The sequence below is a fragment of the Mustela nivalis genome (assembly GCF_964662115.1).
Source record: "Mustela nivalis genome assembly, chromosome: X".
In the NCBI taxonomy this organism is placed as follows: domain Eukaryota; kingdom Metazoa; phylum Chordata; class Mammalia; order Carnivora; family Mustelidae; genus Mustela; species Mustela nivalis.
In genome coordinates, this window is record NC_139040.1 from 112428064 (window position 1) to 112499720 (window position 71657).

Here is a 71657-nt window from a genome sequence, read left to right on the forward strand (position 1 = left end):
AATTTCCTTTAATGTTTCTTGTAAAGCAGGCTTAGTGGTGATGAACTCCTTTAACTTTCGTTTGCTCTGGAAACTCCATCTTTCCTTCTCTTCTGAATGATAATCTTGCTAGGCAGAGTGTTCTTGGTTGCAGGTATTCTGCTTTCAGTACTTTTATTATATGATGCTACTCTTTTATGGCTTGCAAAGTCTCTGTGGAAAAATCAGCTGATAGCCATATTGGGTTTACCTTGCATTAACTCTTCTCTCTTGCTGATTTTGCCATTTTAATTATGTGTCTTAATCAGTACCTCCTTGGGTTGACTTTGATGGGGGCTCTCTGTGCTTATTGGTTGTAGATGTCTGTTTCCTTTCCTAGATTAGGGAAGTTTCAGCTATTATTTCTTGAAATAAATTTTCTGCCCCCTTTCCTCTATCTTCTTCTGGGATCCCTGTAATGCAAATGTTATTATCCTAAATGATGTCACTGAATTCCCTTAACCTATTCTCACTTTTAATTCTTTTATCTTATCTTATTTTAATTTTATTTGAAATTTATTTATTTATTATTTTAGCTGTTCATCTTGGTTATTTTCCCTTACTCTGTCTTCCATGCTGCTGATTTGTTCTTTGGTTTTCTCTAATCTGCTATTTACTACCTCTAGTGTATTTTTAATTCCAGTTAGTGAATTCTTCATCTATGATTGGTTCTTTTTTACATTTTCTTTCTTCCTACTGAAGGTCTCACTGAAATCCTCCACTCTTTTCTCAAGTCCAGTGAGAACTTTTTGAGCATTACTTTGAATTCTCTATCAGATATATTGCATATTTCTGTTCTGTTAGCTGTTTTGTTGTGATTTTATCCTGTTCTTTGATTTGAGATATATTCCTTTGTCTCCTCATTTTGTCTAAATCTTTGTGTCTCTAAACATTAGAAAAGTTAGCTGCATGTCCCAATTTTGAAAGTAGTGGCATTATGGATAAGTGGTCCTGTGATTGCCTATAACACAATGTCTCCTGTTAACCTGAATTAGGTGCCTCGGGGTTGTCTCCATTGTAGGTTGCATGTACCCTGCTGTTGGGGCTGTGCCACATTTACCTTCAGCATGGTCTGCTGCAGTGGCCCACTTTGCCTATCGTGCATGCGCTGGGCAGGATTTGGTCTGTGGCTGCCACAGCTTTGTCGTTTGATGGTGTTCAGACTGAAACCAGATGTCTGCTTTCAGCCTGTCCACTGGGGTTCTGGTTGCACTTAACCGAAGGGCACTCTTCCTGCATTGTCCCTTGAGAAGCTCTTGTTGGTGGGTGGAGCCTGCAGTCAAACCAGATGCCTGCCCCCAGTCCATCTACTGGGACTGCAGTCACACTGTTGTGTGTAGTTACCTTCTCTCCTTAGGACATGAGTAACTTTTGAGTTGTGCTTGTCCCTGCTGGGGCTGTTTGAAGGATGTGTTGTTGCAAGAGCTTTTTGGGTAAAGCTAATCCATAGAAGAATGTGGGGGCTGGCCTTGTTAACAAGGTAGGTGAAGAGTGTTCATGCTGATTTTTATAAATATCCAGCTGTTTAGGGAGGGGATAAGGAGAGAAGTCTCTAGCTCTTTCTTGGATAAGTCCCCTAAAGATCCCTGCCCCTCCAGTACAGTTCTAAAATTTGTTAATAATAACTTGTCTTCATGGATATTCTAGGTGTTTTTCAAACTGTTGCCTCTATGCTTCTATCTCAGTGGAGCTTTTTGTTAAACTCTCTCTTCAAGGACAGGGACTCCATTTTCTCTTGTTCTTTCAGTTTCCCAGAGCTAAACACATTGATTTTTAAAGTGCCCATAGTTAAGCCCCACTGGTTGTAAACCCCCAAATTAAGCCCCAGTGTTTTCAAAGCCAAATGTTATGGGGACTCATCTTTCCCCTGCAGGGGCCCTGTCTTTGGGATGCCTGGTATGGGGTCTCTTCCTCCCCCTTCTCCATACCTTTGGTGCCCTTTCCCTTTGTGATTAATCTTACAAGAGGTTTGGTCCCTGGCTGTGTCTATGCCCTTCCTACCCTTTCTGATATGGCCCCCTCTCTGTAATTGACTGTGGAAGGTCTGTTCTGCCAGTCTTCAGGTTATTTTATGGGTCAGTCACACCAATATGACTGTTATCTAGGTAAGATAGGACCTGAAACACCCAGGTCTCTATCAGGATTGGGGGTCCAGCTCCCTTTGCAGGGTCTGACCCTTGAGGATGTGGCCTTGGCACAATTAGCATGGGGTCCTTGTTATCCAGCAGCGAGGTCTGGGGGTCTCCTCCGTTACTCTGCACCACACCTTCCACGGCAATGCCAGCTGTAGCTCTTTCCGAAAATCCAAAGAAGGTTCCACGGAGCTGGGCTTCCAGAGCAGCAGGGGCACCAGGTGGCAGTGCTGGCACAGCAGGTGGAGTGTGGGGTGTGTGGAATTGCACTTCTGTCCCTCGAAGACGATGAAGATGGGTCTATACGTCTCCAGCAGCTGGCACAGATTCTCCCTGCAGGGATAGGACCCGCGGGACACCTGTTTTATACACAAGAGTTTAAACTGAATAGGGGGCTACCACTCGTAGTATAATTATGAGTGCCCACCAGGGTTCAGTTCTCCCCTCGTAGGCTAGCATTTCTGGGGCCCATGGCAGTGAACTGGCCACCTGATTAGAATATGCTTCCGCTAGAGGCAGTGATCTAAGACGAAATGCAGAGCCACACAGGGACAGTGGGATATGAGAAAATTGTGTGTAAACTTAGAGAGGCAAGGAATAACCTGAGTTACAAGCAATGGGAAAAGTAAGGGGAAAAAAAGGGGTAGGGTATTTGCTAAAGAGAGAATCTATCAACTTAAAACAGCAAAAACAACAGAGAGAAGCCTAACGCTCGCGCCTCTTGTGGTTCAGCAGTCTTACTCTGTTGGCATGTGTCAGCCACGGGTGCCACATTTTTAGTCCCTCAAGAGAACTCTTCATTCAGCAGTAACATGGCAAACAGGGAGAGATGATTTACATTTTACAGTAGATCCTGTGAACACTGTGGGGAATGCCTGCTTCATAATAGGTTTTCTTAATTATCAAATGCCTAAAGTCAGCATTGTTACGATAACGAAGATGGGGTTTTATGTCTTCTTTTTCCACAGCCACGCAACATTTCTTGGGGATGCAGTTCCTCCATATGGACAATAAGAGGAAGAAGAAGCTAGCCTAGGTCCCATTAGATTCTGAGAACACTGATGGAACTGCAGGACAGGAAGGCTTCTGTCCCGTCAGGGGACACGTCAGGAGGCACTCTCCCTCAAGGAGGAAGATTAGGGCCAACGCAGGAGGGGACAAGAAGAAGGAAAGTGAACCTAAGGGGAGCTTTGGAGATGAGGAGTTTCCTCAAAAGCTCGCCAGAGCAGGAGAACTGTAACTTGAGAGAGAGACTGTCTGGAAAGGTGCACAGTCTTGCATTCCTCTGAGCCACTGAAGCCACCAGTCAGACTGCGAGCTGAGCATCTGGGAGAGCTGTGACACACGCCGCCTTCATGGGAAGGACGATGTAAGAGCAGCGCGTGTCACCTACGCTGTTTCCTCCTCTGAAGTTGAAGGAAAGAAGGGAAAGAGATATATATTTAGTAATTTTTGTATATAATTATTTCTATACGTATTATTTATTTCTATATATAGCTGCTTCTTTCTCTGGTGTACTCTCCTTATAGTAGGTAAAGGACTACTTTTTGGCAGACAGTGCCCTCAGTTTCTATCTTTTGGACATTATAAATTACTTATTTGTATTTCCATTTTGGCTTGGATGTTAGAAAGGATAGGCCCAAATGAAGGGGACTACACTTAAAACATTTTCCATGCTACCTCCTTGAGTTACCTGCTATTTCTAATCTCATTTTTTATCCTGTTTTTAATTATTCATATTTTGAAAAAGGTATATTGCTATATAGTCTATTGTTATGTAAATCCCCTTAAAGCATTTCTGGGACTAATGGAGCCCAACCACATCAATGAATAACTCCAGTAGTATTACAAAGGGAAAGAATAGGTAAAGGGGCATGTGAAAAAGTATAGAAACATTTTCCGAAAAACACAGGATACAGAGGACTTGGAGGAAGATGTAATTTTAGGTGGTGTGAGCGTTTGCCAAACCTTGAAGTTCAAATCAGAGTAAAATGCAGAAGAGTTAAGGAATTTTCTTGTTGAGAGATGGGTGTTTAGGGACACAGAAGCTGAATATCTGATGCCAGTCTGAGAAATTAAAAAAAAGAAGAAGAAGAAGAAGAAGAAGGACATTGAGCAGCAGTTATTTTGCTTACAAGCTCTATGTATAGGAAACTGTCTATGTTCAGCAAGGAATATCTAATACAGGATTTGCAAAGAGGGCAAAAATGACAGAATACATGAGATAGCAAACTAATGATAACTGCCTGGTGATCCACTATTACTATATAACTGTTTAAATGTATATAAGCTCCAGCCAATCATTTAGGCCTTAAGCAAAGGCATATTCAAGAAGTAAGATGAAAAAGTGTCAAAATAAGGAACGTGGTTTGTTTTTGGTTTTTTTTTAGATTTTATTTATTTATTTGATAGAGAGAGATGGAGAGAGAGAGATCACAAGTGGGCAGAGAGGCAGGGGATGAGGGGAAGCAGGCTCCCTGCTGAGCAGAGAGCCCGATGCAGAGCTCAATCCCAGGACCCTGAGATCATGACCTGGGCCAAAGGCAGAGGCTTAACCCACTGAGCCACCCAGGTGCCCCAAGGAACGTGTTTTATTGGTAAGGCTGAAGTACGGGTTGAGGTCTATAACAGTATTGGGACAAATACTGGTGTTTATTCCTTTCTTTTTATCCTTTTTGGAGTACGTCAACCTCTATTTTGAAAAGGAAAGGTAAAACTGTTAAAGACAATTGCACTATAAACAAATAATGTACAGACCTTCTGTAATGGAAAGTGTGGAGTATCCCCTTTGGATCAGAAACATTTGAGGAAAGCTCAGGGATTAATGAATTTTGGAAAGAGGGCATGGTTTACAAAAAAGATTAAAGTGCTCACTGGAGCAGAGAGAATATATTGCTTTTTAAAAAGGAAAGAACATGCCGTAGATAATACTGTGAGGATAAAATGTCTGAGGCACAAAGAAATAGAGAATTTTATTAGTAAGAGTGACATCATTAATGACTTTGTTAGCAGTACTGTTTGTGATAGAGAACTTTTATAAAGGAATTTTGAGTGTAGAAAAAAAAGTATATGGGATGTCGCTGACTTGGAAGGTAACAACGTTTATGAGAGAGAAGAACAAATTAAGAAAGTCATGATTTCCAGTTCTGTTCACATCATACATTGTGAAATACTGTCACATGTTATCTTAAGAAACACTTCGTGGAATAATAGCCTAAGATAGAAACACGGATTTCCTTTGCACTGTTGTTAGGAAAATTAAGGAATATTAAAATAAAAGTGCATTTGCAGTCTTACTACTTAGAATTAATGGCAGCTATGAGGAAACAACATATTTTTAAATTACACCATTTATTATTTATTTATTTATTTATTTCAGTATCCAATGATTCATTATTTATGCACCACATCCTGTGTTCCAATAATACGTGCCCTCCTTAATACCCACCACCAGGCTCACACGACCTCCCATAACCCTACAAAACCCTCAGTTGTCTCTCAGAGTCCACAGTCTCTCATGGTTCCTCTCCCCCTCAAATTTCCCCCAACTCCCTTCTCCTCTCCATCTCCCAGTGTCCTCCCTGTTATTCCTTATGCTCCACAAGTAAGTGAAACCATATGATAATTGACTCTCTCTTCTTGACTTATTTCACTCAACATAATCTCTTCCAGTCCTGTCCATGTTGATACAAAAGTTGGGTATTCATCCTTTCTGATGGAGGCGTAATACTCCATGGAATATATGGACCACAACTTTATCCATTTGTCTGTTAAAGGGCATCTTGGTTCTTTCTACAGTTTTGCGGTTGTGGACATCGCTGCTATGAACATTGGGGTACAGATGGCCCTTTTTTTCACTACATCTGTATATTTGGGACAAATCCCCAGTAGTGCAATTGCAGGGTGATAGGGAAGCTCTATTTTTAATTTCTTAAGGAATTGCCACACTGTTTTCCAAAGTGGCTGCACCAACTTGCATTCCCACCAACAATGTAAGAGGGTTCTGCTTTCTCCACATCCTCTCCAACACACGTTGTTTCCTGTCCTGTTGATTTTGGCCATTCTAACTGGTGTGAGGTGGTATCTCAATGTGGTTTTTATTTGAATCTCCCTGATGGCTAATGATGATAAACATTTTTTTTCATATACTGAGCTTTTCCAAAAAATATATAAACTTAAAATTTACAACACTGAAAATAATTAGTGCTATTTATTGCTGCCTACATCACCTGCATACAGTCCTTTATGTGGTTGAAGGATATAGTCATCTCAGGGACTGTGCTTTAGATATAAATATAATTTCTGCTTTTAAAATACTTTTCTCTGGAGGGAGGCTCTTAATTTGGTTGAATATACATATCCTACTACGGGTGATTCATTTTTTTCCCTAGTGAAGAAAGGCATAAGTAAATTAGATGCCAAATAGAATCAGGCAAGAGGTTAATCAATATTGACAAAAAAAATCTAGAGAATATGTGTTTATTTTTGGTCTCCAAATCACATTTTGAATATTTATATTATTTTATAATTTAAATGTAATTCCTAGATGTTTCAGCAGTGTTGGAAAATATTGAACATAAGTGTGATTTTTAAAATCCTGCAATTTTCACCATCAAGATAGGAACCCTGCTTATATTTTGTTTTACAGGTTTATACTTCCAACTTATGTGTAAATATGCCCATATGAACATATATATTATTGTGCATGTCCCACATTGTCTTGATCCTTGTTTTAATTTGAACGTGTTTGAAATGTGAGCTTTTACCTTGGGACATTTGCATGCCGTAGTAACTTGGGTTTTAAATTTGTAGTCTTACTACTTCTGGCAAAGATGGAATAACAGGGAACAGATTTAACCACTTGCCCGAAACATCTACCAAAAAAAGAAAAAGAAAAAGGCCAGATGATAAAATACATATTAGAAACATTTTCAATATATTGGGCACCAGGCAAGGAAAGACAGTGACTCCTGAGAGATTGAAAAAAAAATGAAGCAAGTCTAGACATTGGCCTGGCTTGCTGCCTTGAGTAGTTCAGGTGAAACTGGTGGTCTTCTGGAGAGGCTAGGAGTCCAAGGAGGACCATGGGACTAGCGTCCACAAGGCAAAGCAGCAGAGAGGAGAGAATTCTACAGAAAGAAAATATTGGAGTCCATACATGGCTCAGAATACTTCTTATTCCCTTTATCAAAGTGCCAAACTGTATCATGCTCAGAGCATTACATAGAGTCCACAGAGGGGTTTTGTGTCTCTAGGGATATAAAATTAGCTTTAAATTTTTGCTTTCTGGTCTCACCTAACAGAGCTTAAAATCAAGAACCAAAAAGATCAGAGTGTTTCCAGGTAACATAGTTGAGTATCAGAACAGAGCTCAAAAGGGTAGATGGACTAAAACAAACAAACAAACAAACAAACAAACCATTGAGGTCTCTTAGGCTGGATAAGTGTGAACAAGGCAAAATTCACAGTCTTCAACCTCCAGCTGAAAGTTACTAGGCGTGCAAAGAAGCAGAAAATATGTCCAGCAGTGTGGACAAGAATTAACCAAAACTGATCTAGAAGTGAAACATGCTAGAGCAATGAGATGAGGCTTCACAAGATCTATGATTACTCCATTTGTTCAAAACACAAGAGGAAAAATGAAACATGTTAAGTATAGACATGTAGTAAATAAAAGAACATTCTCATCCTTTCTGCACTCACCTCTTGAATAGAGTCTAGAGTCTCAATAGGGTGAGAAAGTTCTCCTCTTGAAGCATAGTCAGAACCTTTGCTCATGGGTCCGGGCAACCCTCAGCATGACTGGGCGGGCAGGACACTTCACAAGCCCCAGTAGGCGAGGAAAAACTAAGGTATTCCTCTGCGGCAAGGACTGAGATAAGAGGCAACAGAACGGTGCTGAACTATTTTGATCTTTGCTGTTCCAAGACAGCGTGTCTCCCAAGGAACCACTTTCTTCTTACAGAAGTGCTCTGGGCTTCTGAGGATGTCAGCGTCAGCAGGTGCTTGCTGCATAGTGAGATCCCGGGTCGTTCCTCATCCCCAAATTGCGAGGGAGGCTTTGGTTATTGACCACGTGGTTAAGCTCCCTCGTCCATGTCTTTGTTCGGAGGCCAGTCTCAAATACCACACCGTTAAGGGATTCCAGAGTGGGACGTGAGGGCACAGCAGGGAAGGCCTGGCGCAGGAATGCTGTAATGCAGGACAGCATGGGAACTGAATACATGTGCTGGGAACCAGAGTGCAGCTTGCTCTCCAGAACCCATAAGGCCGGTGTAGGTGGCTCTTTGATAAATGCAGCCTCTAGCGAGTCCCCACACTGTGGTTTCTTCTCATATTAACGATGCCCCTTTACGTCTGCTTTTGACGTTTGGCTACAAGTTCCTCTTTTTTCTTTTTTTCTTATTTCATTTCTTTTTTTGTTTATTTGTTTTTGTTGTGCTATGTTAGTCCCCATAAAATACATCATATTGCCTGTGACCTGTTGTGGAGTAGTGGGAAGAAAAGTGGAATAAGGGACGCTAGGTGTGTCTTCAGCTGGGAGGAGTGGCACAGTGTGGCCTCAGGACACATTCAGACCAGGGCTCTAGTCCCAGCACTGTCACTTACAAGCCAGATGAACTTGACAAAATTGTAGGTTTGTCATCTGCAAAGTGAGTCTGAGGTGTCCCATTTGGTAGGACCCTGGAAATAGATGCGATGTTTGCAAAGCGCGTGATACAGTGATCTTTAAAAGAACGGGATTTGTTGCTATGATAAATATGACCCCAGAGAAAAATACCAACTCCTTTGGGATTTTTTCTTTTAATTTTATGAGATGTCAGAAAACATGCTATGCTTTTGGAAGGAATGAAAATATGTTATTTAATTTGAGTGTGGAAGAGTCTCCCCCAACTACATGTAATTCAGAGGTCCTAGTATTTGTGTCAGGGGCCAACAGTTTCCCTCTCAGATGCCTTTACAGCCAAACCACCCCTATTTTTATTCATTTCACCACCACCGAAAGTCTAGCCTTTCTTTAGAGGTTCGCCAGATTACTCTCAAAATAATTTAATGAATAGACTGTGCCTTTAATGGAGTAGGTTCTGGCTCTCCCGGGCCAGAGCAAAGATAGTAAAGTGACATCTCCCTTCAGAGGAGTGTCACCTTTGTTTCTTAGAAATTTCCTAGAGATCATGTCCATAAAACCCTGGTTCGTGCACTGTGTTCACATGCACTGGGACCAGAGCACAGGACCCTTTCTGTTCCTGCCCCAGGGAGGGATGTTCTCTGCTTTACCCACCATCCCAAAGTAACTAGTATGTTACTTTTTTCAGTTTTTCATCCTAGTCTTCAGTCTCTCAACTCTGAGACCCACCATCTGAGGGTCAGTTCCTCGCTTACAGTTCTCACAACTTCATCTGGTCCGCTCCCCTGCTTAACATAAAATGACTTCCTGGAGGACAGGGGCAGTGTCACCAGGCTCCACAGTGCCTTGCTTCAGAGCATTTGCCTGAGGCTGCTCTCATCAGGAACCTCCCCTCTGCCTCACCTGTTCTTTTAATTTGACATTTCTGTGCAACGTACAGTGCAGTTCACGGTCTCCCTTACGTGGCAGCAGCCCCTAGATTACAGTAGCCATAGTGGTGGATAGGCTCTCTGTGGCTCCAGGGGAGTGCCAGCAACAGGGGACCTCTGGGGAGTACCCCTCAAACGAGGAGGATGGAGGACTCCTTGGCTGCTGCTGCAGTAGACTGCATACCCTCAAGAGCCCAGGGGCATTTCCCATGGAGGGGAAGGTTGCTGTCCTGCGCCTGAGGCCTGAGGACACTGGGCAGGCTGGCAGGCAGCGAGGGCACCTGGAGAGGGGGATGGTGAGGCGGGAGGAGCCCTTTCAGCGGAGAGATCCCACCTTGGCTTTGTCCACAGCCGCCCCTGCAGGGTCCCCCAGGGGCACTGCTCTAGGACCCCCCAGGGCTCTTGTTACCCTGATCAGCCTGGGCCCGGAGCACCCTAAGGAGGAAGGTGGCGTGAGCCTCGGGCCCCAGCCAGCCAGCCCTGTCTGGGCATTACTGGGGTGACAGCAGGGCCTGGCCATGGGGTCTCCTGTGTTCTAGAGTAAGGAGTCTACACAGTGTGCCACCTAGGGGCTGGGGCCCACCCTTCTGTCCTCTAGTGGCTTCACCTTCTGACTAAGGATTTTACCTTCCTTAGACATGAGGTAAAGGAGGGATAGGGGACCTCCGGCTTGTCACCCCTGCCCTGAGCCTTAAAGTGCTGAAAGCAGGGGCAAAGCTGGACTCTTTGTTGTCTCCTTTATTCAGGGGCTGGGCTGTGTCCCCCACCCCCCAGTCTTCAGTCAGCATTCTCAGGTTGAATCTTCGGAGGCCTGAAGTCATCTCCTCATAGTAAGGCCACAACTCTCAGAGACCCACCAGAAAGAGTGAGGAGAGCCATATTGGGCCATACCTGCCTGCGGTAGGCAAACCTGGAGCTGGTGATGGTTCGCCTCACTGGTCCTCACTCAGGTTCCTCACTGACTCAGAGGTGGCCTCGTTCCTTCCTCTCTTGACCTATTACTGTCCTCATATCTCTGTCACCCCAATAAGAACTGAGAGTTGCTCTTTTGCTCTGCTTGCCAGCTAGCCAAATATCTCCCAGGACTGACAGCCCTGCCCCCATTGTTATGGTTTTCATGCGATGCTCCATTTGCAGGCTTCTTACCCTTAACACTGGCACAACCTAGAAATTGTCCCTATGCTAGCTTCAGACCACAGACCTTACTGCCCTGAGTCCCCAGAAGTGGAAGTCAGGTAAGTTGCATCTAGTCACAGCTGTTTGGAGATTCTGAGAGCTAATAGCAAGGGACAAAACTATGGGACTCTACTGTTCTGAGGCTGGTGATACCTATAGTCCTCACTCTCTCAAGATCTATGATGCCTCCTCCTACTGACCTAAGTCCCCCGGGGCTGGAAGCCAGCGGGTGACACATATGAATACTCCTCCTAGAGTTCCTCAGGTCTGAGAGGATGGTGGCAAGTTTGTTCCTCTCTCTGTCTTCGGTTAGGTGTTTTCGTGTTTCCCTAGTCCTCACTCAGAGTCTTTACACTGATTCTTTCTATGACCTGGGAGCCTGTTCTCTCACACTAACTCCTTTCATTCCCTCTGACCACCTAGGATTGCCTTACGTGGCAAAACTTCCTGTGGCCACATAGCTGACAGTAGGAGAGGTATCCTGTTGTGTCACCACTGTTATGATCTGGATGGTTCCCTCTTACGTAGGGCGCTGTCCTTGGTTCTTGGTGTGACGGGGAATATCTTCCTTTGCTAACCTAATGTTTGTTCTTTATGCCAAGTGCCCCACCTCACTGAGATGGCCCTTAAAGGAAGTGAGTAGGCCTCATCATGCTGCCATTTCTGGGTTTACTGAGGGAAGACATCAGTAGTGGGGCTCTGTGTGGCCCCTTCTGTTCTGGTTGGGGTCCACTTATCTTCCTTTGGAGTGACCAGCTTGACTCCAATGAGTCAAGTCAGTCCTTCTACTGAGGAAGGCTGCTCCCATTAGACAAAGGCCCTCTCCTCCATGAGTCCACGTCCCATGGAAACAGGGATACCTCAGCTGGAAAGCTTTGCCCTGGGCCTCCTAGGTCTGACAGCAAGGGTGGGAGTCTGGGCATTCTCCTCGATCCTGGGGTGAGTGGTCCCCTAGCTCCTCATCCTTCATCTTGACTCATGACTAAATGTGGGGCTCTACCCTCCACTCGCCTGAAAAGGCCATACTCCTCAGACTAAGGCCATTACCTGCTTGGAAGCTCCAAATTGGAAGAATGAATCCTATCTGCCCAGGGCTGTTAGGATCTTCTGAAAGATGATAGTAGGGGCAGAATTTTATGACACCCCAGTCTTCTGGAGTTAGTAGCCCCTTAGTCCTTGCTCAGGTTTTTGACCTTGACTATGCGTAGCCTAAGTCTGCCCGCCTTTCACCAAGGTTGTCATCTTTCTGAGACACTAGAGGGGGAAGTCAGCCTGCTTTCTGTGGCTTACCCTGCCTGTGGCCTCTGTATGGCCCTTTCTGTTATGGGGGTCCATTCATCAGCATTTATTGTCCTCACCTTAAATTCAATTAAGGCCTATGAGACTCTCTTATCATTTCCTTTCTTTCTTCACACTACTCATTTACTTAGCATTACTATTACTGTGGCTGTGTATTCCAAAACACTACTTTGGGTCAGGGTTTTGTTTATCCATGAGATATATTTTGGAGTAAGAGGAAGAAAAACAAAATAAAAGAAGGTCTTGCTCAGGCTGAAGGAGAGGCAGAGCATGGGTCTCTAGACTGATCGGGACCAATCCAGACCAGGGATCCAGTCCCAGCGAGGTCACTTACCACTCCTTTGAACTTGAGATACTTACAAGTCATTTTATCTGTAAATGAAGTTTGCTAAGCTCTATCCTATAGGAACATTGGCATTTCTGTACTATATAAAGCACTTGGCATACTCTTTAAGAAATACTGGGTCTGAATGAATGGCAGTTATTATTATCAACCCCCAAAATACCACCCTCCCATCTAAATTTATTTTTAAAACTATAGATAGCAGAGGATGTACAGTACACAAGGACAAAAACAAACATTCTTAAGCTAACTAAAGTATCTTATTTTTCACTAAGACCAAAAGGAAGAGGCAAACCATGAATTAAAACACATTTTATTTTATTTTTGTTTAAAACACATTTTAACAATTTTTTTCTCTATTTTGTGTTCCTAAGTATTTTACTGTGTTGTTCTTTCACATTTTCATGAAATGCCTATTTGCAATGCCATGTTATCTGCTTTTGGATCATACATATAGATGGTTTGTGACTTTCTTTTTCATATACCAAACCTATAACTCTCCCTTGTGAGACAGCAATAAATGAGATCCATGCCATTCTTAAGTTTATATTCTAGAGCTAAATGAACTATTACAAGAAAAAAAAATTTGAGAACACCTAAATAAGTATATATGCTTATAGAAGCTAACAGTTTAGAACAAACAGGAGGAACATCTATGCTTTTTTTCCCTCTGATCCCTAGGGCTCTGCACTACTGGAAAGGTGCCCTCTTCCACCCCAGGGAAAAGCAGCCGCCCCGACTGCCTGACTAGACGCGGCGCCTGCTACGGGCCCCCTTCGTGGCAGCCCCCCTGGCCTGGGGTCTGGCCCCCACGCGCTCCTCCTCGTCTAGCAGAGCCTCCTCGTACAGCTGGGGGTAAGAGCTGGGCACCGTGTCGTTGATCTTGGCCAGGACCTGCAGCACCTGCATCTTGCTGGTCTCCGCGCGGGCCTTCGGGCCCCACAGGAACTCGTGGCGCAGAGGGTCGCTGGAGGGCACCGGGCGGTACTCCAGGTAGCCCTGGCGCACCAGGTCTCGGGTGATGAGCTTGCGCGGCTCACCGAAGACCAGGTGCCTCTTGCCCTCCTGCACGCCCAGCACGTTGAGGAACTCCCAGACCTCCTCCTCGCTGGCGCGGTTGCCCTTCATGAAGATCACGCCCAGGAGCGCCATCAGGAGGCCGGACTTGGGCAGCCCCTTGCTGCCGCCGCCCAGGGTGCCCTCGCCCGGTTGGGCCAGCTTGCTGACCAGCGTGTAGGACTGGCCGCGGTCGTCGGCCTCCCGGACCTCCAGGCCGAAGACCAGCTCCATGCGCTGGGAGGTGAGCCTGAAGATCTCGGGGAAGTGCTCGCGGTATTTCCTGCCGATGATCTTCAGCAGCGCCGCGCGCATCAGGGGCTCCCCGGAGCTGTGCTTCTCCAGCAGGAACTGCACCAGCATGCTAGCCTTGCGGATCAGGGGCGTTTTGCGAATGGCCAGAGGGGCGGCCGGGGCCGTAGCCGCGGCCGCAGCCACGGCCGCGGCCGGGTTCTCGGCGCCCTGGCTGCCTGGCAGGCCTGGGGACCCTGCGCCAGGAGACCCAGGGGCGGGTCCACCTTCGGATGGTGAAGATGGACCCGCCTCCTCTGGGGAGCCCGGGGGAGCGCGGGGGGGCTCCTCCTCTGCTGCTGCCACTACAGCAGCAGGAGCACCCCCGACACCCTGAGCCTCACCGCGGCCCTGGTGGCGTTTCTCCCGGACACGGGCCTTGTTGTTCTGGCGCCGAGGCATGGCGACACTGGTCAGGGCTGGTCAGCAGCGAGGACACCTGGGGGGGGGCAGTGAGGTGGGGGAGGCCCCTTCAGCGGAGAGATCCCACCCTGGCTTTGCCAACGGCCGCCCCTGCAGGGTCCCTCAGGACACTGCAATAGGACCCCACAGGGCTCCCGTTACCCTGGTCAGCCTGGGCCCTGAGGAGGAAGGTGGTGTGAGCCTTGGGCCCCAGCCAGCCAGCCCTGCCTGGATGTTACCAGGGTGACGGCAGTGTTCCTAACAGTGAAGACCCCAGTGTCCATGTAGGGTGTGGGGTGGGTCCCCTGTTAAGTGTTGGGAAGACCTGGGCCCCCACCCCCTCCCCTGCTCTGAAGGGGACCTGGGGTCTTCCATGGTACCCTCAAGGAGGGAAGGAGAGAGCCTTCAGCCCACCACTGAAGTCAGGGGCACCTAGGGCTGACCACTGATGGGAGGGCTTCTCTGCCCTGAGTTCCTGGGATCCTCGGAATGACGCAGAACCCCCACTCTGACTCCGTGTAGGACCTGGGACCCTCCCTTCCTCTGACTGCAGGCTGCCCCTGCGAATTAAAGCTGAAACCTGCCTGAGACCTGATGGGAGAAATGATGGGATGTCTCAGGCTGACAGCCCTTTCTGGGCCTATTAAGGATCAACAGGAGAGGACAAGCCCTATTGTTCCTGCTTCCCGCGGTCCTCACTCCGGGTCCTCCCTTGCCCCGCTTCTAGCCACTCACACTAATGGCGGCAGGTGCTGGAGACTCATTAGGAGCCGGAAGGTCCTCACCCTGAGTCCCGGCACGACCTGGAAATCCTCCCTCTGCTGACCGGCAGCCAGCCCCCTAGACCTGGGCCCCTACCTCCCCGAGTTTCTGGAGCACAAAGTGAGGCAGCACCTCAGTCTTTAGACCAGCCCAGACCCTCCCAGGCCAAAGCGGAGACTCCATGCGGCCTCTGTTCTGGGGTATGGATTCCCCCCAATCGTCACAAAGGCCGTTTCCTTCCCACCAGTAGGCCTGGGGGTCTCTGCCTGTGCTGAGCTGAGCCAGAGTCTGGCAGTCCCGGGACAAGGCCTGCAATCCCTGAGACACCGCGAGGTAAGTGAAGGGACCTGGGGCTTAACCGCCATGTTGGGGCCTCCGAGCCCCGAGAGCAGGGGCGGAGCGGTACAGGGCCTGTTGGACCTCTCTTTCCAGGGGATTTGGGGCTGGGGAGTTGTCGAAGGTGTATCCCCAAAGTTGTAACCCGGGACTCCTCGCACCTCAACCCCTAACAGTGTACAGGTCCCCAGTTTGGGCTCACCCTAGGCAGGAGCTTTCCGACAAGGCCTCACTACCCACGGCGTCGTCCGGAGGAAGTTCTCGAGGGCTAGGAGGTCCACTTCCGGTCATGTGGGTCTGGGCCCCGGGGGAGGACCCTGGGAGGTGAGGGCGGGGCTCTGTGGGTGGGGCTCTGTGGGCGGGGCTCTGTGGGCGGGGCTCTGTGGGCGGGGTAGGGAGTGATGTGGGTAGTGTGTGGTGTGCTGGATTGTAGGGGGGAGTCCCGCAGGACTCACAAAGGCTTTCACTGGGTCTTAGCAGGTCCAGTGAATTCTTCCTCTGCTGTGCTGAGTGTGCTGGCCTGAAACCAAGGGTGTCGTTTCATTCCCAACCTCCGGTAAGAAGTATTTGGGTGTCTTAGCTTAGCTGCCATGCCCGGGGCTTCCCCAGTCTAACAGTCAGAAGCTGGTAGCTTTTGTGGGGGGGGGGGGGCTCTGCATTTTGATGAGGACTTCACTCCCTGAATCGTCTCTCAGTGTCTTTCCTTGATCGCTTGTGGGTGCTGGGCAATCTCCATCTGCTGATTTGAGGTCAACCCCTCATATAAATGCCATCAAGTCCCTGTGATTCCTGATGTGAACTAAAGGTGTACTTCTTTGGGCTACTCCTCCCTAAGGTCTTCCAGAGGTGGCTGCAGGAAAATGAGAATCCTCTGGGGTCCAGTGTTCTGGGATAGGGATCTTGAATGAAGTTCTTTACAGTCCTAGAGTTCTTCCCTTTTGTAAATGCAGTGCCGCCCCCCACCCCCACCCCAGCATGATCCTCAAGAACCCTGTGGAGAAACTGGGGTACTTCTAAGCCTGATCGCTTACCCTAGGGCCTCTCCTGGCTGACATCACTGTCATTTCTGAAAGTTTCAGGGGTAAGTTTCTGCCTTCTGTATAACTACTATGATACTTGTATTCTATTTCAATATATACATTTTGAACATATAAAAATTTTATATGCACACACAATGTGATGCCTTCATATGAGCATACACTGAAATGATTATCAAAAACTAGTCAACCTATGGCTTTCCATAGTTAACATTTTCATGTGTATTCTAAGAAATCCCATTTTCAACAGCATGCATGAATCAGGGGGACATGATGCTAGGTGAAACTGGCAGACCCAGGAAAACAAATACTATATGATCTCACTTACATGTGGAATCTAGAGAGAACAAAGATATAAGTCACAGTAACAGAGGAGAATGGTGGTTACCAGAGGCTGGGTGGTGACAGGAGAGGGAGAGATACTCAGGAAAGGGTACAGTCTTTCAGTTATGAGTAAGTTCTGGAAACCTGTACAGCACAGTGACTGTAGTTAATAATAATGTGTTATTTACCTGAAATTTGCTAAGAGACTAGATCTCAAGTGTTCTATTTTCATTCATGCCTTAAAATCTACTGAGATGGCTACAAGAAATAAAGTTCCAGTCCTCCCCAACAAAAGAAATTTATAGTAGCTATTAAGGCAGTGTCCGGACCCACTGACTCGGACCGCCTCAACCAACCCAAACTTTGGTGCCGTCCTGGTATACCCTAGAGTCCTGGCATATGGGCCCTGAGGAGCTAGCTGCCTTCAGAGAGGTTCCTTCCGTGAAGCACCAGTAATTGAGTATCCCAGGGCAAAGCTGGGAAAATCAAGGATAAACCTAAAATCTTTCCACCCACCAGTGCTGTCTTCTACAGACCTGTCTCAACTTCAGGGCCTGCCCCCACACAAGTCCTAGTTCAGTGCACACTTGGTGCTCCTCAGGGCTTTCGCAGTATTACTGTTGTTGATCTTGTTTTGTTTATTCCTTTACTTTTTCCAAGGGCTGATTCTGGGCACAGGAAACAGTGGCCTGAGATCAGTTTTCATCTTGGAAGCTACAGGTAAGGCTCTAAATCTTTAAATAATTTAAGGAGAATTTATATCTGTACACTATTCTCTTCCCCTGAATAAACATATTTTACAGCTCCATTTGGAACATTTTCTTTCTCTATCAGTACATTTTTTTAGTTGCCTCCATAAATACCTGCAGTTTTGTGAGGTTTCATTTTTTGGTGCCTTTTAGGTCTGTTGCTGTTGTAAATGGTACGTCATCCCTACGTGTCCTGATTCGGGATTCATTTTGTGTGACCAGACTTCTGATTTTACTACAGGGATTTTGTATATACTAGCAATTTGACATTCCTTATATATTTGAATATTATGTTTGCTTATTACTTAGATATGTTAGCTATGAGATTAGTATTATTATCTGTTTCTTTGTATTATTTATACCTCTTATTTTCTCATTCTTGTGCATGGCTGTGCCCTGCTATGCATTCATGTCCCAGTTTGTGGGACTATAATTCTGCTTTTGCAAACTTTATTGGGAATGCTTCTAATATTTCACATTTTACTCGTGATTTTACAATATGGAAATTCCATTGAAGAAGTTTACTAAAAGTTATTATCATGAAATGGTGCAGAATTTCTGTCAAAAGTTCTTTCTTTACCCCTGCACATTGTCAGATGCTTCTCCCCCTCTTCGTGTAGTGAATTCTGATTCATGTTTTCTAACATGATACCGTCTTTGCATTCCTTGGACTTCCGTCTTTATTGGCCACTGTATTGCATATGCTGTGAAGTTGTTTATGTGATTTGTCTCAGTAGGAGTGAGCCCAGGTCAAGTGCTATTTTTTTCAGGATATCCTTATTTGGTCTTTGTATCAAAAACAGCTAAGGCATTAGAGCAGGCAAGTCATTTCCCCTTTTTGTATAGTTTGACAGAGTTTATATAGAAGTTTTATTCGTTTCTCCTTCACCGTTTGGTGTAAGGAGACTTCACATTTGGCTGGTCCGGGAACATTTTGAGGATTCCTTGTGTTTTACCTACAGTTTTAGTTTATATGGTTAACATAAGTTTTCTATTTATGTATGAACCGATTTAACCATTTCTCTTTTGCTGAGAAATAGTCCATTTCTCTTGAATTTTTAAATTTAAAGGCATGCTATTTAAAAGAAAATCACATTATCACTGAAATTCTCAAACGTGCAGAATTCTCAAACGTGCAGAGAACGGAATATTGAACCCCATGTACCTGGTTCTCAGCATCAACAAGTCTCAGCAGTAACAGGAAGAAGCTTAATCGGATTAAAGTTTGTTTGTTTGTTTAGTGGTAACACTTCTCCAGAGGGCCGCTGTGCACTTCCATTAGGAAGTACATAATGTCTGTGATCCCTTTATGGTGATGTTAGCAGTCACTGAGGACCATCACCCTCGTCCGTTAATCCATCAGGGGTTGCCCAATGGTAGTTCTGTCTTTCCTTTTTCTCTGTTAGCTAAAATAACTCTCTAGGTAGAATCTTTTCCTTATCTACTTTTTGTTATCCTGACATCACGGTAAAAGTATTTAGAGTGTTAATTACAGCCTGTAAATCTCCTCTACACACACACTTGGTAGAATTTTATTTACTATCACTTGTTTCTGCTTCTTTCTTTTGTAACTGGTAAGACCTACAGAAGGTGCTACAGAAATATTTGTAAAGAACTGGCTTTCGTTAGTTGACTCTGCTGTCATCTGCGTCATCATTTCTGCATTCGTCTTCATTATTTCTGCCTTCTAATTATCTGGATGTAATGTGCTGCTGTTTCAATAACTCTTGAATCATTTGGAGGCTTTAAATATTTTTCTGGTAAATCTGTTTAGTGCTATCATACCCAAGTAGCATTTGGGCTCTTTCCCACAGCTAACAGTATAGACCTTTATCTGTAATACTTGAAATTTTTTTAAGTTGAGTAAATCTCTCCATTATACTCCTGAAATTTTTTAGTATGCATATATACACACACATATGTGATCGATTGAAGTTTTTCCTAGGAATGAAAGGAGGATTTCAAATTAAAAAAAAAATCAATAATAGTGTTTTATGAAATTTACCACTCATTCATGATTAAAAAAATGTATGTTACAAGTAAAGGATACCTACAGAAACCACAAATAAGGATAATCTGTTATATCAATAAAAGTATTTGTAGAAGTTCTTGAGTAAGAGATCAGGATAAAAACATGCACTTTAATTCTGCAGCAACAAGATGTTTGACCATGAAATTAAGGAACAATAGCTTGTAAAGTACCATAACAAATACTGGCATCTAATATATGTATTTATATATAAAATACATAATAAAAATGAAATATATACAACTGCTATATCAACAAACTAATGAAAACCCGAATAAAGAGGATTATCCTGTTCATGGAAAGAAGTACTTAATATTGTAAACATGTTAATTCTGCCCAAATGTAATCTACAGGGTAGATTAATACCCAGTCTCCCCAAAAGAAACTACATAGCTTTTGTATATGAAGTCTGACAAGCTGATTCTGAGCTTTAAATTTACTTACAAATTACCAAAAATAATCAAAGAGCTCTTAATAAAGAAAAATAGGAGGACTTACTCTACTAGACATTAAGAATCATTTTTTAGAAACCGTAGTAATTAAAAATGTGTGCTATGTGTCAGTATAAACAAAGAAACCAATAGAACTGAATAGAGTGTCCCACAACACCCACTTACATGTGAACTTCTGATTATTAAAACTGTCATTGTTGAGAAGTAGAGAAAGAACAGATTTTTTTTTTTTTTTTAAACTAAGATAGGACACTGGAGCAACTGGAAATCCAAACTGAAAAAGAATACCACTATAACACTTCCCTCATGCTAGACACAAAATTCAGTTCTGGAAGGGATTAAAAAAACTTTCCATTATTTATATTATGACAGCTTTCAGTATTACGTCACAGGTGAGAAGAGCAAAAAGATCGTATAGTCTGTCAACTAGAAGGACACCAGCATGGGTCAGGTAAAACATTTGGATGGAAAGAGATGAAAGAACTTGGGGACATCAGTCACTTGAGTAACAGAAGGAATGGAGGTGATGTGAGCTGGAGAGGAAGAGAAGACATGGCAGCTTGTTCAGCCCCCTTGTCCCCTGCTTATCTGGCCTGGTTACCATTATGGCCTTCACTTTCAAAGAGGAGTGCTTATGTACTTAGTGCCAGCTTGGGAGAAAGCTCCCTGGGCTGGTGATCCATCCATCCTATCCTCCCCTGCCCTAGTCCCTGACTGACGTGTCCATCTCTGGACCTTAAGAAAGCATAACCTGGACCCTAGTGTTATAGACAGTAGTAGTAGTAGTAGTAGTAGTAGTAGTAGTAGTAGTGACCGGGGGTGTAGGACTGACTACAGATACACTAAAGAGAACCAAGAAGGCATTTGGAATTTAGAGAAGGTTCCAGCTCTTGCAGATGGGATGGGAGAAGTGTCCCACCTCCTCCTCCAGCAGAATGAGTACTCCTGCTATGGGGTGAGAACACTGGGAGCCGGGGACTCTCCACCTCCCCTCTCCACCTTTTTTTAATACTTTACCTTTTTTTAAAATTTGAGTTTAGTTGTCACATAATGTCACATTAGATTCAAGTGTACAGCTTAGTGATTTGACAAGTTTATGTATTATGCTATGTTTGCCACAAGTGTGGCTGCTGTCTGTCCTATTATATTAATAGTACAGTGTCACTGACTTTATTTCTTATGCTGTGCCTTTTCCCCCCATGATTTATTCATTTCACAACTGGAATCCCATAGCTCCCCGTCACCAATTTTGCCCAACCCCCATCCCCTTCCCCTCTGGCAACCATCAGTTTGTTCTCTATATTTATAGGTCTGATACCGCTTTTCCTTTGTTCTTTTGGGGTTTTGTTTTGTTTGGTTGGGTTTTTTTGTTTTGTTTTGTTTGCTTTGTTTTCATTTGGTTTTGGTTTAGGTTCTACTTAGGAGTGGAATCATATGGTATTTGCTTTCTCAGTCTGACTTATTTCACTAGCATAATGTCCTCTAGGTTGATCTCTGTTGTCTCAAATGACAGAAGCTTATCCTTTTTTATGGCTGAGTAATGTGTGTGTGTGTGTGTGTGTGTGTGTGTAAAACATTTTCCTTATCCACCTATCTTTTGATAGACACTTAGGTTGCTTCCATACCTTGGCCATTATAAATAATGTAGTTAACATAGGGGTGCGTATATCTTTTGGAATTAGTGTTTTTGTTTACTTTGGATAAATACCCAATAGAACTATTGGACCCTGTGGTATTTCTGTTTTTAATGTTTTGAGGAATTCTGTACTGTTTTTCAGAGTTGCTGTACCCATTTATGTTCCCACCAACAGCACATAGATGGCTCCTTTTTCTCCACGTCATTGTCAACGCTTGTTATTTCTTGTCATTTTGATGATAGCCATCCTAACAGGTGTAAAGTGATACCTTGTTGTGGTTTTGATTTGCGTTTCCCTGATGATTAATGATGTTGAACATGTTTTCATGTACCTGTTGGCCATCTGGATGTCTGCTTTGGCAAAATGTCTATTTAGGTCTTCTTTGGCCTCTCACCTTTTTTTACACCTGTGGAGTTGTCCCGTAGATTCTACTATTTATCTGGTCTCATGGGGAGACCCACAGTAGGGTTCAGAGTACTGTGGGAGCAAGGAGGACTTCTCTTCTCCTCGTTGTCATCAGGGCTACTCTGAGCGGAGGGAGGTCAGGAAGCAGGGAGTGGCCATGATTCCATAGTGGGCAGATGGCGTTGACTGAGTTCACTGTGAGTACCTCCTCCTCCAGCAAGCGAACTACCACTTGTGTCTGGAGGTGTGTGAATGGGGACTCTCCACATTCACAATTCTCTGGAATTCTAGTGAGAAAGAATTCTACCAGTCTGTCCTTCAGTGTGGAAAGAGTCATCCAGAAGTAAGTGCAGAGGATCTGACGTTGGGGAGAAATGGAGGAAGATAGTGCTGCTTTGATTTTCTCATTGATATGATCAGGGGCAGCTCTCAGCCCAGAACAAGGCCTGCCTTTACCTTGGATCTACATTATTCCTTCCAGGCACCCTCCCTCAACCTTGACAGAGTGAACAGTTTCTCCATACTTACTCAAATGTTTCATGAACCTATTTTTACCTGTCATCAGGTAACTACTTTAGGCTTAAAACCTTGGTATACAAGGGATGAAGACTGAAAGAAAGAGTTAACATCCAAGTAAATATGGTTAGCTCCTTTTGTCTTCATTTTCTTTTTCTTTCTTTCTTTTTCTTTTCTTTTTTTATAAAGATTTTATTTGCCAGAGAGAGAGAGAGAGAGAGAAAGAAAGAACACAAGCAGGGGGAGTGACAGGCAGAGGGAGAAGCAGACTCCCTATTGAGCAAGGAGCCTCAAGCAGGACTCAATCCCAGAACCCTGAGATCATGACCTGAGCCGAAGGCACATGCTTAACCGACCAAGCCACACAGGCGTCCCTTGTCTTCATTTTGTACTGCTGCTGCATAGCAAATCAGCACCAACTTAGCAGGATAAACACAACTTTATCATCTCACAGTTTCTGGGGTAAGATGTCCAGGTAAAAGTTGACTTTGGTCTCTGCTTTAGAGTATTACCTAGCGGCATCTAGGGTGTCATGTGAGCTGTGTGGTCAGCTGAAGGCTAAACTAGAAATAAATCTGAGCTCCCTCACATTGTGCGCAGTGGTGCTCAGAAGCTGATGTGGTTTTGTTGTTCTGGTGGTTGTTGTCGGCTGTTGGCTAAAGGCTAGGCTGCAGTTCCACGACATGAGACCCAACCCATATGGGCCCTCTCCACAGGCACTTGACAGCATCACAGGCTTTTTCTTCAGGGTCCCCCGCATAGCAAGAGCATTTCTGTTAACAAAATGGAGTGTTATATAATATCGAGAGTTAGGGGAGTCCCATACCCCTTTAGGGCCTAAGGGCAAATAAAAATTTAAAATAAGAAAAAAGTACAAATATTGAATCATGTACACCTGAAACTAATAAAATATGATATGTCAATTACACCCCAGTAAAAAAAAGAAAAGAAAAGAAAAGAAAAAATTCAGTTCTTCCTCGTGCAGATCAAGAAATGAGACTCCTTGTAGAGCATTTATTTTAACAAACTTGTAAATACTTTCTCTGCCCCTCTGAGATCTTTGTTACTCTTAAGAGCTGATTACACTTCTTGCCAGTTTGCAGCCTAGGAATTTTTTCTGAAGTAACTGGGAGTCAGGCCCTTGAAATGTGAACATTAAGTAAAATAGCACCCCTGTCTCCCAGTCTCCATGAAAGTTTCACTTCAGCACCTGTCTCCGAGTTGTAAAAAACTTGTCTCTTGTCACCAAGAAATGAGAAGTTGTTTTTCTTTTTTCCATTTATTTGGATAAAGGCAATGAACTAACAAAGATGCTCTCCCCCGCCCCAAATTACCAGGCGATTTTTGGATGAACGATGTGTAGTAAATGGTGTTGTCAAGTCCTCTTACTTGAGGAATAGTTAACTATTAGCTTAAGATCATGGATGTAATGGTTTGTATCTATTTGGCTACCATAAAAGGGGGAGATAGCTTTCTGTCTTATTCCTCTCTTTGGCAATGTGATGGGTGTCACATTCTGGTTCAGTTATTATTAAAAAATAAAACTGTTTTCTCTCTTTTCTGTGTTTTGTGGAAAAGCATTTCTGAGTTGGCAGGAGATTCTGTTTCCAGTGAATACCCCAGCAAATTTGGCAATGAGAGTAAAACTTCTGGAAGTTCCTGAATCACGTAAGAGGTTCTGTGGACACATAATAGTCAGGTAAGAGACTTTAGCTTATAAAGTCTCCCTTCTGGCTCTCCGCTCTTTTGGAATACTTGTCAGAAAAACCAACCTCTCCGAATTCGAGATTTTTCTCTTAATTAAGCATGAGACTGTGGGCTCTAAAATCCCATTAGGATCACCATTGGCTTTGAGTATAGAAAAATATGGGAAGCTGGAATTATTACCTACACTTCTTTGTCTTTAATATGTCCTCTCTCTGTCACATTAGGAATCGCATACCTCGAAGAATCTTGTCTTGCAGTGGCCTGAGGACACTTCTTTTAATTTGTATAAATTAACGTATTTGCAGGGGTTCTCAAAAGGGCCTCATCTCAACCAAACGAGTTACTGGAATGTATGGGATTCATATCATTCATATAGGAAAGTTAAATATGACTTGGATAGCCAGAAGGAAAAACGGGGTGGGGGGGGAGGAAGTAAAGGAATTAAAGGCCCTTTTCTCAGCTATCCCTACTCTCTGCTTCCCTGCTTCTCTTTATTTTTCCCCACATTAAATCCAGTCCTGGAAAGAAGGAGGCAGGTGATCTTCTAGCTGTATTGGTGCCTTCCTTTGCGGATCTCCCTGCACAGAGGAATGAAGGCATAACTTTGTTAACTGCTAATGCATAACCTGCCCCGTTTGAGGACATAGGTTTGGGCAAGTCATGCTCTAGCCTGGGTCCCCTTTATATCATAGCCAAGATTCGACCTACAAGATTCCCATGTCATCCACACACCCAGTAGCTAGGAAAGAAGTATGATAAACGTAATTATAAAATAACAGAATTTGAATAAAAGGTGATGCACTCACAATAAAGGCAACAGGATGAAGAGTAGTTGAACTAGTCACTTGGGACAAAGCAAACAAAAAAAGGTGTTAAGCTGCTAAATGTCAGTATGGGTAGGTTAACCAAAAGATCCTAGAACTTATATTTTTCTGACTTCAATATGAGGAAAACCAGCCCTTCGTACTGGGACCACCAGCAATTTTTTTTTTTTTTTCAGGTGGGGCAGCCTCTTTACTGACCAGACATAGAGTGGCTGCGAGCAGCGGGGGAGCTGGGCTACGAGCTGAGGTAATAGGCTTCCCTCACCGCAGGCCCCCTGTGGAACACACACGGCCCCCCAAGCAGGTGGACCTGGTCTGAGAGGTAGGGCCTGGAACAAATCTGTTTCTTAGGAGCACAGACCAAGTGTCACGGCATTCACTTTGACTCAACCATCCCCCATTCCCCTCTCCTTTAAAATCCTCAGTTTGATTCCCGGAGTCCAGAGTGTCTCATGATCCGTCTCCCCCTCTGATTCTGCCTCCCTTCATTTTTCGCTTCCTTCTCCTAATGCCCTCCATGCTGTTCCTTATGTTCCACGAATAAGTGAAACCATATGGTAAGTATCTTTCTGTTTGACTTACTTCACCTAACATGATCTCCTCCAGCTCCAACCATGTTGATGCTGATAGGCATCTCTTAATCAGATTTTGAAACTAGATAATGGCCATGGGTGTCTGTGTCTCACATGTGAGAAAGTTATTTGGGGAGATGGAGCAGTTACTGAAGGGCCTAAGCCACTGTGCAGATGTTACTCACATGACTAAGGGAAACTCAGGAGAAACACAACTCTTAGTTAAAAATTTAGATTACCAGGCTCTAGAGTTGGATAATATTTTATAAGGAATTATACAGTAGTACTCAGATAACTTAGGCAATAAAGCATCACAACAATTTGTAAAATTAGTATATGATAGAGAAGTTTTGCATGTTGATAATCAAGAATTTGCTTTGACCGTCCACTATTAGTATGATATACTTAAAGGTTTTTCCCCCAAGGCAAATAATGTACTGAACTTATCCTACTTTATTTTTGTAATTGCTTTGCCTTATAATTTACTATGGACTTACTGGCTATATAGATGGCTGCGGTTTGCCCAGAGAAAGATAGCAGTGGCAATGGAGAGAATTCGTAAAACCATACTGTTACTATTTTCTAGTAACAAAGGCAGGGTATCATAAGGATAAAAGAGTTAAAAATAAAAAAGTTTTATTCTTCTGGTGCCACTACATGGCGGGGTGGGGGGGAGTCTCATCACCCTCACCTTTTTAAAAAGCATTTACTTTAAAAAGATGTAAATAGAAAACCTTTCTCTTGGAAAAGCTGAAGAAACTTCTCAACAATTTTACGTCCCAGGAATGTTTTCGTTCGGATCAAGCTATCACAGAGGACCACCCCAGTGAGCATGCGCAGTTGGGAGGAAACAGGTGTGACAAATGGACACGTGACATCCTCTTCCTGGCAGACTAGTTCTCTTTCCTCTTGAGAAAATGTACAGAATGTGTTGTATCAGCTTGGTGACATAGAAGAGGAACGTTTCTTTTCGACTTTGCTTTTGCTTACTGAGCCATAAAACTTTGTTCTTTCCTCCATGATCATGGCGAATACTGTCCGAGCCCCGTGACCCGGGACAGCAGTGAACGTCAGGAAGTCCACCTCCTTTGAATTCCAGGAAACAGCTCACCTCAAAGGTCCATTCTCCGTATGAGTTAGGTAAGACATGTAGCTGCTCGTTTGTTTACCTATGACAGAGCCAGACACAGATTCTCAAAAATCCCATTCTTGGCTTCATAAAATGGTTAACCCAGCTGCTTGGTAGCCCAACTTTGGTTAGGCTTCTCTTCCTCCTCCAGGCCTGCCCTCAGCTGAGCGAACACACAACCCCTCTTGAGAACAGACTGGCCTCAGGGCGAAGCGTTCTCTGATCTTCTGTCCAATCACACTATCCTTTATCCTGCTTCTATACATACACAGCTTTGTGTATCCTCTCTCCAAATGGAAAACTCTTTTTGCCTCACGGAGGCTTGATATCCATGCAGATCGTAGGGACATAGATTCTCCCTAATGCAATAGTTCCCTTTCTATCTTTGCAGGTATCCCTTATGAAGGAAGGGATCTCTTATAATCTCTCCTTACTAAGGAGATCTCTTATGATCTCTCCTTACTAAGTTCGATTTGTTTTTTGTTGTACATATATTTTGTGGAGACGAATTTTTGAGTCAGCATGATAGTCTGCTTCTCATTCTTTCCCCAACACATATAATGTAATCATGCAGCTGACATCTCTCATCACTGTCTCTGGAATGTATGGTTAGAAGCAAGTCACAGGCCCTACCTAAACTTAAGGATAGGAGTACACAAAGGGGCCATCACCAGGAGGTGGGGATCATAGGAATCCCATGAGATTCTGTCTGCCACTGTCCACCTTCCAGGCCATAGTATCTCATGTTCCTACTTTATGTAAAATTCATTCACCTTCTCCCCAAATCCCAAAACATCTTATCCCACTACAAATCAGCTCAAAATCCAAGTCCCATCATCTCAATCTCTAAGTCTAGCTGCAGATGATGAGGCTCTTGGGAGGAAATTTATTAAGCATACCACTGGGGAAGAATGAGTCTCTATTTGTAGACCTGTGAAGCAAGAAGGTAGTTCATCTGTCCTAACACATCCAATGTATAATGGCAGGAGAGGAGTAGGATCCTGTCTATAGACACTGTTGTTTAGAAATAGGCACATGAGAAGTATGAAAGTCAGTGGACAGTAGCACTTCTGAAATACCATGGAGCAACTATTGTCAGTTCCTGGAGTAGAATTCAAAGCCCAAGATTAATTCCCCAGGCTCTCACCTCCATCTTGGGGTTCTTGTATCCATTCTCTGAGTCATCCTCATTTTTTATTTTTTTAACTAATCTCTACATCCAACATGGATCATGACCCCAAGATCAAGAGGCACAAACTCTACCAACTGAACCAGCCAGGTGCCCCGCACCTTTCCTTTCTTTTGTTTATGGAAGATAGCATATATTTGGAGTTAAGAATGTAAAACAAATACTTCGCAAACCGCCATCAAATGCACGGACACAGGTACTTATAACACCTACCTTGCCTCTCCCCCTGGAAACTTCCTAGGTTATCCAGGATTCACAAGTAACTATGAAGAGCCATCCTGCAGCCTATGCTTTAGTCTCTCCATCTGAGCATCTCCCACATACCTCACCCTTACCTTACCTCACCTTACCTCACCCACCACATAGCTAAGCTTAAAACTTTCTTTCCACTGAAAAGCTGGTTTCCCAAATGTCCAAATGGGCACTTACCTACTCTCAGCTGGACGTGCAAATCTTCCATCCTTCTTATAGTACCCTGATACCTCATAGTTTCCAGCTGCTCCTAGACAAAAAAATCCATAGCATCCTCAAGAATATCTTCCATGAGAGCACATGTTCAGCTAATGTTCAGAGAATAAGTGAACCAATGAACATGTTATCTAATTTAAGTTTTATTTTCTCCTGCATTCTTAGATAAGTTTAGCAAATTCACATATGTATCTTAATTTTAGAGAGTGACTGACTGAAAGTATTAGGAAAGCAATGAGTCAACTGTCTTTGAAACACCTACTCAGTGCAGTGATACCCTGTTCCATATCACAAAATAAGAGGGAAGTGTTGCCAAATTTCTTTTGAAACTACATATCTCCTACTCTTAAATGCGACACACAGAAATAAGAGTGCTCTGGTCCAAGAAGGTGATGGAGGAAGACGCTGAAGTCCCCTCCTCCATGGAGATACCAAATCTACACCTATTTATAGAACAATTCCTTCTGGAGCCGAACTAAGTGCTGACTGAACACCTTCTGCGGAACGGAAGACAGGCCATGAAGAGAGTGGCAAGAGAGATGAAAAGAAGGTACTCTATTGTTTGTGTGTGGGAAGGGAAGGGACTGTGTGTGTGTCTGTGGTAAAGGGAAGGGACAACATGCAAGTATAGCATAATGTAGAAGCTGGGTGTGGACAAGGGAAGGCGTAGTATCATGTTCGCATAGAGAAGGGAAGGGAAAGGAAAACATAATGTTTCTGTGATGGGGAGGGGAGAAGGGAAGAAAAGGGACAGTGGAGTGTGAACGATCAGAAAAAGAAGGGAAGGGCTAATGAAGTATCTTGTGTGTATGTGTGTGGTTAGAAGAATGGAGGGACGTGAATAAATAGTGTAGTGTGTGTGTTTGGAAAAGGGATGGTGTAGAATGTTTGCACAGAGAAAGGGGAGGAATGGAATTGCATGTGTTTGTGCAGATGAGGAAATGAAAGAAAAGGGAGAATATAGTGTGTGGGGGGTAACAGAAAGTGCAGGGATAGGGCAGTGTGCGTATATTTGGAAAAGAGATTAAATAGTATAGAATATGTGTATTGGGAAGAGAAGTGATAAGGTGGAGTATGTTTGTAGAACAGGAAAGCAAAGTAGGGAAGTGAACAGAGTAGTGTAAAAAAGGGATCGTGTAGTATGTTTGCACAGGGAAGGAATAGTGTATTCTGTGTGTGGTTGAGGAAAGGGAAGAAAAGGGAGAATATAGTGTATGTGTAGAGAAGGAAAGGGTAGGAATAGGGTAGTGTGTGTCTATAGGGGAAAGGGAGGAAATAGTGTAGAATTTCTGTTTAGAGAAGAAAATGCACAGGGTTGTAGGTGTTTGAAAAACAAGAAAGCAAAGGAGGGAAATGAATAGAGTAGTGTGTGTTCACAGAAGGGATAGTGTAAAATGTTTGCACAAAGAAGGAAGTGGAAGGTATAGTGTATTGTGTGTTTCTGTGGTTGACGAAAGGGAAGCAAAGGGAGAATATAGTGTCTGTGTGGAGAAGGAAATGGTATGGTATATGTATGTGTATGTGTATGTGTATATTTGGAGAAGGGAGGAAATACTGTAGAATTTGTGTGTAGGGAAGAGAACGGATCGGGTGATGTGTGTCTGTAGAACAGGGAAGCACAGGAGGGAGTAAGTGTACTGTGTATGTTTGGAGAAGTGATAGTGTAGAATGTACAGGGAAGAAAAGGGAAGGGATAGTGAATTGTATGTGTTGGCGTGGTTGAGGAGAGGGAAGAACAGAGAAAATACTGTGTGTGTGGAGACGGAAAGGGTAGGGACAGTGTCGAGTGTTTATATTTGGAGAGGGAAGACATAGTGTAGAATTTGTGTATAAGGAGGAGAATGGCTAGGCTGGTGTGTGTTTGCAGAACAGGGAGCAAAAGAGTCATGTTAAGAGGGTTGTGTGTGTGTTTGCAGATGAGATAGTGTGGCATGTTTGCAGAGAGAAGGAAGGAAGGGGAGAAGGAATAGTGTAGTGTGTGTTTGGGGTTTGGTTGAGGAAAATGTAGAAAATGAAGGATATAAGGTATTTGGAGAAGGAAAATGTAGGCATAGGTAGTGTGTGTGCATATGGAGAAGGGAGGAAATAGTCTCGAATATGTGTATAGGGAAGAGAATCGATCAGGTGGTGTGTGTTTGTGGATCAGGGAAACCAAGCAGCGTCATGGACAGTGTAGTAGTGTTTGTGAGGATGAGAAAGGGGAAGGAACGGGAAAAGACAGTGCAAGTGTGTGGCAAAGGAAAGGGAAAGGAGAGTGTCCTGTGTGCATATTTGGAGAAGGAAGAAAATAGGGTATTCCTTCCTTGTATAAGTAAGATAATTGGCAGGGAGGTGTGTTTCTCTGGGAGGGAAGCAGAGGGACGTGAACAGTGTAGTTGTGTGGTTGAGGAAAGGGAAGAAAAAGGAGAGTATAGTGTGTGCAGAGAAGGAAAAAGTAGGGATAGGCTAGTGACTACCCTTGGAGAACGGAGGAAATACTGTAGAATTTGTATATAGGGAAGAGAATGGATAGGGTCGTGTGTATTTGTAGAACAGGGAAGCAAACGAGGGACTTGAAAAGAGTGGTGTGTGTTGGAGAAGGGATAGTGTAGAATGTTTACACAGAGAAGGAATGGGAAGGAAAAGTGTATTCTGTGTGGTTATGTGTTTGCGGAAAGGGAAGAAAAGGTAGATAGTGTCTGTGTGCAGAAGGAAAGGGTAGGGATATGGTAGTGTGTATACAATTGGAGAATGGAGGAAATAGTGTAGAATTATCTATAGGAAAGAGAATGGATAGGGTGGCGTGTGTCCAGAACAGGGAATCAAAGGAAGGGATATGAATCGAGTATTCTGTGATTTGCAGACACGACAGTGTGGTTGAGGAAAGGGAAGGGTAGTGTGTGCACTAATGTACTAGTGTAAAAGGATAGGCTAGTGCATGTATATTTGGAAAACGGAGGAAATAGTATAGAATATATTTGTAAGGCAGAGAATGGATAGTGTTTGTAGAACAGGGAAGCAGTGTTGGGACATGAAAAGAGTAGTGTGTGTGCTAGTGCCTCTAAGGAAAGCGATGAAAGGGGAGGATATATTCTGTGTTGTAGAAGGAAAGGGTCATGTTAGGGTATTGTGTGTCTATTGGGAGAAGGGAGGAAATCATGGAGATTTTGTGTTTATGGAAGAGAAAGGATGGGCTGGAGTGCGTATGTAGAATAGGGCACCAAAGGAGGGAACGTGAATAGTAAATTACATATTTTTGTGGATAGGGACAAAGGGAAGAAAAGGAGGAAAGTAATGTGTTTGGAGAAGAAAAATGTAGACATAGGCTAGTGTGCATACATTTGGACAAGGTAGGATATAGTCTAAAATTTGTATATACAAAAGAGAATAGATCGGGTGGTGTGTGTTTGTAGATCAGGGAAGCCAAGCAGGATCGTGAATACTGTAGTAGACTGTTTGTGAGGATGAGGAAAAGGAAAAAATGGAGAAGACAGTGCCAAGTGTGTAGCAAAGGAAAGGGAAAGGAGAGTGTCCTGTGTGCATAATTGGGGAGGGGAGAAAATAGGAATTTGTGTATAGGGAAGAAAATTGGCAAGGAGGGTGTTTCTCTGGGAGGGAAGCAAAGGAGGGACGTGAACAGTGTAGTTGTGTGGTTGAGGAAAGGGAAGAAAAAGGAGCGTACAGTGTTTGTGGAGAAGGAAAATGGAGGCATAGGTAGTGTGGGTACATTTGGAGAAGGGAAGATATAGACTAGAAATTGTGTCTAGGGAAGAAATGGATTGGGTGGTGTGTGCTTGTATATCAGAGTAGCCAAGCAGGGTCATGAATAGTGTACTACAGTGTTTGTGAGGGCCAGGAAAGGCAAGAAAAGGGAGAAGACAGTGCAAGTGTGTGGAAAAGGAAAGGGAAAGGGTAGCGTCATGTGTGCATATTTGGAGAAGGAAGAGAACAGGTAGGATTTCTGTATAGGGAAGAGAATTGACAAGATGGTGTGTTCCTATGAGAGGGAAGCCAAGGAAGAAAGTTAGTAGTGTAGTTGTGTGTTTGTGTGGTTGAGGAAGGGGAACAAAAAGGAGCATACAGTGTTTGTGGAGAAGGACAGTGGAGGCATAGGTACCGTGTGTCCATTTGGAAAAGGGAGGAAATAGCCTAGAATTTGTAGGGAAGAGAATGGAGTGGATGGTGTGCGCTTGTAGATCAGAGAAGCCAAGGAGGGTCGTGAGTAGTGTAGTAGAGTGTGAGAACAAGGAAAGGGAAGAGAAGGGTGAATACAGTGCAAATGTGTGGAAAAGGAAAACGAAAGGATATGATATTGTGTGCATATTTGGAGAAGGGAGAAAATAGGGTAGAATTTGTGCATAGAGAAGGGAAATGACAGGGTGGTGTGTTTCTACGATAAGGAAGAAAAGGAGGGACGTGAATAGTGTAGTTGTGTGTTTGTGTGCTGAGGAAGGGCAAGAAAAAAGGAGACTATAGTGTTTTCAGAGAAGGAGAATAGAGGCATAGATAGTGTGTGTCCATTTAGAAAAGGGAGTAATAGTCTTGAATTTGTTTGTAGGGAAGAGAACGGATCGGGTGGTATGTGTTTGTAGAATAGAGAAGCAAAGCAGGGTACTGAATAATGTCGTAGAGTGTTTGTGAGATTGAGGAAAGGGAAGAAAAGGGAGAAGACACTGCAAGTGTGTGTGGCAAAGGCATGGGAAAGGAGAGTGTCGTGTGTGCATATTCGGAGAAGGAAGAAAATTGGGTAGAATTTGTGTATACGGAAGAGAATTGACAGGTTGTATGTTTCCAAGAGAGGGAATCAAACAAGGGATGTGAATTGTGTAGTTGTGTGTTTGTGTGGTTGAGGAAGGGGAAGAAAAAGGAGAGTACAGTGTTTTTGGAGAAGGACAGTGGATGCATAGGTACTGTGTGTCCATTTGGAAAAGGGACGAAATAGTCTAGAATTTGTAGGGAAGAGAATGGATCGGGTGGTGAGTGTTCTTAGATAAGAGAAGCCAGCAGGGTCGTGTATAGTGTAGTAGAGTGTTTTAGAGGATGAGGAAAGGGAAGAAAAGGGAGAAGACAATGCAAGTGTGTGGCAGAGGAAAGCAAAGGAACAGTCGATGTGTGCATATTTGGAGAAGGGAGAAAATAGGGTAGCATTTATGTATAGGGAAGAAAATTGGCAAGGAGGTATGTTTCTATGAGATGGAAGCAAGTGAGGGATGTGAATAGTGTAGTTTTGTGTTTGTGAGGGTGAGAAGGGGAAGAAATAGAGTACAGTGATTTTGGAGAAGGACAGTGGAGGCACAGGTACTATGTGTCCATTTGGAAAAGGAAAGATATAGTCTCAAATTTGTGTATAGGAAAGAGATTCGTTCGCATGGTGTGTATTTGTAGATCTTGAAAATTAGGTAGGGTTGTGAATGGTATCGTAGAGTATTTGTGAGGATGAGGAAGGGGAAGAAAAGGGAGAAGACAGTGTACTTGTGTGGCAAAGAAATGGGAAAGGAGAGTGTCGTCTGTGCATATTCAGAGAAGGAAGAAAATGGGGTAGAATTAGTGTATAGGGAACAGAATTGAGATGATGTGTGTTTCCAAGAGAGAGAATCAAATGAGGGATGTGAATTATGTAGTTATGTGTTTGTGTGGTTGAGGAAGGGGAAGAAAAAGGAGAGTATACTGTTCTTGGAGACGGAAATTGAAGGCATAGGTAGTGTGTGTGCATATGGAAAAGGGAGGAAGTGGTCTCGAATTTGTGTATATGGAAGGGAATAGATCGGGTCATGTGTGTTTGTAGATCAGAGAAGCCAAGCAGGGTTGTGAATTGTGTAGTAGAGTGTTTGTGAGGATGAGACAAGGGAAGAAAAGTGCATTTGTGTGACAAAGGAAAGGCAAAGGATAGAGTCCTGCGTGCATATTTGGAGAAGGAAGAAATGGCCTAGAATTTTTGTGTAGGGAACAGAATTGACAGGTTGTGTGTTTCTAGGAGAGTGAAGGTAAGGAGGGACGTGAATAGTGTAGTTCGTTTGTGTGGTTGACGAAGGGGAAGAAAAAAAAGAGTATCGTGTTTTTAGAAACGGTGATGGGAAGTATATGTAGTGTAGATACATTTGGAGAAGGGAGGAAATAGGCTCGAATTTGTGTCTAGGGAAGAGAATGGATCGTCTGCTGTGTGCCTGTAGATCAGAGAAGCCAAAGAGGTCTTGTTAGTGTAGGAGAGCGTTTGTAAGGATGAGGAAAGGGCAGAAAAAGGAGAAGACAGTGCAAGTGTGTGGAATATGAAAAGGAAAGGAAAGAGTCATTTGTGCATATTTGCAGAAAGGAGAAAATAGGGTAGAGGTTGCATATAGGGAAGAGAATTGGCAGGGTGGTGTGTTTGTACAACAGGGAAGACCAGGAGGGTCGTGAATAGTATAGTAGTGTGTTTGTACAAATAGGAAAGGGAGAATACAGTGCAAGAGTGTGGCAAAGGCAAGCGAAGGGATTGTGCCAAGTGTGCATATTGGAGAAGGAAGAAAATAGGGTACGATTTGGGTCTAGGTAAGAGAATTGACAGGGTGGTGTGTTTCTATGATGGGAAGCAAGGAGGCACATGAAGCAGGTAGTTCTGTATTTATTTGGTTCAGGAAGAGGAAGAAAAAGGAGAGTAAAATGGTTTTGGAGAAGGAAATTGGAGGAATAGGTTGTGTGTGCATTTGGAAGAGGGAGGAAATAGTCCAGAATTTGTGTAGGAAAGAGAATCGATGGCAAGTGGTGTATTTGTAGATCCGGATCCAGGGTCATGAATAGTGTAATGGAGTATTTGTGACGATGAAGAAAGGGAAGAAAAGAGAGAAGACAGTGCAAGTGAGGGGCAAAGGAATGTGAAAGGATAGTGCCAGGTGTGCATACTAGGAGAAGGGAGAAAATAGGGTGGAATTTATGTATAGGGCAGAGAATTAACAGGGTGCTATGCTTCTAAGATAGGGAGCAAAGGAAAGACGTGAATAGTGTAGTTGTGTGCTTGTGTGGTTGAGGAAGGGGAAGAAAAGGGAGAGTATAGTGTTTTGGAGATGGAAATTGGAGGCATAGATAGTGTGTGTCCATTTGGAAAAGGGAAGAAATAGTCTAAATTAGTGTATAGGGAAGAGAATGGATCGGGTGGTGTGTGTGTGTAGATCAGGGAAGCTAAGCAGGGTCGTAAATAGTGTAGCAGAGTGTTTGTGAGAATGAGGAAAGGGAAGAAAAGGGAAAATACAGTGCAATGTGTGGCAAAGGAATGGGAAAGGATAGTGCCGAGTGGGCATATTTGGAGAAGGAAGACCATGGGGTAGGATTTCTGTATAGGGAAGAGAATTGACAGGGTCGTGTGTTTCCATGAGGGGGGAGCAAGGGAGGGAAGTCAGTAATGTAGTTGTGTATTTGTGTGCTTGAGGAAGGGGAAGCAAAAGGAGAGTACAGTGCTTTTGGAGAAGGAAATTGAAGGCACAGGTACTGTGTGTGCATTTGGAAAAGGAAGGAAATAATCTAAAATTTGTGTATAGGAAAGAGAATCGATCGCATGGTGTGTATTTGTAGATCCTGACAACCAGGCAGGGTCGTGAATGGTGTCGTAGAGTATTTGTGAGGATGAGGAAAGGGAAGAAAAGGGACAAGACAGTGCACTTGTGTGACAAAGGCATGGGAAAGGAGAGTGTCGTGTGTGCATATTTGGAGAAGGAAGAAAATGGGGTAGATTGTGTATAGGGAACAGAATTGACAGGCTGTGTGTTTCCAAGAGAGGGAATAAATGAGGGATGCTATTTGTGTAGTTGTGTGTTTGTATGCTTGAGGTAGGAGAAGAAAAAGGAGAGTATAGTGTTTTTGGAGAAGGAATAGGAGGCATAGGTAGTGTGTGTGCATATGGAAAAGGGAGGAAGTGGTCTCGAATTTGTGTATAGGGAAGGGAATAGATCGGGTGGTGTGTGTTTGTGGATCAGAGGAGCCAAGCAGGGTCGTGAATGGTGTAGTAGAGTGCTTGTGAGACTGAGACAAGGGAAGAAAAGGGAGAAGACAGTGCATTTGTGTGACAAAGGAAAGGCAAAGGATAGAGTCCTGCGTGCATATTTGGAGAAGGAAGAAATGGCCTAGAATTTTTGTGTAGGGAACAGAGTTGACAGGTTGTGTTTCTAGGAGAGTGAAGGTAATGGAGGGACGTGAATAGTGTAGTTCGTTTGTGTGGTTGACGAAGGGGAAGAAAAAAAAGAGTATCGTGTTTTTAGAAACGGTGATGGGAAGTATATGTAGTGTGGATACATTTGGAGAAGGGAGGAAATAGGCTCGAATTTGTGTCTAGGGAAGAGAATGGATCGTCTGCTGTGTGCCTGTAGATCAGAGAAGCCAAAGAGGTTTTCTTAGTGTTAGATAGCGTTTGTGAGGTGAGAAAAGGGCAGAAAAGGGAGAAGACAGTGCAAGTGTGTGGAATATGAAAAGGAAAGGAAAGAGTCGTCTGTGCATATTTGCAGAAAGGAGAAAATAGGGTAGAGGTTGCATATAGGGAAGAGAATTGGCAGGGTGGTGTGTTTGTACAACAGGGAAGACCAGGAGGGTCGTGAATAGTATAGTAGTGTGTTTGTACAAATAGGAAAGGGAGAATACAGTGCAAGAGTGTGGCAAAGGCAAGCGAAGGGATTGTGCCAAGTGTGCATATTGGAGAAGGAAGAAAATAGGGTACAATTTGGGTCTAGGGAAGAGAATTGACAGGGTGGTGTGTTTCTATGATGGGAAGCAAATAGGCATGTGAATCGGGTAGTTCTGTGTTTATTTGGTTCAGGAAGAGGAAGAAAATGAGAGTATAATGGTTTTGGAGAAGGAAATTGGAGGAATAGGTTGTGTGTGCATTTGGAAGAGGGAGGAAATAGTCCAGAGTTTGTGTAGGAAAGAGAATTGATGGCAAGTGGTGTATTTGTAGATCCGGATCCAGGGTCATGAATAGTGTAATGGAGTATTTGTGACGATGAAGAAAAGGAAGATAAGGGAGAAGACAGCACAAGTGTGGGGCAAAGGAATGTGAAAGGATAGTACCAGGTGTGTATACTAGGAGAAGGGAGAAAATAGGGTGGAATTTGTGTATAGGGCAGAGAATTAACAGGGTGCTGTGCTTCTATGATAGGAAGCCAAAGGAAGGACGTGAATAGTGTAGTTGTGTGCTTGTGTGGTTGAGGAAGGGGAAGAAAAGGGAGAGTATAGTGTTTTGGAGATGGAAATTGGAGGCATAGATAGTGTGTGTCCATTTGGAAAAGGGAAGAAATAGTCTAAATTAGTGTATAGGGAAGAGAATGGATCGGGTGGTGTGTGTGTGTAGATCAGGGAAGCTAAGCAGGGTCGTAAATAGTGTAGCAGAGTGTGAGAATGAGGAAAGGGAAGAAAAGGGAAAATACAGTGCAATGTGTGGCAAAGGAATGGGAAAGGAAAGTGTCGTGTATGCATATTCCGAGAAAGATGAAAATGGAGTAGAGTTGGGGTATAGGGAACAGAACTGAGAGGTTGTGTGTTTCCAAGAGAGGAATTCAAATTAGGGACGTGAATTGTGTGGTTGTGTGTTTGAGGAAGGGGAAGAAAAAGCAGAGTACAGTGTTTTTGGAGAAGGACATTGGAGGCATAGGTACGTGTGTATCCATTTGGAAAAGTGAGGAAATATTCTAGAATTTGTAGGGAAGAGAATGGATTGGGTGGTGTGTGTTTTTAGATAAGAGAAGCCAAGCAGGGTCGTGTATAGTGTAGTAGAGTGTTTGTGAGTATGAGGAAAGGGAAGAAAAGAGAGAAGACAGTGCTAGTGTGTGGCAGATGAAAGCAAAGGGACAATCCATGTGTGCATATTTGTAGAAGGGAGAAAATAGGGTAGAATTTATGTATAGGGAAGAGATTTGACAGGGTGGTGTGTTTTTTAGTCCGAAGCAACGGCTGGACATGAATTTGCAATGGTGTGTTTGTGTGGGTCAGGAAGGGGATGAAAAAGCAGACTATACTGTGCTTCCAGAAGGAAAATATAGGCATAGGTAGATGTGTCCATTTGGAATAGGGAGGAAATAGTTTTAAATTTGTTTATAGGGAAGCGAATGAATCGGTTTTTATGTGTCTTTAGAATGAGGCAGCAAAAGATGGAGTAAGTGCACTGTGTGTGTTTGGAGACATGATAGTGTAGAATCTTGGTACAGGGCAGGGATAAGTTTATTGTCCGTGTTTGTGTGGTTGAGGAGGGCGAAGAACAGAGATAATATATTGTGTGTGTGGAGACGGAAAGGGTAGGTCAGGGTTATCTGTGTATAACTGGAGAGGGAAGACAGTGTATAATTTCTGTATAGGGAAGAGAATGGCTAGGCTGGTGTGTATTTGCAGAACAGGGAGCAAAGGAGTCACGTTAAGAGAGTTGTGTGTTTGCAGAAACAATAGTGTGGCAGGTTTGCACAGAGAAGGAAGGGGAATGGATAGTGTAGTACGTGTTTTGGTGTGGTTGAGGAAAGGGTAGAAAAAGGAGAGTATAGTGTTTTTGGAGAAAGATATGTACATAGAGGGCAGGAAATAGTCTAGAATTTGTGTATAGGGAAGAACATTGAGTGGGTGGTGTGTCTTTGTAAAACACAGAAGCAAGGGATGGACATGAATGGAGCAGTTTGTGTTCTTGTGTGAAGAAATGGGAGAATATAGTGTGTTTGGAGAAGGAACAATTAGGGATAGGGTACCACGTGTATATTTAGAAGGGAGGAAATTATGTGGAATTTGTGTGTAGGGAAGAGAATGGATAGGGTGGTGTCTGTGTGTAGAACAGGGAAGCAAAGGAGGGATGTGAATAGTCTAGTCTGTGTTTGGAGAAGCCATAGTGTAGAATGTGGAGAATCGTGTGTGTTGGACAGGGAGAGGGTAGCGATGGGGTAGTATGTATCTTCGTGTAGAAAGGAGGAAATGGTTTCTAATCTGTGTATAGGGAAGAGAATTGATAGGGGTGAATGTTTGTGGAACAGGGAAGCAAGGGAGGGTAGTGTGTGCGCTACTGTCTTTGAGGAAAGCAAAGAAAAGGGAGCATATCGTGTGTGTGTGTGTGTGTGTGTGTGTAGAAAGAAAGGGTAATGTTAGGGTAGTGTGTGTCTATTTGGAGAAGGGAGGAAATAGTCTAGAATTTGTGTATAGGGAAGAGAATGGATGGGGTGTGTGTGTTTGTAGAAGGATCGTGTTCAATGTTTGCACAGAGAGGAAGCAGAAGGAATAATGTATGTGTGTTTGTTGAGGAAAGGAAAGAAAACGAAGAATATAGTGTTCTGGAGAAGGAAAGCCTTGGGTTAGGGTACTGTGTGCATATTTGCAGAATAGAGGAAACACTGTAGAATCTGTGCATAGGGAAGAGAATGGATCGGTGGTGTGTGTGAAGTAGGGAAGCAAATGATGGACGTGAATGGAGCAGTTTGTGTTCTTGTGTGAAGAAAGGGAAGACAAAGGAAAATATAGTGTGTCTGGAGAAGGAAAAAGTAGGGATAGGATACTGTGTGCATATTTATAAGGGAGGAAGTTTTGTAGAATTCGTGGTTAGGGAAGAGAATGGATAGGACAGTGTGTGTATGTAGAACAGGGAAGCACAGGAGGGCAGTGAATGGAGTAGTTTGTGTTCTTGTGTGGCTGAGGGAAGAAAAGAAAATGGAGAATATAGTGTGTGTGTGTGTGTGTGTGTGTGTGGAGATGGAATGGGTAGGGATATGGTAATGTGTGCATATTTGGAGAAGGGAGGAAATAGTGTAGAATTTGTGGCTAGGGAGGTTCATGGATAGGGTGGCGTGTGTTTGTAGAACACGGAAACAAAGGAGGGGAGTGAATGAAGTAGCGTGTATGTTTGGAGAGAGGATCCTGTAGAATGTTGGCACAGAGAAGGAAGGGGAAGGAGGACTGGTGTAGCGTTGTGTGTATATGGGGACAAGAAACGAGAACGCTGGGGAAAGGCCGTGTAGCATTGTGTGTGTTTGGAGAATGGAAGGGAAATGAAATAACAGTAGGTTGTGGAGAAAAAAATGAGAAGAGCAGTTAGAGTACAGTGTGTGTGGAGGGAAAAAAAGGAAGGTAAAGGAGGGGATGACAGAGAGAGTGGGAGAGGGGGTGGGAACGGGGGGGGTGTGGGCTATGGAAGAGGGAAGGGGCCAATGGCAAAGGATTGCGGTGTGTGTGAGAGAGAAGGATGGCAGAGTCAGAAAAGGAAGAGGGGGGAGGGACAGAACATGGTAGTGTCGGGGAAGAGGGAATGGAAGAGAAAATCAGAAAGCGTAGTGTGTAGGGAGAAGGAAAAGGAAGGGATTCTATTGTGTGTGTGTGGAGGTGGGAAGGAAAGGGGGAGTCTAGTGTAGTGTGTGTACAGAAAACAAAGGGAAGAGAACAAGAGGAGAAGCAATGTGTGTAAGTGCGTAAGGGAAGACAAGGGAGCCTGCCCACCGGTAGATAAAGTGAGGGTGGGAAGGCTGCCTTAGTGAGTGTGTGCGCGGAGGAGGGGAGGGCCAACAGGAAGGGGGGGGGTAAGGGTGAGAAGAGTGTGGGTAACAAATGGAAAGCACAGCACAGGTGGAGACAGGGAAGGAAGAAGATGGAACTTTCCACTGTAGTTGCATGTGCAGAGAGTAGTAGGGATGAGCAGGAAAGGAAGGGGAAGATGGGCAGGGGTAGTGTAGTGTGGGTGTGGCTGAGAGAAGGGCAGAAATGGGATGGTGCCTTGTGTGTGGTGCGGGGGAAGGAGAAAATGGGCAAAGAGTGTGCAGTTGTGTATGGGGGCAGTGGGAAGGACTCCCAAGACTGTGGTCTTCAACCACAAACTAAAAAAACTAAAGAAACCAGCCAACCCTTGCAACACATCCCTTTTACTCTCTCTCCCTCACTTCTGAAAGCCTCATCATATTGGTAAGGAAAGGAACTGTGGGCATTCTAAGTGACTTTTCTCAAACCTTTCTCCAGGACTTGACTCCTTCTGGTCTCCGCATGGGCTCTCGGGCCCCATAAGAACTCAGAGCATGGAGGATGTCCATCTGGCGCCTGGTGGTCCTGGGGTACTTTTCCTGCATCAAATGTCTGGTCATGAGCTTCCTGGCCTCCCACAGGTGAAGAGTTTCCTCCCAGACTACAGCGCCATTATGTTCAGGAATTCTTCAATCTATTCCTCAGCGGAGTGGTAGCCCTTCCTGGTCACGCCCAGGAGAGTCTTCTGGAGACCAGTCTCAAGCAGTTGCTGCCACCATTTAAGCTCCCATCACGGGTGACACCCAGTTTGCTGACAAGGCCATAGAAATGCTTGGCAGGGGGATGCCTGGGTGGCTCAGTTGGTTAAGCAGCTGCCTTCGGCTCAGGTCATGATCCCAGCGTCCTGGGATCAAGTCCCGCATCGGGCTCCTTGCTCTGCAGGGAGTCTGCTTCTCTCTCTGACTCTGCCTTCCACTCTGTCTGCCTATGCTCGCTCTCGCTCGCTCTCTCTCTGACAAATAAATAAATTAAATCTTTAAAAAAAAAAAGAAAAAAAAAAAAAAGAAATGCTTGGCAGAGTGCATGTCTTTGAACTTAAGGCAAAAGACTACCTGCCAAGTGTTCAGAGGCATTCTAGAAGGCCACAAAGAAGAGTTCTTTGTATTCTTTTCAGCATGTCTGCCTTCGTCATGACTGTTCATTTTATATTTGAGCAAGAGGGACTATACCAACAACGTTACCTTCTTGCTGGGAAGGTCTCGGCGTGACTATGCACACCGACATCTACCAGTCATGTGGTCTGCGAGCACGCATCCATGCTCAAGGGTTACTGAAAAGAAATACTGGCCTTACCAATGTGATTTACTGTGATATTTGCTAATTCGAAGCCATACACTAAATTCAAATAATAATAAAGGCTCGTACTTACCTGTAAGGTTTCAGATGTGCTGTCCTTCCATAACCGCATGGATACCAAGAGCATTGGTCTCTCAGGGTCCCACGATGAAGCAGTAGAAACTGCTGGTCCCAAGGCACACTGGGAAGATTCAGGGGCAGAGCTTTAAAATTTTCCCTCCACTGATGATGTCCTATGCATTTACTGCAGGCCACAGGATCACCCCAAGCTTTAAGGCACACAGCTCACCTCCACTATGTACCGGTGAGAAATACTTACCAGTCACCTCTCTGATCAAAGACTTGGGTTGTGTTTTCTTTGGTATCTAGCTAACGACGCTTTGATCACATGTATACCATCCCCCACTGCCCTAAAAAAGTTCTCTACATTTAACATCAAGAAACAATCTACATAGAAAATGAGCATATGGCTTTTGAACACACAGTTCGCCAGAGAGGATGTATGGATCGTAAATAAGGAGATGACAAACTATTCACATCGCTGTCCATTACTATAATGTAAATTTAAGCCACAACAACATACTGCCACATACCTACTAGAATAGGTAAAGCAGAAATTACTGAAAATAGCAAGTGCTGCTGTGGGTACAGAACAAGTAGATCTGATTCTCGGTGATGGTGACAGTGTAACATGGTCCAGGATCGCTGGAAATCAACTTACCCGTTTCTTACAAAGTTAAGCATATACTTACCAGATGACATAACAATCCCCTTCTGAAAATTTACCCTAGTGAAATGAAAATAGATGTTCACACAAAACAGCATACCCAAATGTACCTGTGATTGCCCCAAACCAGAGATAACTTCGGCCTCCTTCAGTGGATAAAAGGATAAACTGGGAATATGATTCAGCAGTCAAAAGGGACATACTATTTGTCCTTACAACTTGGGAGGATCCCAAGCGCGTTAGACCAACTGAAAAAGCCCATTTCATAAAATTATGTAATTTTAAATTCCATTTATATAACATTTTCAGAAAAGAAAAATTATACTAATAGAGAATAGATCAATGGTTGCCAAGGATTCCATCTGCTGTGATTATAAAGAAGGAACATTAAAAATAGAACTACCCTATGATCCAGTAATCACACTACTGGGTATTTACCAAAAATATACAAATATAATAATGCAAATATGATACACCCTGATGCATTATTTACGATAACTTCACTATGGAAACAGCCCAAGTGTCCATCAATTGTTGAATGGATAAAGACATGATGCATGCATGTATGTATATTCATGTGTACATACCCACAATGCAATATTATTCATCCATAAAAAAGGAATGAAAACTTGCTATTTGTTATGAGTGGATGGAGCTAGAGTATAATGCTAAATGAGATAAATCAGGGGAAGACAAATACCTTATGATGTCACTCATGTGGAATTAGAAACAACAAATGAGCAAGGGGGGAGAAAAAGAACCAAGGAACAGACTCTGAACGATAGAGAAGAAACGGATGGTTCCAGAGGGGAGCCGAGTGGGGGTATGGTGAAATAGGGTGCGGATTAAAGACTGTGCATAACATGAAAAAAAATACTAAACCCCAAAAGAGAAGGAATATAGGGAGTTTCTCTGGGGCTTGGGGAAATTTGTGTGTCTGAATTCTATACAGATTTATACATGGGATAAAAATGTCTCCAGCTATATACCAAAGAAAACAAAACATAACAAAAAGCACTGATTGCCTGTCTACTTGAAGTCTGGTGAAATCCAGATTTGATTGCAGTTAAATACTACTCTACCAATGTCAGTCTATGAGTTCTGCTAAATGAACTATCACAATGTAAACAGACTTGTTTGGCTGAACTGGTTGTAAGAGCCACAGGAATTCCCTATACTATTTTTACAATTTATGTGTAAGTATAAAATTATTTCAAAATGAAAGACTTTAAATAGGGAGGCCGTAACTTGTACAATTATTAGTGTTTGCCAATATCCACTTTTCTGTCCTTCTAGGCCATAATTGCTGGGGTCTAACTGCAGTTTATTGAGCCAAATGATAATAATATGCTTCTGATAGATGTAGTGATTTCAAATAAAATACAGAACTTTACAAAGAGTGTGGGATAGGAGACTTACTTATGCAAATGTGGAAGGAGAGGCAAGGAGTAATCTGTGTTATGACTGGTGGAGGAGATAAAGCAGCAGTCACAAATAAAAGGGGGAAACCTGCTCAAGGGAGGATATACAACTTCTATTAAATTTCTAATACAGGGAAATAAACCTTATTTCCTGTCCTGTTCACTGTACATTATTCTCACTCAGCTGTCACTTAGGCAATAAACGCAACTTTCTTAGAAACACAAATCCTCCCCATACTACACAGTAAGTAGTGATTTACATTGCACTACAGATCATGTGATAACCTGGAGAGGACTAGTACAGATTTTTTTTTTTTTAAGTATATCCAGTCTCGGTTATTATAACCAGAAAGATACAGCTCTGGACTCCACACATCCCTGTCACCCATGGTCGATTTAATAAACAGTCCCATCGTCACGGATTCTCCATCCATCCTACAAATGTCTGCATTCTGAGTCAACCTCTTACCCTAGGAAGTAGCTGGTGGCAATAGAGGCCACCAGATAAAGCCATAGGACATCAGGCCTCTGGTGTGCCAGGAGGTCAGGAACCAGGGAGGACAGTGTGAATTGCAAATACCATCTAGATCATCTCTTGCAGACATGTCCACACTCAACCCTTTATCTGTAGAATCACTGAGGCAATAGGCCAAAGCATATCTCCCTTCAGTTCCACCTCCCTGCAGTGGTAGGCCCCTTGCACTGCTCACTGGTACTCGTGGCCCATCTCAGCTGTCATCACTTAGCAAACCTGCCCAACCTGGAACACTGGCGAGGACGCTGTGAGCTACCACAGCAGCCAAGAGATGTGGCCCTCCCGGGATCCAGAAGGCAGCACCACCACGTGATGCCGGAAAGCCATCTGTGGTCTGCCTGACTTTGGGCATGGAGACTTTAGAGGCAGGGCAGGGTGTCCTCTCCGCCAGGAGACCTGCCCACTGAGACCACCTCACAACTTCAGCTGGTGGTGGCAATTCAGAGATTTGCCAAGCCTACTAACAGAAATTCTTGGACCCACTACACATTCTTTGCTCTTGTCCTTATGGTTCTTTGCCCACTTTGTGCTCAACTCTCGATCCAGAATGCTGACCACCAACCTGCCCTGGGCTCTCTCGATGAGGTTTTACACATGGTCTCTCTCTCCCTTATGGGCCCTCGCAATTGCTTTGACCTCCAACCCTCATTAGCTAAGAGTGTCCTGCCTCACTCCACGGCTCAGCAACTGATCCTTCTGTGAAGTCCTTGCTTTTATAAGGAGGAATGTCTTTTTCAAAATATAAAAGTATGCTGGGTGCCTGGGTGGCTCAGAGAGTTGAGCCTCTGCCTTCGGCTCGGGTCATGGTCCCAGGGTTCTGGGATCAAGTCCCACATCAGGCTCTCTGCTCGGCGGGAGCCTGCTTCTTTTTCTTCCTCTGCCTGTCATTTCCTCTGTTTGTGCTCTCTCTCTCTCTGGCAAATAAGTAAATAAAATCTTAACAAAAAGATAAAATAAAATAAAAGTATGCTGAGAAAAATCCAGGCACTCAAGACATTAATGCAGAAGTGCCACTCTAAGGGAGTCACTGAATTTTATATTCAACCTTTTTAGAAAAAAAGGAAATAAAAAGTAAAACAATACTGAGACCATCTTTCACCCCAAAGTTTGACCAAAATTTCAAAGTGTGATGAATAAAATGCCTAGGAGGATGTAAGGCAGTCACACACATTCACTGGTCAGACTATGAAGTGGTAGAGCACTTTTGGAGCAGAAGTTCAACAATACTTGTTAAAACTTCCCAATCTTCACACTCACCCACTTACATCAGGCTTGTACTTTGCTATGTCTTTCCTATGAGAAAGCATGCACCTTTGCCCAAGATTTCATGTTCAAAGATGTTGATTTCAGTCCTGTTAATCATAGCAACAAATGGGAAACACTTTATATGTCTATTAGGAAGAGAATGGTTAAATTAATTATTGCGCAAACATAAGTAAGATGATCTTTACCTATTCTTTTTTTGGGGGGGAGAGCTTGGGACTAGATGATTGAAGTTGCCAATAATACATGATTAACGTCTCCGTGTAATCAAGACTTGCACTGCCCTGATTGCTCCTGTGTTCTTCCTGACGAGGTCTCCTTCAATAGGCTAAGAGGTCTATGAAAAGATGCTCAACATCATTAATTATGAGGGAAATGCAAATCAGAACCACAATGAAATATCACCTCATATCAATTAGGATGGTTAATATTTAAAAAAAAAAAAAAGCGTGGGCAAGAATGTGGAGACATTGAAGGCTTGCACACCGTTCGTAGGAATGTAAAATGGTGCAGCCACTATAGAAAACGGTGTGGAAGTTCCTCAAAAAATTAAAAATAAAAATACCATATAATCTAGCAATCTCATTCCTGGGTATAAATACTCAAAAAAATGGAATTTAGGATCTCAAAGAGATACCCTCTTTGTAATTACTATTTTTAGTAATTCATTTTTACCCTCTTTGTAATTACTATTCACAATAGCCAAGTTCTGGAAAGAAACTAAATATCCACTGAAGAGAAATGGATAAAGAAAATGTGATGTGCGTGTGTGTGTGTGTGCACGTATACATACACATATATATGTCTTTAAGATTGATTTATTGATTTTAGAGACGGCACATTCAGAAGTCAGGGAAGAGCAAAGGGAGAGAGAGAATCTCAAGCAGACTCCCCGCTGAGCATGGATTCCCCGATCCCCACGCGGGGCTCAATCCCATGACCCCAAGGATCATGACCTGAGTCCTAACCAATAGCTGGCCGCCTCACCGACTGAGTCACCCAGGCGCCCCATCTGTTTTAATAAATATATACACATTCATACACACCATTGATAAAGGAGATTTTCAAAGGAGATTTTCAAACTTGTTATGTTTGCGGGCCCTGCTGCTAGGATCCCACAGCAGCTTTACCATTTACCAAGGTCAAAATGACTCAGCCAGACCTTGAAACAGGAGCTCTATTTCTGCCCCGGGCACACCGTACGTCTGTCTGCTTCACGAAAACAACCAGGAAAGGAACATTCCAAACAAAGAAAAAAAAAAGTCTCCCTCGTTCCCATAAGATGGAGGTCCTACAGCCTTGCACATACTAAAAACATAAGATAAAGTCTGTAACTTTCTGTAATGCCCTTTGTTGTGATGATTTGTAACTTTTTTTTAAAGATTTTATTTATTTATTTGACCGAGAGAGATCACAAGTAGGCAGAGAGGCAGGCAGAGAGAGAGGGGGAGGCAGGCTCCCTGCTGAGCAGAGAACCTGATGTGGGACTCGATCCCAGGACCCCGAGATCATGACCTGAGCCGAAGGCAGCGGCTTAACCCACTGAACGACCCAGGCGCCTTGTAACTTTTTTTGTTAAAAAGAAAAAAAAAATCATCTGACCCTACACCAAATGTTCTTTCCCTGAAGCGCTCTCTTCTTTTTGAAGATTGTATATCCAGGGCAGTTGTCCTAACTTGGGCTCGAATAAAACCCTTTTCCTTTAAAATTAAAAAGAAAAAAAAGATTTGTTCATTTGGGGTCAACACCCAAAATGCCTTAAAAGAGGAAATCCTGCCATTTGCAGCAGCACGGGCAAGCCTGAAGGACGTTATGCTCAGTAAAACAAGCCGCTCACAGAAGGATGAATGCCCTGTGGTTCTACTTCTATGATGTACTTAATGTCATCATACCTGCAGAATCAGAAAATAGAACTGTGGGTACCAGGGGCTGGGAAGAGGAGGCAATGGGGAGTTGATCTACTGATAGAAAGTTCCAGGTATGCAGGATGAATTAATTCTGGAGATCAGCTTACAGTTAACAGTACCATACTACACACTTAAATAGTCTTAAGAGAGTTCAAGTAACGTGTTTTTTAGAAAAATAACCAAAGGGACACAAGGAACCTTTTGGAGGTGATGGATACGTCTTACCTTGATTGTGATGATGATTCCACAGATGTATACATATGTCCAAACTCATCCGACCACACATATTAAGTATGAACTGATTTTTGTGAACCTCAATAAACCTATTTTAAAAGAAAAAAGAATTCTAGGGATCAGTTAAGAGTGTGTTGGGTCTGTATGTCCTGTCATGGAAATACCTTGTGTTCACTTTATTACATGAAGGACAAGAGGCAGAACAATATATACATTGTTAATGACAATCCTTAAAAATTCAATATATTTTTATAGCACATCTACATAAGAAAAAGCCTCAGGTCAGCTTTAAAATGACACACATCAGATTGTTCATTGTGATTACCTCTAAGGAGGAGGCTGAATTTTTTTTAAAATCTTTTTTTTTTAATTTATTTATTTATTTGACAGAGAGAGAGATCACAAGTAGGCAGAGAGGAAGGCAGAGAGAGAGAGAGGAGGAAGCAGGTTCCCTGCTGAGCAGAGAGCCCGATACATGACCTGAGCCGAAGGCAGCTGCTTAACCCACTGAGCCACCCAGGCGCCCGAGGAGGCTGAATTTTGAGGAGAGGGGAGACTGTAATTTATGTGCATTGTTAGAAGTCTTTTAAGAACATATGTACTATTACCTTTGTTATTAAAATATTTAAATACATCTCACCACAAGGATAGTAGCTGTGCATTAATCAGATAAAGTGACCAATGTCTGATCCTGAGAACAAACCTGCCAAGGCTTAAAACAACAAAAGTTTGTTTGTCATACACATGGTCTGATGTGGGTTGCCGAGGGCCCCCTCTGTCAGATAACCCAGGGGTCCAGGCAACTCCCATCAAATGGCTCAACTTCTCAACAAGGGTCTCCGTTTGCTGCTGAATCAAACAGAGTTGTACTAGCTCCCAAATACCTTGGCCTGGAGGTGACAAACACTGTGTCTGTTCTTGTTTCAGTGTCAAGACAGTGGTTGCACCACCCTTCTTAAGCAGGGAGGCAATATAGTCTCCCCATCAGCCCAGGAAGACCAAGACATGATGTGATAAGCCCTTGCAGCCTCTCCCATTAATTGTAACATAGTAGGTGCTCAATAATGAGCAACTCTTAGAATTTGTTATGAAAACAACCCTCTTCTTGGAGTTTCTAAGTAGGCCAGTTTGCCTTGCAGTTCTTCTGGTTTTTTCCAATCCTGCTATGTGACAGGTGCTTTCAAAGACTGGATCACATTTTTTTTTAAGGTTTTATGTATTTATTTATTTGACAGAGGCACAGCAAGTGAGAGAACACAATTACGGGGAGTGGGGGAGAGAGAAGCCGGCTTCCTGCTGAGCCAGCAGCCCAATACGGGACTCGATCCCAGGATCCTGGGATCATGACCTGAGCTGAAGGGAGATGCTTAACCGACTGAGCCACCCAGGTGCCCCCACATTTAATTTTCAAAAGGATCCTGTAAAATCTCAGTAAAGAGGGCTCACCTTTTGCACTCAATGGCACCTTTCTGTACTCACCTTTTAAATGAGTTCTAGACTCTCTATAGAATGAGAAGGGTCTCTTTATGGAAGCATGATCAAAACTTGGGAGACTGAGCAATCCTTAGCATGACTGAATGCGCAGGACACTTGGACAGATGCCATTAGGCACAAAGACAAACCAACATTTTCCTCTGGGGCGAGTACTGAGATAAGAGGCAGCAGAAGAATGGCAAATTATTTTAGTGTTTGCTGTTCCAAGAAAGTATGTCTGTCAAGAAACCATTTATCCCCTGCTTAGGAAAGCTCCAGGTTCTGAGGAATTCAGTCTCAGTAAATGTTTGCTGCCCAGTGATTTCCACAGTTAACCAATTACGAGGGAGGCTTTGATTGCTGACGACCAACTATGTGAGCTCAGTCCTCAGTGTATGTTCAGTGCCAGTCTCAGACTCCACACTCCTGCAAAACCCTACTGACAATATCTGTGCTGTTTACAAGACCCCCACCTAACCTCAGTTACATGCCGAGAACCATCTATTCTGTAAGAGTCTAAACACCTGTTTAGACTACACTTCCTTATTGTTGTAGGGATTGGCAGGGGTGAGGGGGCTGTGGTAATCCAGTATCTAAACTCCGCTGGCTATGGTTCCACTGAGGGTTGGGACCTCCAAGGTCCCCCTACTGGGAGCTGAAAGGTTCTTAGGGGAGGGCAGGTGATTCAGGACTGTCTGGATCGCCGGAAGCTGGGTGCAGCATCCAGCAGACTGTGGAGAGCTGGTTAGCAAATGAGGTTCCAGTTTGGACCAGAGGACACACTGGGGAACGCTCAGGAGACAAGGGCTATAATGCAGACAAGTGTCGGGATAACAGGAACCTCACACATAACCGCCAAATTGTGCTTTATTCTCCCATTCACCTTCCTTCTCCAGGACTGCTTTTAACATGTGGCTAAAGCGTTTGGGTTTTTAATGACCTGTGATACACCTTGGAGTAGTGAGAAGGATAGAAAATTAAGAGCCAGAAGGTCGCCTCAAGCTGGAGGAATGGAAAAGTATGGGGCCCAGTCAAATAGAACCAGGGATCGAGTCCTGGCTCTGCGACTTACCAGCCATGTGAACTTGAGAAAATTCCAAGTTCTTCAGCTGCAAAATATGTCCGATAAGCCCCATCCTGTGGGACTGTTCGAATAAATGTAACAGGAATGAGGCACTTGGCAGAATAATTGGAAAATAGTAGGTCTTCAATGAATGGTAGCTATCATAGAACTGATTTTTTTTTTCTTTCTTTCTTTCTTTCTTTTTACCTGCTGATGATACACCATCCTCCTCTCTGGGGAAATTTATTTTTTTTTTTTAATTTTTTGAGATTTTTTAAATTGAGGAGATATCACAGAATATGCAACTTTTAGGACAAATAACACCAAATTAGCCCATAATGCTTCTCAGCAAGTAAAACTAAAGAAGATTTTACCCAGTTCAGAGTAAGTTAACTTAACTTGGGAGTAGAAGAGTTCCCCCCACCCCCCAAGCCAGAGGTATCTCAGATGTCCCAGAATGTGTCAAAGACCAAGATCTTTGCTCCCAGGTGCCCTTTCCATCCAAACCACCCTTATTTTCACCCATTTCACCACCACCCAAAATTTAATCCTCCCTTACACTCTGCAAAATTGCACTCATGATAATCTACTTAAAATGCCCTTTTTAAAAAAATAATTTTATGTTTTCAGTGTTCCAAGATTCATTGTTTACAGACCACACCCGGTGCTCCATGAAATACGTGCCCTCCTTAATACCCACCACCAGGCTTTCAATGCATTGGGACCTGGTTCCTCACCCACTTCAGCACGGAGAGCCAACACAGTATCTTTGCGGCATCCCACCTTCAAGGAGTAGCACCCTTATTAGATACTCCCCGATGATGCTGTGCCTACGATGAGATTGCGCTCCTTATCCAGCCGCCGTGCACAAGAACACAGGATGCCTTCCATTTCTGCCTGTGGAGGTTTTCCTCCGGTTTACTGATGGTACCAAAGTAACGCTAAAGAGCAGGTTTGCATTTCACGTCCTTCAACACCAAGAAACCATCTGTCTGTCTGGCCTCTGCTCACCAGTCCCATAGTCCCGTGTGGCCCGCCGCGCAGCTTCAATTAACAGTCTATCCCACCGAGAGGGGCACAGTTTCCTAAGAACCCCAAACTGCCTTTCTTCAGGGAATTTATACCTTATGACTCAGCGAGACCCCCTCCCTGTCCCACTTCTTCCAACCCTCCCCCTGCCTCCTTACCTCTTTACTCCTTCTTACCAGTGCTTTGGTTCTAAGAAGGTCCTTCCCCAACTTCTTCATATGATTACTGTTCCTGAAATGCACAATCTAAGGCCAGGAGTGTTTTATACCCTGGCTTCCCCATTTCTTTCTTTCTTTTCTTTTTTTTTTTTTTTAAGATTTTATTTATTTATTGGACAGACAGAGATCATAAGTGGGCAAAGAGGCAGGCAGAGAGACAGGGGGAAGCAGGCTCCCCGCTGAGCAGAGCGTCCCATGTGGGCTCGATCCCAGGATCCTGAGATCATGACCTGAGCTGAAGGCAGAGGCTTTGACCCACTGAGCCACCCAGGCACCCTGTGACTTCCCCATTTCTAACACTGACTTTTACAGAGCAGACGCTCAGTTAGTATCTGGAAAATAAACGAGCCAGCAAGCATGAATTCTACTGTTTAAACATTTTATTTCTCCTCCATTCTTTAAATAAGCCAAACAAATCCATATATGTATCTTCTATCCTTACAGAGCAACAAACTAAAACGTATAGGGGAAACTGAGAATGGAACCTCTTTTGCTTCTTTCCCCTCCATTTTCTGATCCTGGTAATTTTACCGCTCAATTTTTTTCGCATTTCCAAGGGAAAGCCTGTTACAATGCCATGTCTTCTTGTTCTGTTTTGGTAAATATGAAAGGTTTCCCAATTCGGTTTACTAACTAACAAAACTCCTAATCCTAAAGCTATTAAAGAGAAATAACCAACTAAAATTATGACTAAACTTAAATATGAAAATTATGTAAACTTTCTGTTAAAGAAACAACATTTGAAATATAACAAAAAGAAGAAGAAAGCAAAAGGAAGGGAGAAAGAAAAAAGAGAAAGAAAAAAGAAAAGAGGAAAAACAACTCTAAGTTTATGAGATAGAACAAGAGCACAAAGACAATATTCACTGTGTTTCTTCTAGATCCACCCTGGCCGTCGGTTACTTAAAACGTAGACTGCTTTTTCGTTCCACAGAGAAAAGAATCTGCTTCAAACTTCAACATTGGATATAAAACCTAAAAAAAAGAAAAGGGGTGAAATTCCACGTTACTGATATACAAGAGGAACACAAAGAGGATACAATATACAATATATAATATATACAATATACAAGAGGACACCCGCTTCTCCAGCCCCGCCCTGACCCTTCGCCATTCGAATGCTGACCCACCTCGTCAACCGGCCGTGGACATCACTTAGGGTGGGAGAAGTTGCTGGCCAAGGCCCTGGCACGTGCGCTGGCCATGGCAGCGGTGCGAGCCCTGGCAGCGGCTCGGGCTCGGGCTCGCTCTTCCTCATCTCTCAAAGCCTCTTCATACCACGACGGGAAGGCGCTGGGGACGGTATCATGGATCTTGGCCAGAAACTCCAGGACTCTCATCTTGCTGGTCTCGGCGTAAGCTCGCTGGCCCCACAGGAACTCGAAGCGTGGAGGATCACTGTCGGCCACCTGGCGGTACTGCAGGTACTGCAGCTGCACCAGATCTTGGGTGATGACCTTCTTGGGCTCCCCGTAGATGAAGTGCTTCCTTTCAGCGTAGACGCCCATCATATTCAGCACTTCCCAGACTTCCTCCTCAGGGGCGCAGTTGCCTTTCATGAAGATCACACCCAGCACAATCATCAGGAGGCCGGTCTTGGGCATGTTCTCGTCCTCGTGCATGGAGCCATCGGTGAGGTCTAGCTTGTTGACCAGGGTGTAGCAGTGGCGGATGGGATCCACTTCCTTCAGATCAAGCCCGAAGGCCAGCTCCATGTGCTCGGAGGCTCTCTTGAGGATCTCATTGAACTGATGCCTGTACTTCTTGACGGCAAACTTCAGCATATCTGCCTTTGAAATGGGCTCTCTCTTTTGATACTTCTGCAGCAGGAACTGCACCAGCAAAACTACCTTCTTGTTTAGTGGGTCTCTGTGTGAGACCTCGGAGCCCTTCGATGATCTGGGGCTTCCCTCATCTTGGCTTCTGGCACCTTCATCTGAATCGGTGCCTGAAAGAGCTGCATCGGCCCCGGTGAAAGATGCGGCTCCCTGAGGACGCCTAGGAGCTGCAGCAGCAGGTCTACCCCCAGAGAGAGCACAGGCAGAGGGGGACTCTCCTGCTGCTGCTGCGGTAGCCTGAGCCTCCTTCAGAGCCTGGGTCTCACAGCGGGCCTGGCGGCGTTTCTCACGGGCACGGAGCTTACTCTTCTGACCTCTAGGCATGGTGACACTGGTCAGAGATGGCAGGCAGGAGTTAGGTGCAAGCAGTTGGGTTGATGAAGATGTCACCCTAGAATATGGAAGAAGAGATGGTGTGTCTAGCCTCGATAAGGATATTCTACCTGGGCTCCAAGAAAAGCTGCCTCTGCTTATTCCCTTAATGGTACTGTTTCTAGGAACCCACAAAACAGGGGTGAGCAGGACTCCATGCACCTGCTCTCTTCTGTGGCAGCTTGGGAACTCAGTTCAAACTCAGAGTACTAAACTTGACTCCTAACTGGTCTTCTGAAACCACCCTCTGCTGACTTGAGGCTGCCCCTTCAGCCAAAGACCCCCCAAACCACAAACGCGCAAGGCAGAAGTGAGGGCCCTTAGGCCTAACAGTCGTACTTCGGCCACAAGATCAGGACATTGGGGGTGGGGTGTGCCAGAATTGGACCAGGCTCTTTGGGGAACCTCAGTTCTGAAAGGAGTGTACCCCTCCAGGCCTAGCAAGTTACTCACCTTGACAACTGTCCACTCCTGGCACTCCTCCTTTGCTGGTGTGAGACCACACCTCTCCACGTCTCAAACGAACTCAGGCTCCACTGCGCATGTAGCGGAAGTCAGGGTGAGCACTTCCGGCCACGCCCATCTGGCCTTCCTAGCATAAAATCTCGCGTGGGTTTCTGGAGGACTCCCCTCAGTACTGGTGGTGGAAGAACTATGCAGAAGTCAAACAGGGTTCCTTTCTGACTCCTGACTTGCAGGGTCTGGGACTTCTTCCTCTGATGAAATTAGCTCACATCAGACCAAGGCTTTCATTTCCCTCAGAACCCCCAGTAGGAAGTAAGGTGGGAGTAGAGCTGAGCAGCCATGACTGGGACCTTCCAAGACTGACAGCCGGGGGCGGGGCGGGGGGGGGGTGTATGGAAATCTCTCTGTTGCCCCTTCTTTTGGGGTGGATTCTCCCCTCAGTCCTCACTCAGTGTCATACCTTGACACCTTGTTGGTGCTGAGCTGTGTCTCTTCTGCTGACCCAGAGTCAAATCCATCAGGTAAGGCAGAAATCTGTAAATAATTTAAGTAGAAGTGACATCTGTACAATATTCTGCACACTGTAAATGAGCGTGGTGCATTGCTCTATTTGAGATTTCTTTTACCTAAGTCCATTAGTAACCTTTTTAAACATTTGGTTCCATAAAGATCATGTACATATTTCTTAGTTCTTTTTTTGGGGGGTATATTTTGGATATTGCTACTGTTTCAAATGGTATGCTCTCCATGATGTATTCTACCATTTATTTTGTGTGGATAGACTTCTGATTTTGCTGTAGAGGGCTACATCAGTTTCCTGAAGTGCCTTATACATTTGAATATTAGACAGTCAATTTCTTTGGAGTTGTTAATTACGGGATCTTATTATCTCTTTTCATAATCCATATATTTTATTTTGGTATTCTTATGTATGGCTATATGCTGGCTCTGTCAACCAGTAGAGCTTAGAATAGTAGAAATGATACCACACCTCCATGCCCTGTTCTGACTTTAGTGGGAATGTTTTAACATTTCATACTTATGTATGTGTGTTGTTAATTTTAGAATATGGAAATTCTATTCTAATATGTTTGCTAACAGTTACTAGCATGAACTGGTGTTGAATTTTTATCAAAGGTGTTTTTTTTTCCTCTACTTTCAGAACATGATAAAATGCTTTCTCTTCTCTGTTAACATAGTGAATTCCAATTCACAGATTTTTCTCATATCATATGATCTTTGTATTCCTTGGACACAGCCTCTTCATTTAATTCACTGCTGTACTGCATAGGCTATGAATTTATTTAGAATATGTATATGGGTGAGCTTGATGCAAATATTTTTTTCTTGGGGCATACTCATCTGGTCTTTGTATCAAGGAGAGTTAGCCCGTTAAAGTGGTTGAGTGATTTCCTATCTTCTTGAATGGCTTTTAAGCGCTTACTTAATGTGCTGATTAGCTTTTCCTTCATCATTTGGTGTAATGACCTTTCAACCTGGCTGATCCCGTTACATTTTGAGGGCAAAATTTGCCCTGGAAATCTATCAGGACTACAGTTTTGGGTTCTTTTGTTCAATGAAAGATTTGTACTTCTTCATGGACCTATTTAGTGATTTATATTTTGCTAAAAATGATTCCATTTTACTTGGGTTTCCAAATTTACAGACATATTTGTAATAAAATCATTTTATTATAGAAAATTGTCCATCACGTACATTACAAAGGATAAAATAATTCAATATACCTGATGCTCAGTATCATTTATCTTCAATAGTTATAGGAAGCTTGTTCAGATTAAGGTTTATTATTTGTCTCTTTGCTGGCAAAATCACCCCCAAAGTGTCATTAAGTTAAGTCCATTAGGAGACACATAACATCTGCTGTTTCCTTTGTGGTAATGTTGGCAGTTGTTAAGGATCATCAGTGTCATCCACTAATCCATTAGGGGCTGCTGAATTATAATTCTGGAGTTCTGTCATTTCTTCTGAGATTATTAGCTGAATTATGTCTATAGGTAGAATCTTCTGTTATCTTCCATTCTGTTTTCTTGAGGTAAGTCTTAGAGTTGCCTCATTTTACTACCTAGAGAGCTAGATATATAGATAGGTAAAGAAAGCTAGATTTTTGGTCTAATCAGTATCAGTAAACTCTTTAGCTCAGAATTATATTTTTTGTAATTTTAAATAATGAGAAATATTGCCTGAGAACTAAATCAGTTAGTAACTGGAAGAATAATTCATCCATTAATAATAATTATTAATGGGCATCAGTGAAATAATCCGTGTTCAGGCCCTAATCTTTGCCACATTACAGATTATTTGTGCCTACAGATAGTTATAATTTCAGAAAAATAGAGAATTTTACTATAATTTACTCAAAGCTAGTTTTCTTTGAAGGAATATACTTTCCATGTTCTTTCTACATAGCTAACCAGTCAACGTGCCAGTTGAGTTTTTTTTTCTTTATAAATTCTAATGTAGACATGGCAACTTGTTTGAATGTTATTACTCTCTTAGGTTGCGTGCATGTACGTAAAAGATAAAATTGTATACTCCCTCGTCTGGGTTCACAAATTTATTCAATATAGGGCTATCCTAATAGAATCAGGGCGCGATTCATTACTGTAGCCAATGCAAAAACATCTGAATTGTTCGAATAAATATGCTAATATGTACTCTCAATTTATTAAAAAAGACTTTCCAACTTCTCATTTTACTTGTTAGTAAACTAAATACTTAGATTTTTGAATGAATATTTACTTCTTGAGTAGGTCACTTTTAGACATATTTCCAGGTTAATAAGCCTGGCAATACAAAATAGTTGTCAAGCAAAGACACTGAAACCATGGAAAGGGAGTCAGGTTATAAAACCCGGTTTGTCACCATTCTGTTAGAATGGGTAAGTTAGAACTGTATTCCCCTGTGCCTTCACCCATCCTGCTCCTCTGTGAATGATGTTATAACACGTTCTCAAGCAGAAGGGACCTAGATTGATTTGGCCCCTGACAATGATTTTAGCCTTTCAGTGGCTCAAGACCTTATTCATCTATATGTTCTGCTCCAGTCCAACTCAGACAAACTGTCCACTCTTAAACCTGCTGCTTCCAATACCATGTCAGTCATTTCAATGGCTACACTGCCAGTGAAGGACTGAACTTCTGAAGGCTTCCTCATTCCCATGTCTCATTCTCTTAGACATCAACTCCAGCCCAGAGAACGATGTTTAGGAGACACGGGCTCTATCTGTTACTAATTCAGAGGAAATGGATGCTCTGTCTTTGATGAACACAATACCTGTGACAATGCTCAGATTAACATAGCCAGGGGCCAATTTGGCAGATAAAGAGAACTCTATTTGGGTTTTTAAATTTGTTTTTAATTTGCATTTTAGTTAGTTAACACATAGTGCTGTATTGGTTTCTGGAGTAGAATTCAGTGATTCATCACTTATATACAACATCCAGCATTCATCACAACAGGTGCCCTCTTTAATCTCCATCACCCATCTAGCCCATCCCCACACCGGCCTCCCTCCATCAACCCTTAGTTTGTTCTCTGTCATTAAGGGACTCTTACAGTTTGTTTTGCTCTCTCTCTTTTTTAATCTTCCCCCTTCCTATATGTTCATCTGTTTTCTTTCTTAAATACCACACATGAGTGAGATCGTATGGTATTAGTCTTTCTCTGACTGACTTATTTCACTTAGCATAATACACTCTAGCTTCACTGCAAATGGCAAGATTTCATTCTTTTTGGTGGCTGAGTAATATTCCACATCTACTTTATCTATTCATTAGTCGATGGATATTGGGCTTTCTCCACAGTTTGGCAATTTTTTAGAATGCTGCAATAAACATCAGGGTGCACGTACCCCTTCAAATCTGTATTTTTGTATCCTTTGGGTAAATACCTACCAGTGCAATTGCTGGATAATAGCGTAGCTCTATTTTTAACTTTTTGAGGAAACTCCATACTGTTTTCCAGAGTGGCTACACCAGTTTGCCTTCCTACCGACAGTGCAAGAGGGTTCCCATTTCTCCTCATCCTTGCCAACATCTGTTGTTTCTTATGTTGTTGATTTTAGCCATTCTGACAGATGTGAGGTGGTATCCCATTATAGTTTTGATTTGTATTTCCCTGATGATGAGTGATGTTGAATATCTTTTCATGTATCTGTTAGCCATTTGGAGGCCTTCTTTGGAAAAGGATCTTCTATCCATGTCTTAACTGGATTACTTGTTTTTTGAGTGTTAAGTTTGATAAGGAAAAGATTTTTTAAAAGATTTTGTTTTTATTTTTATTTGACAGAGAGAGAGAGAGATCACAAATGGGCAGAGAAGCAGGCGGAATAGGGTGGGGGAGGCTCCCCACCAAGCAGAGAGCCAGGACCTTGGGATCATGACCTGAGCTGAAGGCGGAGGCTTAACCCACTGAGCCACCCAGGTGCCCCAAGGAAAACTATTTTTGAACACATTACTTTGCCACTTGCCACGCAACCAAAACAACTGACTAGAAAGCTTCTGAATAGGGGCCCCTGGGTGGCTCAGTTCGGTTGGGTGGCTGCCCTTGGCTCAGGTCAGATCCCAAGTTTATGAGATTGAGTCCTGCATCAGGCTCCTTGCTCAGTGGGGAGTTTGTTTCTCCCTCTACCCTTCCCCCCTCCTCATGATCTCTCCCTCTCTCCCTCTCTCTCTCAAATAAATAAAATAAAATAAAAATTTCTGAATAACTTTCAGATACTTCCTTGTCTTCCAGTTACTAGGAGGTGTTAACACCTAGACAACGAAGTGTCTAGGGTGCATGTTATTGAGTCAGGACCAGGATTAAGGTGAGGAGAGTGGGGAATAAAATATTAAAGTCTTAAAGAGACGGGATCTGACCCTACACATGGATGACCCTGACAGTCTGTGCCTCACTTGTTTAAGACTATTTCCAGCCCATGGATGGTATCTTTATTTAAAAGTGTGATACTTTCTCATTATGGATTTTTGGCATTAACCTTATTCTGTTTAATATTGAATAAAAGCATAATTCATCTTGATTACTGAGATTGTTTGATCTACCCCTGACCTTAAATTTTGAGTTCAAGCCTCACTTGCCTCACCCTAGCCCCAGTTCTGATGAATCTTAAGGATTTAATACTGATCCTGTCTTCACACACTAAGAGCAGTAATACTTAATTGTACCTGGTCTTGTTTTAAATTCTAGGCATCATTCCACTGTCTGCCTTTGTATCTTGAGCAATAAAATTACCCTATATGACACTATGTTAAAAACATTTAGAGTAGAGAATAAGGATATTCTTTTTGCTGAATTGGTGGGATGATGAGATAAAAGTATATATGAGAAAACACACTTCTTAAGTTTCACAAATTACTAGCTGTTTAGAAATATTTCTTGGATTAAAATTTTGAGAAAGTCCTAAAAATCAGCCTTGATCCATCCTTTGAGATACCCAATACCTTAGCTTTTCATCTCTACGTAACAAATTATGTCAGACACCGTGGCTTAAAATAACACCTATTATCTCACATTTCTGTGGGTCAATAGTGTAGATGCAACTCATTTGTGTTCTCTGTTCAGGTCCTCACTCTCAAGGTGTCTTGTTGCTGGACTGTATTCTTTTCAGGAGGTTCTTGGGAAGGGACCACTTGCAAGATTCTCATTGTTGGTAGAATGGAGTTAATCTGTCAGTCACTACAGGGTTAGGGCCTCTGTATCTTCACTAGCTGTCAGACAGGGGCCACTCTCAGCTCCTAGAAATTGACTGCATTCCTCGCCATTGGCCCTCTCCATTTTCAGAGCCATCAGTGGAGAATCTCCCTTATGTGGAATCCTCAGTACCTGAATCCCTTTCTCCAGGAAGAAGGAAACCTGCCCTTTTTGAGGGCTCACCTAATTAGGTCCAGTCCATCAAGAATAATCTCCCTTCCTTAAAGTCAGCTGTACTACATAACATAACTTTATTATGGGAGTGATATCCCCTCATAAACACAGATGCTTCCTGCATTCAATGGGAGGTGATTATATGGGCATGTGAATTATTGAGGGTAGTCTTAATTATTCTGCCTCTCATGCCTAGAAAAAATAAATGACTACAGAATTTTTGACCATAACTGTAGCTAGAACTCCCAAGTTGCATATACTGTACTAAATTTAGAACAAATGGTTTTGAAGTCTCTAATGCTGTGGTTTGTTTTGGTTTGTTTGGTTTTCTACCTTCTTTGAAACAACTGTGCTTCACAGCTGTTAGCATCCATCAGGCCACTGCTCAAATGGGATATGTGGCACAACAGGCAAAATTGAGGCTTCTAATTCCCAAACTGAAAGGCTGCATTCAGACACTGAACTTTAAGGGGTCTGTTGTTTCATCATTAATGTATTCAGGTTTTATCAACTCAGCAGCTACTCTCTTTCTACTTGTCATTTATTTAGCAAATACATATAAAGCTAAGCACCATGCCAAGAGTGGAGTATGCAGTAATGAATGAGCACTCCTCTGTGTCTTCAGGTACTACGTGGAAATCCACAAGGTTTACCACTCATTCATCCTTCTTTCCATCAGAGTAACTTTAAATGTAAGCAGCAATAAATTATTCTTATGTTCTACTATTTTCAAAGGTGTAGCAATGGTCATATAACAAAATGAGGAATGATGCATGGACCATTCAACTGGAACGTGGACATCTGGGCTTCAGTGACGGCTCACCGCCAGCATGCCTCTCAACCTGACCATACCTTTGCCTGTCTAGGCCTCAGATGCTATCCTGACAGGTTGGTGGACTAGCCTATCACAAGTATTGCCTGTTTGTTACCGGTGCTTACTACAAATGGAAAAGAATTTTAGATTCTACAGGAAACGTGTAGGTTATATAAAAGTTTCAAATGAAATGTCATTAATTTACTTGGAAAGGAGTAATCTGCCAAACAAATATAATAACAATGTATACATAATCATAATCATGTAAGTTCTGACCAGGTAGTTGATAAAATTTTCCTTGGCTAAAAATAGGAAAAGTACAAGGATTGAAGGGAATAATAAAAAAAAAATGCCTACAAAGGCAAAAGTTCAGTCAACTTAAACACTAGAGGCCTATGTATTTAATCTTTACAGAAGGGTTGTTGGGAATCTCTTTCCAAAATGAAGGGAAAAAAGTAAAGCATGCTTGCCAAGCAAAGAGAAAAGTTTGGGTATTTTAGACATTAGCAGTCATTTAAGCTATATGTCAAGAGAGTAGATTTTTACCTGCAAAGAAAACACCATTTGGAAGTTCTGAAGGGACATTGGGGTATTTCAAACATTTATAATCTGATGGTTTAAGAGGTTTGGGTTTGTTGTTCATTTGTTTTCTTTATATGCTCACTCTTAGTGGCATGGTCAAACTAAGCATCTCAGCGCATGCGTGTGCACTCACGGGGCAGGTAAGAAGGGACAGCATGGAAAAACCAATTCGCAACCACTACAAGACAAGTGAGATGTGTCCTAAGAAAGAAGGGGTTGTGACTGTAAAAATGTCATTAACTTAGCTCCCCAGACTTTTACAACTTAGCTTCCCAGTTTTTACAACGGAGGTGTGACTGAGTTGTGGGATGGGGCGTATAGCTTTTCTCACCCTGTTTTCTAAAATATCTGTCTGCTGTGGAGTCACAGGAATAGAAGAGGAAAAAGGAAGGAGGCAAGACAAATACCATAAAATGAAAATCATCAGAACTCCTTATTTACTGAGGACCCCCGGCATTACAAGTGTGCCCTGTGCCTCATCGTACAAAACCTCTGGTCACTTTTAGTCACTAGATTATACAGGCGAAGAAAGGGAGGCTCATGCAATTTAAAAACTTTCATTTATGTATTTAATTTCTATTTACTATAGCCAGGAACATGATCAAAGTCCTAAAAAAAAGCGAAGGTCTAGACTGAGCAAGAGACAGAGAGGGGTGTTGGAAGAGCTCTTTTTACACTCAGAAGAGGCAAAGATTCTTTGCCAGTGGATAAGCAACAAGCAACTTTCTTCTGTATCGTATCTTGTAATCAGCCCTGGTCAATTACTTTCTCTTTTCACGTTTTCTTTTGTTTTCTCTTTGTCATATTATTCAAAATTTTGATCATCAAAACGAAGGATCTCAGCTATAAACTACAATTAAAATCATTATAACCAAAAAACTCATGTGATATTTATTGCAAGGACATTGTTCATGATAGAATCACCCTGAGCATTCAGTTGAGAAGACCCTTAGGAAATACACTCTTAGCTTAGCTCTCTTATTTAGGGGAAACTATTCTGTTGTCTTTTTCACTCAAGTTGGAAGTGGAATCTCAAAGTCAAATTCATGCATTCTCATAGCAAGTGAACATGATCTGATTCTGTGCACTCTGAATACCAACCAGACCTTGTATATTTCTCCCCCCACTTCCCCACTTTAATATTTTCCTGAATACAAAATATCACAATCCTCCATTCAATAGTCATTTACTGGTAAAGAATTTGTCTATGTGATGTACTGAGAACTGAGGATAAAATGGTGAACAAACTATGGGCACAACCTGCCTTCATAGAGCTTATCATCTAGTAGGAGAGACAGATATAAATCCAGTAGACACACAGACACACACACACACACACGTATTTATTACAAACTGTTCAAGATTATGAAGGTAAAGGACAGGGTGATAAAATAGTAAGACACTATTTGATTCAGTAAGTTTGGGAAGGCTATCCCAAAGAATTTGTATTTTGACCTAGGAAAAGGATAGATTTGAGTTAGAATAACAAAGGTGGGGTAGGGTTTCAAGACTGTTCCTTAAGGGACCAGCCTGTGCAAGGGTCCGAAAGTAGAATAAGTTTGATGCACTCAACAAACTGAAGGAAGACCACTCTTGTTTGCATGCGAAAATCAATGAGAAGAACAGTAAGGAGTTTGGGTTTCTTTTCAGGTGCAAAATAGAACCACTGAAGGGATTAGAGCAGGGACAGGACCTGATCAGATAGGTATTTTCTAAAGACCTCTGTGGCCACAATATAGAAAACAGATTAACAGAAACGTGTAGGAAAAAGAATTCTGGACACTTGTGCAGTATTGCAGGATTGTGATGCTAGAGATGGAGAAAACTGCACAGATGAGAAAGCCACATCAGAACAGAATCTGCAAGACTCACATGCTGCTTTGCATATGGATGGCATAGGAGAAAACAATGTCCCAAATGCCTGCCTATATCCGTGGTGAGGGGGCGTGCACTCATACTTGCATTACCTGCTGAGTTTAGGGAATCTACAAGTGTACAGTGTACCAACACTGGGCACCTGAATGGATGTAATTTGGGGGTATGGTTGTGAGTTCAATTTTTAAAAAGGTTGCATGTGAAGCACCTTTGATAAATATTCAAGGGAAGGTATCAGGCAAGCAGAAATATATATGAAGCCGAATGTTCAGAGAGGTCTGACCTTGAGATGCACATCTGAAGTCATGAGCAAGTATTTGAAAATGGAAGCAATGAACATGAATGAGATCAGCAAGAAAAAGAGTACAGAGTCAGATAAACACGAAGGCAAGCCAGCATTTCAGGAATGGGTAGAGAAGCTTACCCATTACAGAAGACTTAAAATACATAGAAAATAATTTAAACACCCATAATTCTCTTGAATATACATAGAAATTGTTAACATTTTGGTACCAGAGCTTACAATTCCTATGAATATCCCAAATATTTTTACTCTTAATTAACAGAGATAGTAAGTTCTCCTTCAGTGTCAACAAATAAATTAATCCACTCAAGAATATTGTTAAAGTACAAGCATAATAAAGTAATGAATAAAATAGATTCTGTAAAGAGTTAAACTTTTATACTCAGTACCTCTAGTTAAGGCATCTAGAGAATTTGGTGAAATTAAGTTCTATAGTGTAGCTGCTTCAGAAAAAACTCACTGTCGCATTTGAAAAAAAGCAGAAAGCAGATGTTCTGCTAATGGTGACATCGCGTTGCTGTGTGAAGGACAACACATTAAATGTGCATTACGACAGCAAAGTAGAACAACTTATTACTGGCTTTTCCAACACTGAGTCATTTGTGTTTCTATTAAAACAAATATTAACTGGTTTGTTCTAATTTGACTTCAACTTGAACAGCTTTTAAAAGTGTCAGTGTCTATAAGTATAATGCGTTTTTTAAATGCACCTAAAATTCATTCAAAAGAAAATGGCTATGCGCATTGCAGTTGCATGTGAATGTGAAATTGATGGCAAAGCCATATTGTGATTAATGTGTAATATTTGGTATTTGCATTAGGGGGGTCCTTTCCTATCTTCAGTGGCACGTGGTTTATGGGGTCTGTCGCAACCATGTTATGTATAATGCAACACTGAGCTGAGCCTTAGGACCTGAGTATGATATTTAAAAATTTATTTTCTGAGAATGAATCAACAAGCCATAAAGTAATTAACTTCTTCACTGCTTAATTAGAGTGCCTTTGCAAAACTGAAGAAACTCTCTAGAGAAATATTAAATTTCAGGTTCTATGGCACTCTTATTGTTGTGGTAACTATTAAGGCATATGTACACTTGCTGTCATTTTAAGAAAATTATTCATAAAAGACACTGGGCTTTTAAATCAAGATAAATATTTCCTATTGGCATGCCTGGGTGGCTCAGTGGGTTAAAGCCTCTGCCTTCGGCTCGGATCATGATCCCAGGGTCGTGGGATCGAGCCCCACATTGGGCTCTCTGCTTGGCAGAGAGCCTGCTTCCCTTACTCTCTCTCTCCCTGCCTCTCTGCTTACTTGTGATCTCTCTCTCTCTGTGTCAAATGAATAAATAAAATCTTAAAAAAATAAGTATTTCCTATTAAACTTTAGTTTTAATCTAGGTCATTCAATATGAGTTTTATCTTGGCACCTAGATAATTTTTTTAAACTATATTTTCATGATTTGACACTTTATTTATTTATTTTAAAAAAGATTTTTTTTCTTTTCTTTTTTTTTTTTTAAAGATTTTATTTATTTATTTGACAGAGAGAGATGACAAGCAGGCAGAGAGGCAGGCAGAGAGAGAGGAGGAAGCAGGCTCCCTGCTGAGCAGAGAGCCCGATGCGGGGCTCGATCCCAGGACCCTGGGATCATGACCTGAGCCGAAGGCAGAGGCTTAACCCACTGAGCCACCCAGGCGCCCATAAAAAAGATTTTATTTATTTATCTGACACAGAGAGAGAGAGAGATCACAAGTAGACAGAGAGGCAGGCAGAGAGTAAGGCAGAAGCAGGATCCCTGCTGAGCAGAGAGCTGGATGTGGGGCTTGATCCCAGGACCCTGAGATCATGACCTGAGCCGAAGGCAAAAGCTTAACCCACTGAGCCATCCAGGTACCCTGATTTGACACTGTAAAGAAACTTAAGGAATAAGAATGCTCTCAAATATCCATAACAATGAGGATATATAGGTAATAAAATACATAGAAATATATGATACAGAAATTATACCTGAAAATTTCAATAATGGGCTTTTGAAAAAGATTTTACTTGATACGGTGAGCAAGAGAGCATGAATTGCAGGGAAGGAACAAAGGGAGAGGGAGAATCAAACTCCCCGCTGAGCAGGGAGCCCAATACAGTTTGAGCCCAATACTCAGTCCCGGGACTCTGGGATCATGGCCAGAGCTGAAGGCAGACACTTAACCAACTGAGCCACCCACACAACCCTCAATAATGGTTTTAACCAACAGTTCCCTTTCATACTTCTACTAAGTCAATCCATTTACTATTTGAATGAAACCAGTTTTTGTTTCCTTTTACTGGTTTTTGGACTGATAACTAGATAAGGAGCCCAAAGACAAACAAACACCAAGAAAGGTCATATGGCAATGACCAAGCTACAGCTGAATCAAGACACATCAACTTCAAACAAAAACATCGTGGAGAAATAAGAAAGAACAAAGACAAATAAAACAAAACAACATACATATTTTATGAAACACAACACTGGTATGAACTTATCAATCATAATAGCAAACTGTTCAATAGCAAGATCTGTTTTGGGCCATTTGGACCATTGTGTAGCAGTAAACTCACAGCATATCTGTAACAGCGATGCTAGAAGAAAAATTTAGGAAAAAGTTTTTCTGTATGAGATTGTTTTCTTTGCTTTTATGAAAAGAAAATGCATTTTCATTGAGTGGGAGATGCTACACAGGAGATTCATTATAGTGAAAGGCAGGTTTTTGTTGTTGTTGTTGTTGTTGTTGTTTTGCTTTTCTCATAAGAAGAAAACCTGATATGGCTGAAAACTGCCTCTAAATAAAGAGAAAGAAACAGCTTGCTTTAGGTTAGTGTTTTCAGTGCTGAGGAGCATGGGTATATATTATTCTTTTCCCCATTTGACAGATGAGAGGGAAACTGAGATACAATAAAGCTACATGATTTGCTTGAAATCGATAGAACAGAGCATCGTGGTAAAAATTTGAGAAGCTTGCCATTCTTTTCTCCTATTCCCAAGAACCAAATTGCTCTAAACTAGGAAGGTAGGTTTCCTAGGATCATTTTCTTCTTGATGACATTTTATTTAAAATGCTGTAAAAACAGAAAGTCAAAAACAAGAGGTAGAGAAATGTACTGAACAGTAATAGTAGTAAAACTTCTGAAAATAGCCAAGTCAGGAGGAAAGAGGTGAGACACCAACTGAGACAACAAGGGATGAAGGTGATGAGGAGAACATATCAGAAAGTTCCTAGATGGATCTTATTCTGTGCTTACTGAACTCTGGGCCACTCCTTGTGCACTCCTGGTTAGGAATCTAAATGATCCTCACATGTGCTTGGTAATGCAAAAAAGACATTAAAAAATATTTGATGAATGTCAGGATGAACATATTGTTGATAGTATAAGATAACTAAAATTTATGTGTATTTTAATATAAACACTTAGTAATTTTGCATAGATAATTTTTGTAGAGAATGTTATTTTCAGATCATCTCATATTGTTTGGTGCCTCAGTTTAACAATTCTAGCAATGAATATAATGTCTTGCCTGTGTATGCATTGAACCAGAGTTTGTCCAGGAAGAGCTTAAAAATTCCAGTGTAGTTCTTTGAAGATTGTGTTGAATCAGTTTGCTGTTGTCACAGTTGTGTTGTGTAGAAAGGAAGAAACCCAAATTCAATGCATACCGCAAGAACTTATTTCTCATGTTTCTGCAGGCTGGCTGGGGTTTTATGATCTTGGCTGACTTTGTTTGGGCCTGGCTCCAAGCTGAAGCGAGGGTCCAAGTCCACTCTATGTATCTCTCATTCTTTTTGCACCAGGGGTTACCTATACCCTCTTCTCATGGCAGTGATACAATAAGAACAGAATGAACCCAAGCCCAGCATCACACAAGCACATTTCAAGTCTCAGGTTACGTCATGTCAAGTTACATGGCCAAATCCAACATCAGGGGATCATGGATGTATATACTCTTCTCACCTAGATGGGGGTGGGAGATATTGGGAATGAACATTTGCTCAAGAGTAATCTAATCTACCATCCATACCTTGACCAAAATGCAATGTGCCTCTGAGGCTTTATTATGGATTCCCCAGGACACAAACTATCTTCTACTTGTTACGCTAAGAAAATAGTAAGGTAGCTTAAAGTATTTTATGGTCAGCAGTTAAGATTTCTCTTGGTCATAAATAATGCAAAAACTTGAGTGTATTTGTATACCACAGGCCTTTGTCATCAAAGCTCTCACACAAATACAGAGATTTGCTTATAGTCTTAGTTTTTCTGAAATTCTTTATTAACATTTATAAAAAGTGGGGAGGACCCTCTAAATGCTGGAATTTCATATTAACATTTAGAAATAAGAAGGCATAAACTGTAATCCACTGCCTTAGTGTGATACTTAAAAATCATTGTATTTTTAATTAGAGATTTTTCAGGGAGATGCAAAAATAGAATTTGAACTGCACATTTGTTGACTAGGCTTAATAAGGACTTGGGATTTTTGAATAAGCTGAAGATTGGCAATTTTCTTACCAGGGCTATCATTACTAAGAATCAGACATTTGGTAATGCCAGTTCTGCATGGAGACTGAGCTCTCATGATGGCTTCTATGAGGACAAAATGAAATTTGATTTACTACTTTATATTTTCAAAGCCATTGGAAGCCAGGAGACCTTCCTCACTATCACAGCTTTTATTGACTTACTTAATTTGGCCATTTGCTTATTTTTCATCTTTTAAAGTTTCAAAATAACAGAGTTTCTGGAAATTGTCTGATGTTTTATATCAGACTGTTTCTACATAAAGGAATGACTAATTCATAGCCAAAGGCATTCTAAAACCACATATAGAAAAAAGAGAGTTAGACTGAGCTCCATCCATTCCTCAAGCTCAACATGCCGTTATCATACTTAATTTTATTTGTAAAAAGAGAAAAAAGAACTATTTTTTTTGGTCATGAACATTGTTTTTGGCAGTTGAGTCACTTTATTCTGCACGATGCAAATGATTTTTGTGACAATAAGGTTACTACTCTTGGCTGAGTGAGCACATGGAAACTGAGTGGACCACAAGAGATACCTCTGGGTTGACACTTAAGGAGAAGGGATGTATCTGTCACCCCCCTACCCCTGAAGAGTTAATAAAGAGCCTTCTGGTAACATTCTTTGGAACATCTGTCTCAGGAATTGCAAAACTTCTTGATTTCTCTTTCTGATAAAAATATATCAAATAATATAGTGATACATGATAAAAGTAGTATACTGTCCACATACATAAAAGTCTGCCCTCAATAGCTATTTGCTGAATGACAGACATTTTATCTATGCATATTTTATACATGTATCTACTTACTGATATTCACATACAAATAAACATTAATTTTTTTAAAAATCTCTAATCAAAATTGGATGATTTCATAGTTAACAGTGTATTGAAGTCAGGGCAAGCTAAGTAATTTGCCAGGCCCAGTGAAAAAAATGAAAATGCAGGGCCCCTTCTTCAAAAATTACTAAGGTTCTCAAGATGGTGACAAATATGAGGACTTCTAAGCATGGGCCCCTGTTCAAGTGCACAGGTCATGTGCCCATGACTGAAGTATGTGCTACATGTGTAGAATGCTCTTTCTTTCACGCAACAAAAATAATAAATTACTGTCTTTGGGAAGATTAACAGAATGACTCTCTTTTAGCATATGTATGTGCAAATATATATAAGAAATTAAACAAAAACATATACATCTGTGTGTGTTATATATCACATACGGTATTTCATAATGGAAAATCTATTTCATATGATTATATTACTATTACATATTTGAATTACATAACCAAAGCAATTGATAGGAAGTCTGTGATATATTGTCCTATATCTTTCTTCTCAGGACTTTACTCCATTTGTATGTTGGGGTGAAAATCAGCAATCTTCATCTCTTTCAAGATCAGCCTAAAATTCTGAATGTGTGGTTTATCCTTAATTCTCTAAGATTCCGTTCCATTCAAGAGGTTTCTGACATGAAAAGGCTAGAGTGTCTCACAGGAGTGGCTCAGAAGAGCATCACAATTTTCTTCTAGTCTTTCAGTTTGCCTTCTGACTAGAAAGAATTATAGGAAGAAGTATGCTAAGAAGGTTTTCCCCAACATTTATCTAATAATAAAAATAATAATGACAACAACAACAGACATTCTTAAGCACCTGATATATGCCACTTTCTATATGTAAGTCTCTTAATTCTCATAACTGTCCAAGTAAGTAATATTATCCCAATTTCACAGATAAAGAAGACATTGCTCAGATGAGGTGTTTTTAGTTTTGGGGTTTTTGTTTGTTTGTTTTGTTTTGTTTTGTTTTGTTTTGTTTTGTTTTGTTTTGTTTTAGAGAGAGAGAGAGATCACAAGTAGGCAGAGAGGCAGGCAGATGCAGAGGAAGGGAAGCAGGCTCCCTGCCGATCAGAGAGCCTGATGTGGGGCTCAATCCCAGGACCCTGGAATCATGACCTGAGCAGCAGGCAGAGGCTTAAACCACTGAGCCACTCAGGTGCCCATCAGGCGAGCTTTTACTGTATTGCATTACCTAAATGAGAAGAGGTAGAACCATGATTCTATGCCAGATCTGTTCCACTATAAATTCCCGCAGGAGGAAGGCCAGTCTGGGACTCTAAGTCACCCACATAGATATGCAGGGTTTTGTCTCCAAAGGTGACGACATCAGTTCTTTCCCTTTTTGAAAGCACATCATGAAGAGATGGAGTTAGTTTCCTCTCCTCTTGAATTTGAGCTAACTTTGTGATTTACTCTGACCACAGAACAGAGCAGAATTGCCACAGTGTGAGTCCCAGGCCTAACACAGAAGAGACATCTTCTGCTTTCTCTGGATAGGAACCTGGTCTCCATGACGTAAAGGAAACTTGGGCCATACAACTGAAGGATGAACAATCACGTGAGCATAGAGAGGCCACGTGGAAGAGCACTGAGGCACCAGACATATGAGTGGAGCTTTGTATCTTCGACACTAGCTCAGCCACCAGCCAAATGCAGCTGGAGCATGACTACCGCCATTGTTGCCTGGAGCAGACAAAATGCCCAGCCAAGCCCTGCATCAGTTCATGACCTAGAGAATTCTAGGCAACAGTACATTGCTGTTGTTTTAAGCAACTAAGTGACTTGTCTAGTAGCAGCAGATACTCAAACACAGGGAAACCTGGGACTATTTTGTTTTGGCAAAGGTGGAGATTTCGGCAGCTACAAAGCCCTGGCTGACTGTCTTGAATACAGGCATGTTTGGGCAAATTCATGTTCTGAAACTCCATGGGAGTTCCAGTATAGTTTCTTAGGTCTCCTGTGGGAGAAAACCTATCTGTAGAAGTTTTGATGTGACTTTACCTTTCATCAGAACAAGCCATGAGTACCCTTAATTGTTAGAGGAATGAAATACTTAAGGAACAATACCTTGCCTGCCTTACGGCTAAA

General features: G+C 42.6%; 1 protein-coding gene, 2 long non-coding RNA genes and 1 pseudogene across 5 annotated transcripts; 2 read left to right on the forward strand and 2 right to left on the reverse strand.

Moving 5' to 3' along the window:
• Window positions 1-12882: 12882 nt before the first annotated feature.
• LOC309856500 (melanoma-associated antigen B17 pseudogene) lies at window positions 12883-15660 on the reverse strand (annotated as a pseudogene). Of its 2 annotated transcripts, none has more exons than XR_014316635.1 (2): window positions 15575-15660; window positions 12883-14311 (listed from the first exon to the last, which is right to left on the reverse strand). The product of XR_014316635.1 is annotated as a melanoma-associated antigen B17 pseudogene (transcript). The 2 variants fall into 2 exon arrangements; XR_014316636.1 differs by lacking the exon at window positions 15575-15660 and adding an exon at window positions 14718-14895.
• Window positions 15292-25311, forward strand: LOC309856503. Its single transcript, XR_014307233.1, has 6 exons — window positions 15292-15369; window positions 15549-15663; window positions 15853-15928; window positions 17394-17453; window positions 24100-24220; window positions 25229-25311. It is a non-coding gene; the product is annotated as an uncharacterized lncRNA (long non-coding RNA).
• A 1364-nt stretch (window positions 25312-26675) lies between these two features.
• On the forward strand, window positions 26676-41650 carry LOC309856502. Its single transcript, XR_014307232.1, has 3 exons — window positions 26676-26764; window positions 28774-28960; window positions 41320-41650. It is a non-coding gene; the product is annotated as an uncharacterized lncRNA (long non-coding RNA).
• A 10776-nt stretch (window positions 41651-52426) lies between these two features.
• On the reverse strand, window positions 52427-54783 carry LOC309856499 (melanoma-associated antigen B18-like). The gene is made up of 3 exons (XM_082717785.1): window positions 54711-54783; window positions 53178-54276; window positions 52427-53022 (listed from the first exon to the last, which is right to left on the reverse strand). Exon 2 carries the CDS (start codon window positions 54207-54209, stop codon window positions 53199-53201), a length of 1011 nt encoding a protein of 336 aa, XP_082573911.1. The 5' UTR covers window positions 54210-54276; window positions 54711-54783; the 3' UTR covers window positions 52427-53022; window positions 53178-53198.
• Between the last annotated feature and the right edge of the window lie 16874 nt (window positions 54784-71657).

What these genes read in the sequence shown, in the direction of transcription:
- LOC309856499 (XM_082717785.1), bottom strand. Translation starts at nt 54,209, where the DNA reads ATGCCTAGAGGTCAGAAGAGTAAGCTCCGTGCCCGTGAGAAACGCCGC.